Here is a 64382-nt window from a genome sequence, read left to right as displayed (position 1 = left end):
CAAACAACACCTGTGCATCTCCCAATCTCACTCCTTCAGTATCTTCCAAAAGTCCCCAGACCCCAAATTATTCTTTTGGGTTTTTTTCAGCAGGGTTTCTGTGACCCACTTAAAGAGGGACTCTCCCCCTTTTGAGAATCTGTGGAGGGTTGGCTGGCATGCAAGAATTCCAGCCAAGGTGTTAAAAAAACTTCATGCCAATCTTGCAAGGACAGACTTGTTCTCTGATAAGAACCATTTTGTTAAGCAGAAGGGCACTTATGAAAAAGATACTTTCTATGCAAATTTTCTATTTAAACACCTAAGCACTTTAACCAACAATATTTCACAAAAAGGCACTTGTAACTTAAGCTGACAGCCAGGGTTTGGAAAGAAACTTCTCTTTCATCTGTTTTTGCCAGTCTTTCAAGTCATATCTGCAAACAGAGCATAGAGAAAGAAAGGTTTCTAAAGGTTTTATTTTGAAGTTCTTGCCTTCCTCCTGCTTGTTGGATCTTCTTCACTGTTAAATCAGACTGAATGCTCAGTGACTATCAGCACTGTGAGTCAGAGTTACTATATGTGCCCATAAACTTGAATTTTGCTGTCATTTGAATATAACAGCAAAGAATGGTAACCCTGTTAAAGAAAAGAAATGAAACTCTAAAAAAATCACCCTGTGAAAACACAGCATTAGATTCCATTCTCCAGGTTCTCAGAAATCAACAGCCTGGACAAATTATCAAATTCAAAGAACCTTGCCAGGCACACTTAGTGTTCTACACTATCAGAAATCTTTACATAGACCAGCTGTAAGGCTGGAATCAGCTCAAGGGATACAAGAAGGTATGATTACACAAAATTTCTAATTGAACTTTGAAGATTCAGTAGGGATCTGATCCAAAGCTTACTGAATTAAATGGGGAAGAAAATAGACATATCTTAGTTTAGACCTATTCAGCTTGGATATAGTTCAGAGAAGTACTCATACTTGGCAGCTGATGTAAACTAAACACATTAACCTATCATTAGAAAAGAAAGGTTCCAGAATAGATGTATATAAGGACAAATCTGTGAAGTATTGTTTTATGATCTGTCTAGCCATTCCAGGATTCCAACACCTAAGCATAGAGGTAAAACAAACTTTTGGTATAAGTGTAAAGCTTAAAGATCTGATCCTGCCCTTTTGTCAATTATTGCCACAGATAAATGCAAGTCTGCAAATAAATAATGACTTTTTGTTAAATTAGTGCTGCTCCCAGCACTACTTTCTATTAATTGCTATTCCTTGACAGTTTCCTCCTGTGTGTAAAGGAATAAAGAATTTATCACATTAATGAGATAACACTGCATGCAATCATTCATAGCTTACTTATATATTTGTATTTTAGCAGCAAAGTATAACAGAAATTGACTCCTAAACCATAGCACAGTATTAATTGCTAATTAGTTTACCATTATGACTGGAATGCCTTCTAGCATTCTAAGTTTTAATCCATATAAACAGCTAAGGAATGCTCTATCTCTAACATGTAATTATGAGGGATTATATTACACCTCCAGCATTTTGGCAAAAGCTTACAATGGCAAAAGATATAAAGTAATACCAGCCTTCTTGTGATTTCATAGAAACAGGAAAAAACCCTCTCTTTATGACTACAGCACATTTGCTCTTTAGTGGCTCCCATTTTATTTTTAAATTCAGAGAGAGAGGCTTTATGTCCATCACAAGGTTTTTCAATTACATTCTCTTTTGTTCATGTCACTCCTAAAACATAGAATTTAGCAAAGCTGAAAGTTATTCTCAAAATTTCTAAGACTATTCATCTACATCCCCACCATACATGCTACATTTTTTTAAATAAGAAAAATTAAAATCCAAACAAATCAACAACACAGACCTTTGTTTTTTGCCAAGAATTAAGTGGCTGTTACGTGCATTGTCTGCTGGCTAAGGGACAGCAGATTTAAGTACCAATCATGCTTACAAGTGCCATGGCTCTTTTAGACAGAGCTCAATTTAAATCAAAACATCTAGCTCATGGGCATTTACCTTCTTTTTGAAAAGACACAACTGTCTGAAGCATTTATTGTAAAGGGTTTCAGCCACTGATGTATAAAAGAGCAGGAGACAAACTTCCCTTTCTCAGGATGATTTACTGGCTTGACACAAGAGAGATCTGCTCAAATATCTGAAATATTTAGGTCCTGGGCAACTCTCTCCCTTCCAAAAGAGCAGAACCCTGACAAGTGGGCACTACACAGGAGCGAGATGAGACAGGGAGAGTGGCCACGGGGGAACAGAAGAAAGGAGAACTCCTCATCCCCTTTGTCCTCCAGCCATTCAACCCACACTTCTTTAAGATCTGTAGTTTGCCATCAGTGTGAGCCCTGGATTTTCCCAAGCAGACGGTGAGTGCAGGAGTTAATGACCCTGCTGGCAGTCCATCCCGCCTCGGCGCTGGGGGCTCTCCCAGCTGGACCCAGCAGCGTTCAGCGCTCTGCCTGTGCACACCTCTTCCCTCACACCTGGGCCAAGGCTGCATTTCACCAGCTCCCACCCTGCCCAGGGCCCACGCTATTCCCTGATTCTGGTTCTTGTCTGTAGCAAACAGCCAGTGTAGCTCTTGCACTCTTCTTTGCCCAAAAAGAAACAACTCTGCTTTCAAAGGCTTTGCCCGTGTCAGTAGCAAGAGGCTCTGCTGTCCTTTGATGGTTGTCACCTGCACCTGTGGGCCCACAGAAGTGTCCCATCACTTCCTGGCTGCCTTTGGACCTTCTTCAAATTAAGTGAAACTTGATGAAACTTGATTGTCCTTCTTCCCAGCCAAACTTTAGGTTTCTTATTGACTCCACTATTGAAAGCCCTGATTTTCAGCATCCACTGATGGATTACAGCCTTCAAAGGGGTCTCTCTTTCTTTTCAACCCCTTTAGAAGGGGTGCATTTGACAGTGATATCTCAATATTTTGCAATAAATGGATATAGTCTGCTTTTCCTATTACTTGACCAGCGAATGAACAGGGCTTTTATGAATTTTAGGCCCTGTTTTCCCCTTTTCACTTTAACTGAATCCATGGAAAAACTCCCAGACTGATGGTTTGAAATGGAATTCCGGTGGACATGTTTTTAAATCCAAGTCTTTTGCATTTTGGCAACACAGTGTCATTTTCACTTAATTTTCCTGACAACATGCCAATAAAGCCAAAAATCTGTTTAGCAAAAGTGAATTAAAGTGCACCTTTCTCATCTGAAGAAATAACATCTGCTGTTCTAAAGATAACTTGTTATTTTCATGGAAACAAGATATTTAATATCTGAATCTTGTTTGTTTTCATCAAAACCTGGAAAAATAACAATAAACTGATTTATTTGGAAAAAAATGTTTGTTTTTGAAGCACATGCTTTAAGAAATGTAAGATCTTGCCCTTCCTGCTCTGCTTGTCACAGAAGTTTTAATTTTGAATCTGTCAGTATTCCAGTATTAAACCTGATGAATTTGATTCCAAGTGTAAGAAAGTTCTTTCATCCCGTGAGTCATTCAGCTTCTCTCTGGATGGGAGTTTTACTGATTCAAAGTTTTCTGTTTCGTAAACAAGCTCATCATTTTTCTGTGGAAAATCATCACCTTACAAATGGATCTTGCAAGGACTCTCTGCCAGCTGACTAGTATCCCCCCCCGAAAATTACACTGGTTTAGGCCATATTTTTTTTTTAACATCCACTAAGTTAACCTAGAAGAAAATCCTTACAATCTAAATCAGTGGAGATTTAATGGAAGTCTGTGAATTTAGCTGGACAGTATTTTTTTAAGCATTTGGCAGATTAAATTTCTCAATATCAACAAACCTCTAATGTCACTTAAGTCCTGAAAATAGGGTTTATTTGTCTTATGGATGAATAAAGCTCTCTCCCAAGCACTGGATTTCATTCTTTGTGAAACCGGTGTCTTATGCAGCACTGAGTGGATAACAAGGCATGCATTTAATACATAAAAATCAGAGTCATGAGACACTGAAAGTTAATTATAATGTAGCAGAGTTTAAGGGTCAGGATTAGCAGGCTAAGATTACTTGTCAGTTGGAGTAAAAAGACCAGGGAAGAAGAGGTCCATCACAGTAAGGTAATAAGAGAGGGCATTAAAAGGATATTTGTGGAGACTATTTGTTTTGTTTCAGGTTTGTTTTGTTGCTGGGGGGCTTTGGTTTTTTTTTTTTTTTTTGCTTGTTGGGCTTGTGGTTTTTTTAAAAGGAAAAATCTGCAGTTGAAAATTAGTCCCAGGTATCCAAAAATTGGAGGAAGTTATTTGATTTTTGAACTTTAAACTTTGTGTTCTTTAAATCAAAAGCTTTAACTTTGTATACTTTTCCTGGCATTGGTGAAGCACACTTTCCCTCTCATATTATTTCCATTCCAGCCTTGTACTATGAAAGGAAAAACGTTATGGAAAGAACATAGTTCCTTGATTGTCCCTACATACTAAATAAATAAGAAAACCCTAAACAATCTGAGCAGCACTTGGGACTAGATACATACTATACATATGTTACGATGAGAAACAGACCCTACCAACTATAGGCTGAAGTGACATTTCATTTTCAGATACATTCCATTTCCCTGTCACTTTAGCTGCATTTATCACATCAATTGCTAAAAATTAGATTTGACTGGCAAATAAAAAAGGTACAGAAGAAAGGTATTTGTCTTAGCTTATCCAGAAACATTCAGCTGTTTGTATTTAGGGAATAGAACTATTTAACGTGGGCCTGGTCCTCAAGACTGTATTCAGTTTTATATTCACTCCCTACTCTGGAAAACTTTCCAGTTGACTCCAGTGGATATTTTGCTGAGGTTTAAATTTAACTGAGAGCTAGTGCAGGAAACTCTTCTGCATGTGGTTACAGTTGGTAATCAACCTCCTTAAAGTCAATGAGAATATTTACTTGAATTGTCTTAAATGTTCTCTGTAACCTTGAACAAAATTTTTTACCATGAGGTCAAGAACCTTTGATAATTCATCAAAGAAGAAAAAATGTATCCTTCAGAAACTTTCACAGACAATTAAAAATCTTACTAAAAAAAAATAAAATACTTTTTTCTCCTTCACCTCCAAAACAAATAAAATCTAACTGGCTATGTACTGGCTACTTAAAATAGCTGACATGGTGTCCTTGAGATATGTGGGACCAATGACAGCCTTAAAAAATAAACCTTCCTTGCATACATGAGACATGCAGAACTTCTGGGATTTGTTGCAGTTTTGTCCAACTGTTGTCTAAAGTGCACATATGCTGCTACTCCTATTCCTAGCCTTTGTGGTTAGATTGCCACTAGCCAAGTTTCCAAAATAAAATCTGAAGTTCCTACAACAGACAAAAGTGTCCGGTAACACGGTCCAGTATAGTTAGAGATTAGACTAGCCAGTAAATAAAATAATACATCACTTATTAGTTAGGGGCTGGGGGAAGCCAAGCCCAGGAGGTGGGGATGATCAGCACACGGCTGCCAGACACCGCTAAGCCGGCACAGAGCGCTAAGTAGGGCAGCAGCAACCGAAATCAAAGGTTCACAAATTGGCAGGACACATTCCTTTGTTGCACAGTCACTGGTATTTGAAGGGTGAAATCCAAGCTGTGCTGAAGTCACCAGGAAAAGTCTCTGTGAGCCAGGACATCACCTTAATGGAAAGTAATTAACCTCACTATTCCTGCCAAGAGTTTGGGTCTGTGGGCACCAACCCATTAAGCCCTGAAACTCGCCTGTGCAATAAGAGCAGTTGTTGAAAAAATGTGCAGAGCACGGCAGGAAGAAATGTTGTCCTGGCGAGGTTTGCACACTCTGGTGGTTGCATGATTATATAGGAGAGTGTCTCCTTTTCCAAGCCAATATCAATGATAATCAGCAATGATGTGAAAAGAGATGATGAAAAATTACAAGAGGGCATTTCAAATTCAGCTTTGGCAGTAGTCAAAGCTTGCAGTTTCCAACATCTCCGTCTGCAGTACGGAAAGCAACCCAACTCAATGTGCTGGGAACTGAGAATGGGCTTAAACTTGTACCCATATTTTAGGCACCAAATTTCTCCCCTGGTGGAAAAAAACCAGTAAAAGCTAACTTATCATATTGAAACATTGTGTTTACTTCAAGATCATGTTTCTCTTTGTTAGGACACAAGACCTTTCAACCTTCATACACGTAAACCAGTGGTTTTCTGGAACTGGTCCCACAACGTCCCCTGACAGAGATAACACTGAGCACTCCTATGCACCATTACTTTATACTGAGTCAGGCTAGAATAACTAAAATTGGTAAGGAAAACCATTCAGGGATGAAGAGGTCTTGACTCATTACCATTGGAAGGATCAGAATCTAGCTGATTAAAAACAGTAAGTGTTCTAAAGGAGGAAACAAGATATTGTCTTCTCTGTCAATGAATAACATCTTCCAAAGGACTGGTCTGAAGTCTTTGTCTGGATGGAGGGATAGCTGAAGCATTTTGAAAATATAGTGCCTTTTATTTTCAGCTTTACAGAAAATATTGTCCCTTCCTGTCGCATGAACATCTGGCCATGGTGAGCCAAATAACTGTTGATTACCATAATTCGCTGTCTCTGGAGCTGAATGTGAACAACACACGTTTCCAGCTTTCAGAAAATGCCCTTTCTCCCTTTCTCCAAGCAGAGACCACCACATCTCCACCAGGCCTACATTCCACTGGCATTCATCCAGGTTCCTCATGTCAGTGGGGCTATGCAGTGTTGCATTTCAGTGCAACCACCAGGCTGCTGTTTGTCTTAGAAACACACTCTGCTCAAGGGCACTATGAAACCTGAACTCCTGTGATACACACTGGATCGCAAAACCCGGGAGAAAGTACATAGAAACACTAGAGAAAGCATTTCTGACTCATTGAAATCACTTCTCAAAGAAGGTCACAGACAAGCTCTGGCCACTCAGAGGAGACGACAAAACTTTCCCATCTTTCCCCATCCCCTTTACCACCAGAAAAGTATACAATAACCAACCAAAGTAAACTTTAAAAAAAAATACAAATAATTACCAACTTTAAAAGACAATCACTACAGAAAAACTAAAAATCCACCCCAAACAACAACTCTCTGCTGAACAGAATTTTAACCCTGAGAACACTTGTGTATGAAAAGTTCGAAGACTGCAGCAGGGGTTTTGTCAGTAAGGCAGACAGGATGTAAGGATGTGTATTAGCACAGAGAGCAGATACTCATTACAGTGCAGGCTTGAGTATGGTTCTGGTTTTGCAATCACAGTTACTGTCATTAAAGCACAGACTTCTTTGGGCCCTGTATTAGGATGACAAATAATTTTCTCCAAAATCAGTAATGTGTCCATATGGAAACCCTGAAACTCATGTTATCAGCATTATTTTGATGTGTTTAACTCCTAAAGTTTCCCTCAGTTAAGTCAAATACCCTACAAATTGTTTTCTCTGAAGGGGATTTGTGAGTGTTTTTATTCTTGTTCAAAAAGTGTTCTGATGTTAGGATTCAGTGATTAGTAGCAATAAACATTCATAACAGACTTTTTCTGGTACAATAACTACAGAAGATACTGGAAGTCATAGTCAAGTGAACATTACTGAAATCGGTCTTATATTAGATACCCAGAGAATTGTTGTTTCTGATTGTGAATGAGCTTGTCTTCCATTTAACTAAAGTTCATTTCCAGGGAGCAATTTCTACTGTTTTAAAACCAGTCTGTATATATTGTACCTAAAAGCAAATTAAGAACATTTAAAGGTGGGAAGCAGCATGTGTATATTTCCAGAGAAAGCAGCCATTTCAGCAGAAAATCATGCCTGAGAGTAAATACTTGACCATAAGCAGCCTGGCAGAAGAGACATGACATGGTGATGTGTCTATGAAAGACTAACCTGACTGATAAAAATTAACTAAGAATCTTATTTTCCTTTGGATTTACAAACAGTTTCAGAGTGTAAATCCTTCTTGGACTGAAAAAATCTGAAAAAATGAATGAAGTCAAAAAGGGCTCTTAATAATGTAGCAGTGTATAGTCCATGTATTTTCACAAGTCTTTGAGATTAAAAAAAAAACATTTTAAAGCACTTTCTTTGTGTTTCTTCATGAGCAGAATTATTTTTTGGGTTACTCACGTCAGGTTTGCAATACCCCAGTTCCACCTGTTTTATAACTTACTGTCACTTCTTTTATCCATAACAAGGGTGCAACTCCTACCTGAGACCTGATCTGCTCCCTTCTGCCTTTGATGTTCCTCACTCTGAGCCAGGGGTCACAGTGCTGGCAGACATTCCACGGGGTATGAATGATTTAAAGCAACAGGTGAAAGTCTTTACATGAGTGTATTTACCAGCACCTTTCAAGGACTCTGTATCAGCTATGCTATGCTATATTCCACGAGCGTTCTCAGATGCACTTTGTGTTGCTGTTTAGTAGCATGGTCACATTTCGTGTAAGTTTGCTATTCTGTGAATATCACATGTTCATCTTGTAAAGCTGGACTTGTGTGGATGGTTAATCTCCCAGGCTTTCATCACTCAATAAGGGACAGATGCACTTCAGTGTTAAGCAAACTATTAATATTTCCTACATTTCCCATGAAAATACTTCTGCCTGCATCTCATCCACTTACACTTTCTATCTTTAGCATTTGCTCCTGCTGCCTCCCCTTACTGTAAGAGTCTGAAGCATCCTATGCCCTAAACAATTTTCTGGTTTACCTAGCTTCCTTCAAATCTTTTTCTTAAAAAACGCTTCTAGAGCTACGTTATCCCACAAAGCTTTGACTGCTCATCACCCCCTGAGGCATGGCATGACCTTTAGCTAGAATTCCAGCACTGAGCTATGATCAGATGCTCCTCTTTTGCACAACTGCAAATTAGAGGAATCCCTACACTTATCTTCTAATGCTTCCCAAGATGTTACATTTGCATGACAGGTATAATGATTGCAGACCTAATTGTGAAAAAAAAATAATCAAATCAAGCAAATCAAATGCACAAAGTCCCATAATGCAAAGAAAAAGATACTGAGGACTATAAAGTGGAAAGAATGTCATTAGAGGTCATCTGTAAATATTGCTCTGTCCACTAAAATAACAGACACAAAGGCAACTGTGAGAACATACACCCCTGATTTCAGGGTTTCAGTACTGAAAATTTCTGTATTCAGCAAGGAAATAAAAAATTTTCCTTTTCATTCTTCCTCTGCTTTCATTTATCTCATAGTAATATAAATGCAAATATGCAAAGTAAAGACTAAAGAAAAATTATTCCCAGATTAGAGAATTATTCCCAGTCAGTCAGGATTTCCTTGCTAGACAACATGATATTTACTGTACATAGAACAGTAAGATTGGCTCCTAATGCTGATAATAGAAGCAATGCTGATAAAAGGCTGGAGAACAGATCAGGAACAGTCTGTTTTGATCCATGCTACACCACAGTTTAGTCATAATGCTGACCAGAATGTTACACAACTCAATGTCTCTTCCCACTACAATGTGCTTCTAGTATGTATCTTTAATGCTCTAAATGATTCTCTAGTAGTTCCAGTACCCTCAAAGAGAAAGACAAAGGGATCACTCAAATATGTTCTTGAGTTCCTGACAGTATCCCGTAGCACATCAAGAACTTAACGTTTTCAGGTGTTTAAATATTGGTGAATTAAATTTAAATTAAAGATTTTTAATAGAAAAATAAATAACTAAAAGCTGCAGAAATTAAACATGCACTCTTGGCTTCAGACTCCATTTGCAGATTGATAATGATCAGCACCTATAAATCCTCATGGGCAGTGAAATGCTGGAAGGGAGAGAGAATGTTTTCAACAATAGCTGATGTCTGCATTAGCAACAAAAACAGTCTCTGAGCACTGGCATCAAGGAGCATTTGATGTGAACAAAGTGACATCTTGTTTCATCAAAGGTTAATGAGTACAGCAGCTCTGTCAGCAATACATTAAGACAGCAGTGTCACTGTTCGTCATACTTGGTGAGTTCAAGGCAGACTGCAAGCATCACCATTCTCGGATTTGTCGGGGTTTCTGTTCTCTCCCAGCTCAGTAAGTTTAATGTGACAAGTTAGAATTTCCCCATAAGCAACTCTTTATGCTGTTCTTCTGTAGAGAAAAAGTGTTTTTGTAAGCCTGGTACTTGTGCTGACTGGAAAACTAGAGGCTTTTCTTTGTAAATATAGTTAAACTAGAAAGTATTAGAGAAGATGTAATAAAACATTAACCTTCTCTTTTGTTTCACAGTTTACTGATAAAAACCTTTTGATGGATTTTTTTTTTTTTTTTAATGTAATATTGCTGAGTCAAAGACTTTCTTTCCAAGCAAATATATTTGTGTCAAACTTAAAGCTTGGACATTTATCCATAGCTGTCCATGAAAATGAATGGAAAAGCATATATCAGCATTAATGGGGAGACAAAAAAAAAAACAAGCAGCAGTGAATTGCTGTACAGCCAAATTTCAGCACTATGCACAAATTCTGCTGCTAGATCCAGTGTCACTGGGCAGTGCTCAAAGATATTAAAATGGATTTGTTGTATGGTCATTGGTCATCCTGGTCGTAGGCTGGTGATTTCTGTCAGTATCTCAGGAAATTATTATGGGGCTGAACAAGCACCTGACTACAGTGAAGATTAAATGAGACTGCATGCATTACATGAGTAAGGGTTAGGGATCTGGACCTTTGATGCAATACACTTACTGAATTCTGTCATCCAAGCTCACAACAAACAGCAGCTTGTTTCCCTGATGGATAATGCCTTTCTCTAATACTATTATTTCTCTAGCTGTGGACATGACATGGATGCTGCTTCTTCACCTCACATGACATCAGCTTCCAGTATCCATGACTGAAGCCAAGGATGAGAAGCTTCTTTCTGCTTGGGAGCTGCCCAGATGAGGTAACAGTGTTCGTAGTCTTTAGCAAGGCAGTAGTGCTATGTACTGTTTATTATACTACCATTCTACGAGCTGTGCTCATAATGCTGCTGAAAGTGCTTCTGAGTCTCAATGCTACTGGCAAGCTGGGGCTATTTTCAAAGGCTTTGGTTCTCCACCCTCTGAGGGCTGAATGACTCATTTAGGACAGTATTTCTATTAGCAGCTCTGCTCTGCATAAGACAAACTTTCGGGTCTGTCAGTCTGCAGCTAGACAAACCTTAATAGCCTAGTGCACAAAGATCTTTTTTACATCACTGCATATCTGTGTTTCACAAGACAACCTGTACTTCGTGGAACAATCACAGAAAAGGTGGTTCAAATGGACCTCAGGAGGCCCTGCAGTTATCAAGTATTCTTACGTAATTCCTGAGAGACACTTGAATAATCCTGTTCTAAAAACCAGAATTTTTTTAAAAACAGAGTTTGTAGAGGTCCCACCTAATCCATTCAATTTTTTCATTAGAAAGGTTCCCTCTCTCCCATAAAATATCTACCTTACCTCTTTCCTGGTGCTAAAGCTTGATTTCATCACTGTGAACAAGTAAGACTACTGCTCTCCTCCTGCTGCCCCTTGTAAAGCTAACCAGATATTTTTTTGTCTTCTCTGGATAGCTCAGTGCTGCACAGAACTAGGAGTCCCATACATAAATTTCCCCATTTCTTCTGTAGGAAGCTGTAGCAGCTTTACTGAATCAGATTATATAGTGATGAGGATTTTGTGTCTCACCTCTTCTATTTGTGCACAAAACAGTCTCATTTGTGTTGTAAATCTTATTCTTTCACTTTTTGGCTAGAATTCCATCCCATTCCTAAAGAAAAAGATAGCTTCAAGTTTGGAGATACTCATTTGGCAAGTTCATTCCATGGTTTTCAAAGCAGACAGAATGAAGACAGGCATGACTTTTGCCCTTGTTTCCTGAGGGTAAGAGACCTACACAATCATGCTACACAAGACTTTGTGTCCACCCATCCCACCCTCATAACAACTTCTGATCCTTTTGGTCATGTCAGCCTGATTTGACAGGAATGAAGAGTTCAAAGACTGAGTTTCTGCAGGACTTGGAGGGAAGGGGAAGAAAAAAAAAAGGGCCAACCAACCAAGAATGAAACCAAGTATGAAAAAGAATAAGCAGATAACATATCAGATATTCAGAATCTTTTAGGAGAGACACTTACAAAATATCTATTTTTCAGGACAAGTTTCTCTTGAAGAGCTGGAGTAGCCCAGAGCACATATTGGGTTTCTTGGTTCCAGTACTCCTGAATTAATTTCCACTAACATGGAAAAAGTTTGAAAATAAGACATTATATTCTCTGTGAATAGGGTTATTATTTCTGTGAAGCAGTTCTCATCAACAGATCTGAAAGCATGTGACAAAAGGAAGCCTTGAGCATTATCTCTGGTTCATGAAGAGCTGAGAGGTGATGCAACTTGCCTGAGGTCACTAGATCAATGGAGAACAAGGTGCCCCTGGAGCAGTTTTCCATACTGCTTCAGGAACACCTCAAGTAGAATCAGGTTACTTTTATTTTGCTATCCTATTTTTCCATCTGTAGACTTTACACTCACATGGGAGAGTGATCTAAGTTACTTTTCTTTTTAGCTGGCAGACACAAACCAACAGAAAATAGCATGTCACATTTTGACAACAATATTCAAGTGAGTATCCAAATGTTGAAGCATTCTATCTAACAAAGATAGTTAATTTCAAAAATTAAGTTATTGCTATCTGAATTAAGCAAGGTAGTTCCAAAATCATCTCCAGCCCCAGATGACTGAGGGCAAAAATTCTTGCTAAATTCTAGGTTGGGTTCACTACACTTTTCCAGAGAAGTACTATTTTCTTCCACAAAAAAAATCATGTAATCCTTGAGTCCTCTTAATCTCAACATATCATTTGTTTGCCTTTAGATATAGTATAGGATATTATGTAGCTTTGACAATTGTATTCAGCTATCCTCAGTAATTCTGTTCAATAATCGATATCCATCCACAAGCAGTTTCTAAAAATCATTCTGTCTGAAAGAATGTCACACTGAAAATTTATTTTGTAATGGGGTATCCATACTCCTTTTATCAGAACCTCTTTTATTATTCTAGACAAATCCATTCAGTATCAATGACTGAGGATAAAACATAAAACAGTGTCCCCCTGCTAAATATTAACAACAAAGAATGATTCATTGGAAATAAGCCTTCCATTTACAACTCCATTCAAATAATTAAATAAATGAATTGCTAAAAACACTGAATCCCAATAATGCTAAGATGCTAGAAAGGGAAAAAAAATCTAGCTCTTACCATACAACTGCATTTAAAATTAAATTACCCAGATGCTAGCTCTAAGATGCTAGAAAGGGAAAAAAATCTAGCTCTTACCATACAACTGCATTTAAAATTAAATTACCCAGCAGCCTCCATTAACCATCACAAGTGGTCCTTCTCGCATTTTCACTCCAGCTATGCAGACTTGAGGAACCTTCAGTGGTAGGAGATGGCCATTGAGGAGAGGTGATAGCAGTAAGTGGTACTTGAGATTTAAATCTAGATAGAGATACTTTATTCTGGCCATACCAAGATCTTGGCATGCCTGTGCCTTCAACAACACAGGTATAACAAAGCTAATGTTGGGATTGCTGCCCTGAGCCCCTGTGAAGAAGGCAGCCCTTCTCTCCAGGATAGGCATTCATCTTTGTGACCAGCAAGCTGAGCTGGCCAAGCAGAATCCTGACTATAACTGAGATGCTGCATCACAGCTATTCCAAAATTATTTTATGCTTATACACTTATCTACTTCTGCTTGGATGTCTTCATTTGAATTTTCTTTTTTTCATTGTAGTTTTGGGCATTGTTTCACTAAGACACTTTAGCAAACGCTTAGTTTTCATCACGTAAGTAATGGAGCCATCTTGTACAAAGCAGGGTTTCTACAACATAGTCTTTTTCTACCTTATGTGTAAAAAGGGTTTAAATGTGTTTATGCCGTGTGTTAACCTGAAAACATTGTTCTAGTGACAGAAGCAGAGCTACTGGCAGCAGTCACTATTCCAGTACTGCTGCATGACTGGAATTCACACCTGATCGTGAAGAGTCTTTTTATTCAACTCCTTTGCCCTTTACTAAGTAAAGTAGGAGTTTTGAAAAAGACACTTCTCTTTTTGAATCCTCTGCTTCAATTCCCTATCACACACAGTTTTTAAACCAGTACACACACAGTGTTAAAGCCAGTACAAATAGAGGAGAAAGAAAAAGGGAGAAAAATAAGGTTTGTTTTCTGTCTTTACTGTATTGTGGTGCCTCCTGAAATTAAGGACAAAGACATAGACCAGCATAATATTTTGAAAATTACAGCACACAGCAAGAATCTGCATTGATATGTAATATACAGAAATATTCAGATTTCAATAAAGAACATACACTGTTAATTAGGTTTGCGTTGAAAATAATATCAAACACTCTGTGGGGATTAGAACAAAGACTCTGAGAATGCACTTACACTGAGGGTGATTTTAGTGAGTGTTTTTGTGGCTTAAAATTAATGAAAGAAGAGAAAGAGCAAATGGAATATGAATAGAAACTAAATTTTTTAATTAACCCAAGTGATTTTTAGATGTATAATCGGTTTCAGACCCTAACACTTACTGCTTTCAATAGCTGTTTAAAACACTACTTGGTATGTTTAGGATTATGTGCATGCTTGAATGAAAGTAGGAATTTGGGATTTGGATTATTTCTTTGATCATTTAGGATATGGCATTTCTGCCCCATATGTGTGTATCTAAATGGGATGGCTCACATGAGTAACATTGGTCATGTGCATGTGTGGTGGCCACAGCCTTCACACACAGTAGGCAATTTCAGGGCTGAAGGCATCAGTCTGCACATTTGGTTTAGGTGAGGGACTCCCAGGCTGGGAACTGTTACAGCCCAAATAATCTGTCTCAAATAATCAAGCACAGAGATGGTGTTGCCAAACATTGGGTTTTACAAGTTCCCAAACCTGTGCTTCTTCTAATGCACCCAAGAGATATTCACATTCTATTTGCAGGCTTGGGCGCTGCTCTGGAAATCAGCTGATGTTAGTGGATGAGCATAACTGATGTCTAAAAAGAGATGCACAAGATACAGAAATCCTTACATCAAATTTTGCTTTCTTTCAGGGTGTGAAAATGTCAAAATCAGTTTGAAATTCAACTGATCCATGGATAATATAAAAGTTTCACACAACTCCTAGGTAAAAGTATACTACATAAACCCACAGCATCAAATCATCCACTAATATAAATGTATAACATATCTACCTTCTTGTCTAGTTTCTGTACATTTTCCACATATAATGGAGATGTGTAATGGAGACTTTCTTTAAAAAATGAACACTGATTCAAATAATGTAATCCAAGATTTTGCTTTGAAAACCAATCAACGTGTAGGCAGCTACATTGTTATCTTCTCTATGAGCTTCTTTCCAGATTTTCATATGTTGGATTACAGCATCATGAAATGAGCTACATGTACATCTCTGCCATCTGACATCACTAGTCTATATACACACACCCCTAAAATAATGAGTAACTGTGTATTCAGATATCTCAGTCTGCCTTCCTAACAATAACACAACCAGTCTTTTCACTAGGACTCCTCACCATCTTGCCTCTTTCTCCTCAATTTGAACAGATACTTCTCATGTATCAGACACTACAGAATTGTGAAACTTGAGATGGAGGATGGTTCCTCAAACCCAGCTCATATATTCCTAGATTATTTTCAGTATACCACAAATGGGAAAAAAAACCCCAAACCAAACCCAAACCAACCAATCAAACAAAAAACACCCCCCCAACTCTATAAAGTTTTTTTAATTGCCAGTTTCAAATGCCATTACAAGGAAAGACAATTTTTTTAGTTACCCCATCAAGATAACAATAAAGTGTTTGAGTTCCCCTTTACCATGGATTCATCCATGTCACACACTCCCAAATTAGGTGATAGTGCTTCAAACTTACATGACATTAAATAGAGGCTGATTAGTAAGATTTTTATGTATCCACTATGCATGTATAAGCTCAGTAAATTAATTTTATATGGGTGAATCCTGAATATGAATCAAAACATGCATGTTGAAAGTACAAGAATGCACAAAGCTACACAATAGCCTGCAGAGAAGGTGTTAATCTGAGCTTGTTCTAGCTCTGTTCATGACTTTGAATGATGAATTCTATACAGACACTTGAGATGTTCTACCAACATTACATTTCCATCTGAGTCCTTCCACACTATAGGAGAAGGAATACTATATTTCTCATTCTCTTTGAAAGGCTGATGGGATACCATGCTTGAAAATTCAGTGCAATGAAGCCAAGGACAGTTTGAGATGGTCATTTTGTTTGTAACAGTGCTTGAAGAGAAATTTCAGTTGGTCAAACTCACTAACTGCAGTTTCTACAGCATCAATTTGCTCATATTCCTCTTAAAAAGAGTCAGCATCAGCAAGGACACATTGATCTCACACATTAACAGAATGTTCTTTTGGGAACTGCTGAGAGAAGAATTTAGGGTAGAGTTCGTTTTTTTTGTGTGCATCTCTTACAAACTTGTTGTCTTTCAGGTTCTCCTGTAGTGCTCCTGTTTGTGTATCGACATTGCCTGCCTCTTGTCATATATTTTTCCCCATGACTTGCTCTGGGACAGGGTCATATGTGCTTGAACAAAGTTTAGCATAGCTGATTCCTGACCCATGATGCAGGCTCTTAGTGCTGAATATCATAAGAAAGTGTCAAAAGCTTCCAGGTGCCATTCTTTTACCATTGACCAATTATGAAGTATCAGGCAAGTCATTGCAGAAGTTCTTCTAAAAATAGGATAAACACCAAATTTTTAGAGCAACGACAACTATTTCTTTGATAATCTGCATTTTAGACCTGCAAACTAGCTAGAGGAATAAATTCTTATTAAAACAATTTTTTTTTATCATTGTAGATGCCAAAGGAATAAATGCGGACCAGGAGAGAGAAGACAGGTGGATTATTCAGACAAGACAGATATCTCCAAATGACAAAGGTTTCATGAAATATGGTCTTGACCAATTCAGGAACTAATCAAAGTGGTGCTTAAACCTTTGAGAATACACAGAGGACAGGAAAAAGCAGAAAATAATAAGAAGGAATCACAGAGTGATTGCTGAAATCACAATCCACTCAAGTCCTGGAAAGGTTCTAGAGAAAATGATAAAGCAAATAACTTTCAGCCACTGGAATATAACAGTGATAAGAACGGCTAGAAAAAGAACATGATAAGTCACCTCAATTTCTGTCTTTGATGGATTACTAGGTTCAGTAGGTAACAGGAGAGCAGTAGATGTATTTCAGCTTGAAGAAGAATTTTGACATGTAGTACACAACTATATAAAAATTAATGAAAAAATATTTTTAATGAAAATATCACGAAGTATGTTCACAACTGACTGAAGAAAGTTGATTCAGTGCTGAAACAATTTCTACAGATGAACAGGTATCTGAAGTATCCTTGAAGTATTTGTACTGTAAATAATTATGGTTAAGGAATTCATTATATTTACATTACAATGGAAAAGAAAAGGCAAAAACTGTGCAGATAGCAATCAAGTAAGGAGATACTGCAAGTAGATTCATGACCTGATCCTGTCCTTTAGGACTCTTGAGTAGTATGGAAATAGTGGGCTATAACAAAGTGATAAAGCACTCCAGAAGAGTTAATAAGCCCAAAACTAGAAGATGAACCTTGTTAAAAATTGCTTTGAAATATTACATTTGGAGCAAAACAAATCACAGGTGACAAGATAACCAGAAAGAGAAACACCTGAGCTTCCTTTTCCCTAATGGCGAATTTAAGCAACTGTGTTAATGGCAATTGCAAATGGTGCATGGTGAGTTTGGAGATACAACATAAATATAGTAATGACAGTCTGTTGGCTGGCATAGCTTCAGAGATGTATGCATGAACACACAAAACCTCCAGACAGTCACATCTAAGAAGGTGTTATGTTGGCAAGTTGCCTGAGAAAGCACTTCTCTGGAATGAAAACACCAACTAGAGAAATATAACCAAGACAGCTAGCAGGGCATATAGGAAGAAAACTTTTTAAAACAATTAAATTCATTCATTGAAGACCCATTTGACACTGTGATGGAAGAAAAAAAAATACCCACCTAAAAACCTTCACAGGGTAAACTTCCTACACAATTAGGTTTTGTTTTCTCTGTTTGGACGTTCAATCTGTCATCACAATGTCTTTGAAACCTTGTTTTTAATGAAGACAGGTTGCAATGGAGCAAAGGAGATAAACGTTGGTGACAGACAAGGTCCAGAAGGGATTTTTATAAGCTGAAATCAATTTTATCTAGGAAATCAGTGAAGAATCATACTGAAAACTAATTCAAACGGTACATATATTTATTTTTTTCAAATATTTCTGAATGCTTTGGAATAAAGGGAATAGTTCTGAGCATTCATACAACTAAATTGAAATTGTAGACCAAAGTTACAGGAGTACTCAAAAATTATTTCTTTTGCTCTTTTCCAAATAGTTTGCTGAATTTTCTTCTCAGATTTGCATTGCCATGTGGCAGGAGAAAAACCAAGGCTGACTGGAAGTTTGAACACAGGGCTATTTGTGAGGCCACATGTGAGAAATATAGGTTACACTGTGCTTTGCTTTTGGCACCTAAGAAACTTGTCTGAGTGAACATACCTGCCAAAAGTAACATTAGCAACAATCTTGTGTCTGTGCCAACACATTTCCCTTCAAACATGGAAATAATTTACCCCACGTGTCTGGCCTTCACTGATGCTCCGAAAGCCGAAACATATCTGCTGCAAATTAGTTTGAGTTTTTACTTTGGATGAAGGGACCAGTCTGCAGACTTGGTGACATTTGGAACACAAGGTGAGAGACTGAGAGAACTGCATTTGTCCTGTCTTGAGAAGAGAAGGTGAAATGAGATCTTATGATTTTATTCATCTATATAACGTGCTTCTAAAGAAGACAGAGCCAAACTTCTGGAGGTGCACAGGAAAGAGGCAATAAACACAGGCTGCAACCAAGGAAATTCCAACTGGGTATTTGGAATTTTTTTTCATCATGAGAGTGGTCACAGACTGAAACAGGTGTGCAGGGGGACAAGGGGTCTCCATTGCAGGTGTTTAAAACCCAACTGGACACAGCCCTGAGCAGCCCAAATTATCTTCATAGCTGGGTCTGATTTCAAAATTGAATCTGCTCTAAACATGCATGTTGGACCAGGCAGCTTCTAAGGATGAGTTGTTCCCTGACAGAGAGAGCTGCTGCAAGGCTGCACTGCTGTATTAAAAATGCGCCTCATAAGAAACAGGCCCCGATCTTAACAACATCAACAACAAAGCAACAATTTTTAGATGCTTCTCTCTGGCCCCATATGCCAGCAGGTTATTAAGAAGGGTTATTGGATTGCAGATATGTGCAGATATCCAGAATGTGGTGTGCACTGTATTAATGCACAAAAACTTCCTGTAGTTGTATTTTCTCAAATGAGAGCTGTTCCTTCATGAGCGCTGCTTTGAACACCTTACAAGAAAAGGGACGTGCAGGCCTTGTTCTTTTACCTCGTACTGACAGAAGAGAGACACCCTCTCGTTATGCTTGCAGGAGAATACAACAACTCTGAGTTGGTTTTACTTTTCTGTGTGTATGTTTGCTTTTAACATCCCTAAAAGCTTCCTAGTGTTAGAACTAAAAACAAGCAAACAAACAAAAAAATCCAAACAGGATCTGAGTTTCAATTTTATCCAGCATCTGCAATCCGATCTCAACAAAACAAGGGGTTTGTTTAGAATGAGTCTGGATTCTAAACAAACAAGTGAAGAGTTAGGAGATACTCCTAAAGCACATGCAAACCACACATTAAATACACTGCACAGGATTTGGAGATTTTGCTTTAATACCCAGTTCTGCACAAAAACCCTAAAGGAACTTGGCCAAGATATTTTGTTTTTCTCTATCTCACTTCTCTCCCATAAAAAGGAAACTAGTATCCAAGGATACTAGTTTTGCCACTCTTTTCCTTTCTAAATACACAGGGCTGAAAAAACCCACAGGAAAGGAGCTCTGTCCTATTACACTATAAACTCACCAGCAGTTAAGTTCTCAAAAAAATAAAAAATAAAAAAATGGCTGATATATATGGTGAACAGAAAGAGAAAGAAACAAAAAGAGAAAGTACTCCCTTGCAGGTATACTATTGATTTGGCTTAACTGAAAAGCTTATGACTCTTACTGCGTGAAGGCTTTTCCCACATCCTTATGCAATACTGTCTGTCTCTTGTGCCATCGAGATCGTGTCCGTAAGCACACAAGTCTTCCTTCAGGACAGCTTCTTTTACAAGAAACATTTTCCACCCAGATCAGGATTTAGAAACACGATCCCCTAGGATCTGTGTGAGGAATCTGATGGAATCTAAGCTGGTGGCACAGAAAGCAGACACCTGGCACATGAGGACTGGACATGGTTTCACATGGAGCCACATTGTCATTTTGTCTCTTCAGTTTACATAAATCTGCAGAACTGGCTTTGGGTTCTAATCCAAAATGCCACATGCAGGTAACACTTTGCAGAGTGTAAATGTAAGCATTTAAATTTATCTGAAAGGCAGAACAGGCCTCAGTGCTGTTTTGGTTCCCAGAGTTCTTGAGAACATCCACTCTCAGGCCCTATGGTGAAGAGGTCCTCCAACTGCCCCTCAAAGCAAGCCTTCTCCTTTCCTGTGTCTGTACACTTCTTATAATCCAAGCTCTCACACATGCTGTCTGGAAGCCATGGCCACAGAGAGGGCCCTCCTGCCAGTGTGTGCTAATAGAAGAGAACAAGTCCTTCACTGCTGCCCAAGCATCCTATGTCAATGCAATAAAATCACTGTCTTCTGTTTTCAGTATTACATTTGTTTATGATTACAATGTTTATTTCTTGCTGAGAGACCATAATTCTGCATTCCTCTTCTGTTAAAATACATTTTACCACCCCCACCCTGTAATCCTTTTCCTGCCTCTCTCCCACTTCTCAACTTGTTGCCAGAGAAGGAAAATTCTCTTGCACATATGCAAAAGAATGTCATGTTTCTTTTTTAGAAGTATTAATAATTAGGTTACAATGGCATGGCTGTTGTGACAACACGTAAAAAAAAAAAAGGTATTTATGTACTCACTTTACATAACTTTAAACAACTTAGGCAAAACCAATGTGAACAACTGTATTATTTTTATTGTGCTGGGATACTATTGAAAGCACCACAAAGGTCAGGAGACAGAGGCTTCATCCCAGCTTCTCTCCCTTGCCCTATAATTCTGCAGCAAGTCTGTTTTCCTACTCGTGCCTTCCAACCCAAGACAGAAAACACCCTGTGATCTTTTTTCCAGAGTGGATGGATCAATTCAGATACATCATTGGTGCAGATTAGGATACCTGTGGTGCTCCAAAGTTTGCAGTGTGCAGGCCTTCCCACTTAAAGGACAAGGTCAGTATGGGAGAACAACTTTGCTTTCAAGTTTCCACCCCTGAGTCTTTTCACAATTCAGTGGCACCCAGCAGAGCCCTGCAGACAGGAAAAGCAGAGGAAGCTGCAGAAACCTTCCTCCATGGGCTGCTCTGCCCAGCCCACAGACTCTCCTGTCCTTGAGCTCCTGCTCCGATGCAGCTGCAACCTCACTGCTTGACTATGAATTATTTTCCTCTAAGTAATATAATTCCATAATACAAAAGTGAGGCAAAGCAAGACACCCTGGTGCCTACAGCAGAGTTAATGCAGCAAGAAGTGCTCTCTAGCACAATCAGCTGCTCCAGAAAGGATGCAGGATGCAGTGTTGTCAACACCTGTATCAGTAAAAATCTACCTTCCATTAGACTCTTGCCAGAGCAAAAATAAAAAAGAAAAATAAATATTTCTGTCATTTCCCATGGGAGTGATAAGTCTTGCCTCCCTGGAGAGGTTTGTGATAAAAGTCTGACTTGGATTGGGATGAAAGTAGCCGCCAGGTTCTAGCTGCTCTCACAAATATAGACTTTGTCTGATGTGCCATAGAGCAATAAAACCTACAGTATATCTAAAATAAATATTTGGCTAGTTCAATAATTATACTGAAAAGCTCCCTATATTTATTATACCAGAAAGAAATGCACAAATCACCTGATGTTATATCTCTGAAGAAACTTCCTTTAGCTGGGACACCAGGAAGTGATTCACAGTTGTGAGCTGGAGTAAAGGGGAGGAAGAAAATGCTGTAAAGTAATTTAAAAAAATCCCAAACAACAAATCAAAAGAAGCAACAATATTGTTTGCTGATGCTAAAGTTTTCTAACAGGTAAAATGCAATTGTATATGAAAGGACAGTGCACAGATGCACTGCAGCTCCATGTGAGTTTCTAATAAAGATAACATCTTTACTAGAAAGGACAAAGTTCATCCTTTCCTGTTAAAGATGCCTGTGCAATACCAGTGCAACTTAAATAATCATAGCTGAATACTGACTGTTTGTGGAACAGCTTTCATTCCTGAACTCTATGAGATATATTCATGTAACTGCACCACAGTAGCTATGAGACACAAATCTTTATGAAGAAACAGGGTAAAATTGAGGATTCTTGTCTGCCTTGGCTCTTTCTGCCTCCACTGGCAAGGAAAAGTTTAATCACATTAAAAGAAAGACACTACTCTCTGGAGAATTTGCTTGGATATAAGTAAGAAAATACTTAGCAGCTACATTTCTATTTTTTCTGCCTAGCTCTTCATGTAAGACTTATTAACGAGAGCAAGTAGGAAAAAAATAAGACACCACAAAACCACAAAAGACTGACCCAAACAACTCTAAGGCTTTGTGAGCAATAAAATATTCAATATTTGCATTTAGGAATGTTAAATTCCTACTGTGACTTATACAGACATTGATACTAATTCACAACCAGCTTGTCTGGTGAATTTGTACTGATCATCATTTCATATCTAGAAAGACATAAAACTAGAGACATAAGAAGACATATGAATTCAAACTTACAACAGGTTGGAATAAATAACCTTGCTTCACTAGAAAACAAAACAAGGAGCACAACACACTAAGCACAACTTTCACTTGTCACAAACAACAAGATATATACTTAATGTTTTCTCATTCCTAAATCTTAATTCTCCAGCCTGGTTTTCTTATTTTCATCTATCATTGACTGTCCTGTTGTTTGCTGTTCTGATTTCTAAAACTATCCTTAAAACAAATATTCTCTGAGACTAATTTTCATTACTCATTTATTATTTAGGCTGGCCTTGCTGATATTTTTAATTCTATGTTGTTACTTATTTAACACCTCACGAGCAGTCAGGAGTTTCCTGTCTTTCACGTGGTCTTTCTTTGTCTTGTGCAGGATTGCAGTTTCCATATTGAACTGTTCTGCCTTCTGCTTTTTATGTTTTACAAGCTAAGAGTTAAAATTTTTGCTAGCTTTGGGTTAGTGAAATTTCATCTTCTGTTTGCATTTTTTAAGATTCTGTTTATTGGAGTTTTTTGGGGTCAATTTTTTCATCCAACATACTCTTGGACTCCAGTGTCAGACAAATATTTTCAGTAACTATACAGTGAACATTTATTAATCTAATAACCAAAGAATCCCTCCTCTAGAGGAAACTGTGTCAGAGCAGCCTACAGGATTACTGACAGGATTTGTTCTGTTGCAGCAATCTGGAGATTACATATTTTAGCTGAGGAACTTGAGCACTAGCCTCTAATTTTCCAGGACAATGCTGGGCAAAGTTAACCATAAGTAAGTTGTATGCTTTGAACACTGCTTTGAACTACCAGATATTTGGCCAATAGTTCCTTTTGTTAGCATTGTGACTGGTCAGAAGCATTAACATTATATTGTAGCTCTTGGTGAAAGGCAGCAAAGAAAGCAAACTATGCCTTTTGCTTCTATCTTATTTTAGAGAGCTTACATGGAATCAGCCTGTGCAACAGAAGGGTAAGCAAAGTCACCAAAGGCACACAAATTAAGACCCAAGTCACAGGACGTAAGCAGAGAAGTGGGTCAGAGGTGTTTGAGGGCCCCTTACTCACTAACTTTACTGTCCTTAAAAAATGAAAATACGGGCAAAAGATGTATACAAATAACTGGACATGAAAAGCATGACTTTGTTTTAAACAGAACAAAGATTCTCTTCCTCTGTTGAATTTCAGTTCATTCACACTACCGTATCTGAACTCACTGTTTAACTGCTCGGACCACGGTGGGATCTACCAGCCGCCTTTCCCGCACATAGCCTTTTTGTAAGTACGGGCACCACATCAAAGCCGGGGATAGGAAAAGAGAGCCATTGAATGAAAAGGATTTCAACATATATATAAGGGTTGTTCTCATGTAAAATCAGAGAATAATTAGTTTGAAAAGCTAGAGGGAAAAGGTCCCTTTAATTTTCCAGCATCATCTAAGAGGCACCCTCCAACCCTCATTAGACCACAATCAGGGTCATGTAACTGCAGGCCATTTACAAAAGCACTGAGTCAGGAGTTCTATTACAAAAGAAACAACATTGGAATGGAAAATAATTAGTTTATGGACTTAATTCAAAATTTTCCAACCCTCTTTAATTTGGGAAAAAAAGTATGGAAATGTATTAACCACAAATAAAATGCATTAACCATGAACATCAGATGCCACTTTTCTGTGCAGGAAAAATATAAACTTTGCTCTACAATTTGGGAAAACTGATAGATCATTTACATATAGCAAACATACTGTCAGGAGGAACTGAGGATGCTCTTAATAAGATGGAAATTTCTTGGCACTTATTAAAAGCTCTTGTCTTAGTTTATCCCACTCTATCCAAAAGCTGGAGTCATTTGAAGCCTCATATTAGAATATCTCACATCATACAGTAGTCACTTGCTCCTCTTATCTTTGTGTTGTAATTAATAAATGTAGAACTTTTGAGGTTTCAGAACATTCAACAATTTTCATTATTAACACAGCAAATAATTAGGAAACAATTATAAAGACAAACAACAGAAAAAGCAAAAAAAAAAAAGCAAAAAAAAAAATCAAGTGTAAGTCTATTCCTGACAGTTTCAGAGACACAATTTTAATGTTTGCAGTCAGCCTGTTCCCCAAAAACTCATGTATTTGACACATCTTTTGGAAATTTATTGAGCTGATGGTTTATGACTTTCTGATGTTGAAATGATTATTTTGATGTACTCTGTTTGTAAAGTTCTTGCCAACATCTTACAAGGCACACTACATCCTAAAACAAATTAGCATTTACAATGTTGTTTATTAAGAATGATATTATTAAGTTTAGAAATCCACAAAAGGCTCTTCTATGGTAATAATTTCCATAAAGTTACTCTGTACATAACAGAAAGGAGGAATCAGTGCAGACTCTCTGAAAGAATGGCCAACTTGTATTCTAATAGACCTCACTGTAAATCTGTCCTCTGACTCAAGGTCAGATATTTCAGATCTTGACTCCACACAGCTGAGTGCCTAGGAACTAACAAGTCTTACCTAAAGGATATTTTATTTTAATTTGAAAACACATGGAGTTTAAAGCATACAAGTATGACTAGGTTAGATTACTTCCTCTCATAAAATAAAATATACCTTTCACTAAAGTGCCCATCATAGATTTTTCAGGTACCAAAAAGAGTTGAAAGGAGACCAGTCCAGCTGTTATGAATAATTACAGAACAGTTCAATCCAAAGGTTTAAAAGCCTTGGATTAAATTTTAAAGGTAGGTATTGTAACTACTCTCAGTGTATATTCATAACTGGGATATAGAAATTAAAGTTTTCCTTTCACTTGTTAACATCCCTGTGTTTAACTTATGCAACGTGCAATACCAGTCTACACATCTGAGACAATGTTGGAGCTCCTACATGGCTACCAAGCAGAGGAAAAGAATTAATTACTTAGTTAATTTCACTGATATTATCAGCAAATTGCATAGGATAAACTGAGCTTCCATTTCAATTATCATCTATCCAGTTGGAAAATAAACCAAACCCTTGTTAGTGTTTAAATGGCATTTTATATGGAATACATTATATGCAATTCCTGAGGCTGCTTGAGCCAAAACAGGTGTTTCTGGTGGAACAGAGGAGAGCTCCTACCACCAGCCATTCAAGTGCAGATGTAAACTATCAAATAAAAATTTGATCAATATATTCTCATGGCGTTAATACTTTTCTCAAATAGGACTTTCTTTCTCCTATAATTGAACAGCATACTTCATCATAAGCAGGTCCAATATCAGCTTTCCTATTTTAGTAGAAATTCTAACTAAGCTTATGTATTTTAGGAAGTTGGATGAAGAAATTGAACATATTGGGTCTGTTTCAGTGAAATACTTGCCTGGTTATTTTATTTCTCCATATTGCAAAACCAGGCTTGCTTTGCGAAAATTTAATTGCAGCAGAGTTGCCCACAAAAGTACACCCACCATGCTTTACTCTATATTCCCACGCTTTTTAATATTTGTCATATTTCATCTTTTAATGCAGTCCTAATGAGAGCATATTGGAACACCACAGAACCAGGCTCATAAGAATGTGGTCTTGAAATAAAACGTAGAACAGAAGGAGCATTGTATTACAGCCTCTGTTAATGTTTTAATGGTTGAGAGATTTCCAACATGTTGGCAGTGTCAGGACAAACCAATTTAATAAATTATTAACACTAATCAAACATTTTTATGATGGCAGTCAAAACTTCCTTGGCAGTTAAGGTTAATTCTGTTGAAGTTTGACAAAGATGTTACTGTTTGATGGAAACCGCGTTTGAAACTATAGCCTCCTTCAAATCAAAACCTTGCAGTGCACTGAGCAGAAATGGTTAAGCAACACGTCCTGATGTGCATAAAGGAACCCTGAAGGCAGGGCTGCAGCCTCAATGGGCAGTGCAGCACCAGAGCTGACGAATGATAGTGAAATGTAAATTGATTACAGCGTATATAATTTGCCTGCCACTACTTAGGAAAGGATATAGAGAGACTGTTATCAGGAAGAGATAAAGCTTGGGCTGTTGAAGGGAGAGCGCTAAATCAATATACAAAGAAAATCTAGGAATTCCAGGGACTTGACGAGAGGGATAGAGAGGAAAATAAAGAATCCTGCCAGTTTAGATGCATTAAACTTTGGAGAAAAGGTATTTTAAAACATCCTTCCATTCAAAAGGCAACCAACGATAACAACGCCAGACAACGCCACCTTCTCCCTCCAGCTCCTCTAGCCTTGCCAGCTGAGTTGAAATCCAACACAGCAGAAGCTAATGAGGGGTATGGATTAACAATACAATGTTTCTCAGGCCTTTCTTGGGTCTCCCCTGGGGCACCCACAGTCTATACATCATCAATCTACTGCAAATTGATGTAGTCAGCCTATGACAAGGGTCAGGTTTCCAAGAACAGCTACCAGGCATGATCTAGTCATTTTGAGTTATCAAGACAAAGCTCTGTTCTGCTGAGTTCTGGCCATATAAAATCTACAGCCCTCCAGGTTTTAGGTGAGATGAAATAAAACCATAGAGCCCTCTCTGTTCTCCTCTATGCCTGCTGAGAAACCAGATCACCTTTCTGAAGTGACACTGTTGTCATTATTTTGTGCTCTCTTACAGATCATGCTCACAAACAAGAAAAACATGCTAACCCAGCAGTTTTTTAATAATAATAAATGCTGTTCTTTTTTACTATATGCTAATTATAAAAATAATAACAGAATACACACACATATGTATTTTCATTATATGCCAACAATGAAGAAAAATGTGTTTGCTGATGCAGGTTTCTAAGTAAGTTTTATTGGAGTATCAAAAATTTTGTTCACCCACAGTATTTTTTTCCTGAATAATCACATGTGAGATCTTGTTTTTATCCAACTGCTCAGGTGCCACAGATTTTCCAAATACTCTGTGGATTAGTTTTACCCATGAAAATTTGTGTGTGTGTTCCCTTAGCTTAGCTAAAGTCTGTGGATTTCCATGCGAGCTTGGTGGCAAGCGTGCCTTGGCTCACAGCACTGCAGCCTTGTCAGCTGCATGCAAAGACATCCATCCAGGGGTGAGGAGACTCCAGAAACAGAGTATGCAACACATGAGAAAAATTAAAACTTCTGTCAATAATACATGTGCAGTCCAAATTAAAGTAGATTTAAATCAGTAGAAGGGCCCCTGTTAATTTCAGTGGCTTTGCTGGCACTCACAGTTCTACAGAAACTACAGCAGGTAGGGTTTTCACAGCAACTATAGGTTTAGCACCACTTAAACTTATAATTAATAGTTCTTCCTGAAAAAAGTTTTCATAGCTGTTCATAGAATCATAAGACATCCTGAGCTGGAAGGGACCCACAGGGATCACCAAAGTCCAGCTCCTGGCCCTGCTCAGGACAGCCCCAGAATCACAGCTTATGCCTGAGAGCATTGTCCAAACACTTCCTGAACTCTGAGGTATTGATCTGCCTCAGAATAATTTAAAAAACAAAGCAAAACCAAAAAACCCAGCCTGAGATACAGGAATAAAAAATTGGATTCTTGGATCCCAGCTACCTATAATACGGCAGATTTCTGATGTATCCAATATGCTCAAGTTAGCTAAATATTCAGAGCTACTTGTGGTCCAACACAGGTGTGAACTACCAGTAGAAAACAGACTTGTTTATTCATGGAGGAGCTTTAATGAAATTCAATACGTTTGCTACTTATGTTTCTATGAATGTATCCCCTTAATATGTTTTAGAAGGTGGAAAATGTCCAGAAAAGCACCCTTGTAAACATTACCTTGGCATTTATTAACAAAACACAAATATTCAAATTAATTTTGTGTTTTGTCTGCTAGAAATAGACAATAAGCTTTGAAAATCAGGCAAAAGAACTGAGCAAGCTGCTTGTGGTATGAACATCTGATGAACATTTGCTCATATTTATTCATGCAAGCATTTTGGAATTTCTCAGTCATGGATGGTCTTCCAAACACAACGTCATGCATATGAATGTGCACGAAACGCAAACAGAAAGATGCACTAATACCTTGTAAGTAACTCTGGCGCTTTTATCTGGTAGATGCTTGCAAATACTTTGTTTCATTATTCAGTCAAGTTTTTCATGCTGCTGGCAAATTTCTAAAGGCAAGAAAAAAAAAACCAAAGCAAAATCTCTGAATTACAGGCAACCCCAACTTTTTATTTTCCACATTCCCTTTACAAAGCTTGAGTAAGTTGCTAAAACATTATTATGTGTATGTGTACAAAAATTTGGCTTGAACTCAAGAAGTTTCCATGATCTTTCACAATGAGCTCCTGCCACATCCACTTCCTTGAAGAACCAACACTTAAGCCTTTTGAGGTTCCCAAAGAGGAATGCTTTTTAACCTACATTTACCTATCTATTTTTTTACACCTTTGCCTGCAGCATAGGTGCACACACATTCACCTTCATGGGCCTGTGTAGTACTTTAGGAACATATCCCATCAGTTAAAAGCAAAGTGTCAGTTTAAGCTGATATAAATGGAAGCTTGGACAGAGGATGATTGCAGTTGTTCCTTGTAGTATACTGCCACTCATAAGTGATTTAACCTAAAAATTTTTCAAGTCTTTTGATTTATTCTGTGCTAAAGAAAAGCTGCATTCATATTACTGTAGGTCATTAGTCTTGGTGATATTATTTGGCACAGACTTTTAAAATAGCTGCTAATATAAAATGAATATACATTTTGGAAGCAAGCATCAGCACTTTATAGAAGCACAGGTTCAAAGCGATCCATAAGTTTAAGTTCCCTGATAATTTTTATTTTTTTTATTGTTAAAAACTACAAGGAAGAACAAATTTCCCCTTCTAAAAGAATTATAGGCAAGATGTGCTCTATAGGAAAATAAGATATATCCTTTAGAAAAGGCTTAGAGGAATCATTAATTATCCTTTTAAGCACTGAACTATGTGTACCATTGAGATATGCCAGAGGAAAGAATTTTTCAGGTGTCTCAATTTGTGAATGCAACTGGTGGCCTTTTCAAATTCTGCCTGTACATGGAAGCCTGTGGAATACTTGTCCCCTGAATGAGCTCTGCACTGCTGACCTGCATTCTAAATCTCTACTGCACCTTCACCACTCCTGAGAGCGCTTGCTGGCTTTGATCAGGAGTGAAGGATTGAGGTTAAAATCCCGATTCCCAGCTGGAGGAAATTTAAATCATCATCCAGACGTGGAATTTTACCTATTTTATCTGGTAACAGAGCACATCAGCACCAACCATTTCCTCCATCTAGAACATTTGCCTTCCCTCCTCCTTCCAGCTGTGGCAACACCTCCTACACAAGTAATCCCTACAGGAGTGGAAAATCTTGCAGCAGCTATTCCCTTGGAAGAAAGCTATTAGAAACCTAGCAAACCTGGCCTCCAACCTCAGACAAGCTGCTCTAGTACAGACCAAAGGCTGCCTGTGGTCTGACTGCTCTCTAAGTAGAGAATTGTTATTGCTGTCTTCTTCCTGTGATAAAGCTGAACCCAAATGCTGTTCAGTGTAAGTCAGCTTTTTGAGCAATAATAAACCAGACTGGCTTGTCTGTGCAGCACACTGCAGAGAAGCTTCTAACACTGTTTACAGCAAAGTTCACTATTCCCCTCCCAGAACAATGCAGCTGCTCTTTCAACTCTAAAGGCTCCTGCCCTTCTTTGCTCCTCTTACCATCTATCTCTATTTGGCTGCTTTTCCAAGGGCAGACAAGAGCTCCATGCCATTTGCTGAATGTCATATATTTGGAGAACAAAATACCTTCCCCCATCTAAGAGAACTCTACTGGCTTCAAACTTGTAAAATATCTCTCTGTTGAAGCAGCTGCTGAATAATTTATATTTCTCAGAACCAAGCTGAGAATATGTACATTTTGCTTTAACACACACAGTATAGTTGTTTTTTCTTCCTTTCCATTGCCATCTTGTTTTCCATTTTGAATTTCAATGTAGGAAATTCTGAACACTCCAGAGCCTGGGAAAATTATTTGGGTTTGGGGAGTGAGAAAGAAGGGGGGCATACTTTATTTGTGAGGTTTTTGTTTTTGTTTTTTTTCTAATGGAAGGAAAAATTCCTGAACAGCTTGCAATTAGCAGCTCTGAAAAGTTATAGTTTCTTCAATGGCACACAGCATGCCAAGGAAACCTACAAGAGATTCCTCAGCTTAATATGCCTGGAGCAGGATCCAGTCCTTCTAAATCAAAGCACAGCTCACACTAACAGTTGCAGTGTGTTAGTGGCTGGATGACTGCTTTATGAAGAATTATAAAGTGACACAGCAGTCTGGCTGAAAAAAACACACACCACGCTTTGATGTCTTTAACCACTAACTTCAAGAGGACCAACAGAAACCTTCCTGTTTTTATTGCAGCCTCTCTGTCATCCCTCCCCCTGCTCCCTCCCTCCTCTCCCACTGCTGGATGGGGGACTGTTATCTTTCAGTCACTTTGTAAGCTTGACTTGTTTACAGACTGAATGTCTCTGTTTATAGGCCTCTATCAGAGAACAAACAGGGCAAGTGTGACTTCCTAGGACCTGAAATGCGATGCCTTTTCCTCTTGGGCAAAAGCAGGAGTGGCAAGGGAGGGGGACATGAAGGGGAAAAGAGAAATCCTGTAATTGTCCTTCTTGTCCACCTTCCCTCCAGCATTATGCACACACCTGTATGGTGCAAAGATATTTTAAGAGCCAGCTGCTTAAACGTTAGCTTACCAAAACTCCATGAAAATGCACAGCAATTGTCTTGCAAAAACTAGGTCCACTTCGGAACCTCCAACAGTAAAATTAATGTTAAATAATGGCTTCTCTTAAACTTGTTTTTAAAGTTCTTTATTATAGATCCATTTAGATGTTTACTTGGGGAATCTTAAAAGCTTATACCAGATTTTACTGGGGACATTTAAAGGGTGTCAATGGGGTAATTATAAGCATATATAATGATGAAATTTTAGAAACCATTAATAGCATGACTTTATATATTCATTCTTATCTTGAAAAATATTTTACTTCAGGCATTACCCTCGTCCAGTCAATAAGGATAGTCCATAATAAGGTACTGGAAGGACATGAATAATCAGTCTGCTTATGTTGCTAATGGCAGATTTCTGTTTTTGATGACATTCAGATTATAAATACCCCAGAGGAGGTATGTCTTTGTCTGTACTAAGGGTGTCTTATTTTACACTGACAATTTTTCTTTTAATTGTAGGAGTCACTTTTACATGTTTCTGGTTTCAAAAGGCTCACTTTTGCACAAACACACTGGAGAGCATGAGAGGGTTTTAAGAAGTGTTCATAAAGGTCATATCACATTATAGTACTTTATGGTGATACACTGGGCCATCCAGTTTGGAAGCTAGCTCTAACTATACTTTCACATGGAGGTTGTTCACCCAAAGAGACTGAAAACCTTTTTAACTAAAATAATAAAATAAGAGCTAGAAAGTTAACTCTTTAAGCATAACCCCTTCCAAAAAATTAGATCTGAAAGGACAGAAGAGGTAAGAATTTACACGCAGCTCTTCCTTCAACAGCTGTTCCCACACAGGTCACAGGTGGGACCTTAGGATAGTGGTGCTGGGTTATACACAGCCAGGTTACTGTTAGTAGCAGCAGTGCACAGTCCCCTCAGTGTCCTCCCACCTAATCCAAGACCTGTCTGCTCCCTGTTCCTCATAGCTGCCTCTGAGTCAGAGCTGGCTCTCCAATCCCTATAATCCCCTCCAATGCCCTCAGCAGCATCCCAGCAAGCTCCTCTCCTCCAATGCACAGTAAAGCAAGGAGGATGGCACTGCACCTCTCTGCTTTTTATTGATGGATCATATGCTTTGCCAGACTGCAGACAGGAGCATATCCTGGTGCTGCACAAACCCTGCTGTGCAAGGGAACAGTATGAGCTGGGTCTGCTCAAATGGATGAACTTTTGGAATAAAAGGGAAAAATTTGTCTTTAGTTCAGGTACAACCTAATCAATTTAAACACTCAGTTAGACATTACTTAAATGGTCCTGGTGTCACTTTGCCTGCTGGCAAGAGCAGAGTTGCTCCTCCTTAGCTGGACTAGTCTGAAGACATCCAAGGGCATTGGCCTGTCAATTTTCTCCCACAGCAGCAGGTTTGTCCAGAAGACAACCTGCGTCCTCCTGCAGGCAGCCTCACCAATTCTCCATGTAAACTCTTCGCTTTCAGGTCCTGCCTTACAGGAAGTGCAGGCTTGTATCTTTGTCTGACAAGTAACATCTATGGGGCTTCCTCAACACAGACTGTGGAGAGTTTTATGCAAGGTGTGGACTTTTCCCTCTGTGGTTTCCTTATTCTGGAAGCTGTGGAGACCTGTGAGCTCAGGACATACCAATCCTGTCGAGACACAAGCAGTGATTAAGGAGACAAACCAACCCTGCACAGAGTACCAAAGCCTTCCAGAGCAGCTCAGCATAAGGGGAAGACAGGGATTTCTGGCTGTTCTGTTTTGTTTTAAACTAAATTGTTTGGGCCATTCATATTCTTTCCAGTTTTTGGTCTCATTTGAGAAAGACAGAGGAAATTAAACTATAAGAGTAGAAGGTGATTTTTTTAATCACAACCACTTTTCCCCTAGAGACCAAGAGCATATGTTTGAATTAATGGACTCTTTCCATAAATCATAAAGGGCACAGGAAAGATGCAAGAAATGTTAAGTTTTCCTCATCATGCATAAACTTCTTCCAGCTTTCTTCAGCAGTTTCTCATGGGGATGATGAAGTCACTTAACCTAACAAAAGACCTGGCTTGAATCCTGGACCAGAACTCACATACAAATTAACTTCTGGTTTTGGCATCCAGATATGATTAACTTTTCTTCTGTCCATTTTCTCATGCTCCTCCTTTAAGATGGCTGAAAAGACACTTTAATGCTCAGCTATAAGTATAAAAGTGGGGCTAAATCTGAAACACATGCCTCTCTTTATCATGGCCTGCCAGGATCCATAGATTACTCTTTCCCCTGGACCTCACTATTGTCAGATCCTATTCTGATACATATAATTCTGTCTGTGCCAGAGGCACTGAACTTTATGCTATGGATTCTACTATGTAGGAAACACAGAGACACAATGAGACAGGATGCTTAGCCCTTTATGCAGCTCTGGTCTTTACCATGGAAATCTGGCAAATCAGATGCTTCAATTCTTTTTCTGCAGTGTCTAAATCAAAGGCTTCACAGCCCTGCATGGCTGAAGAGACAATTATATGCAACTCTTCAGGGGTCTAAGGGAAATCTAGACTGAACTCAAAAACTATGTAAAATTTAGACACATAAAAGGCATAATACACTTATATAATTTTCAGGAAAAAAAGTGAATAAATATTTTCAAGTCACCTGTCTCAAAATGGGTAGTATTAAATCAGTACCATTTCTCCAGCTAACAAAAGCTCAAAACATTTCACAGATGGACAAGAAAAATCACACTCAAGCCTTCATCTTTCCCACTTTTTCTGATAAATTCTGACATATTGCCTTTCCAGATGAGTTAATGCACTCAAATTCCCTGTGAGAATTATTCCCTCTCTGAAAGTACCAAGACAGAGGTATAAGCATCAACATCCACTGAAGAACCAGAGAAGTGTGAGGGCTGGTACATCTCACACAGTGCAAAGGTGAGTGACTAAGGGTTGTGTTTGATCTGGGTGGGGTGCGACTGAGCCCAGCTCTCCTGAGCTCTTCTCCTCTCAATAGACACTGTAAACCAACAGGTTTTCCCTCTTCAGAGTTACCTCTGGGTGCTTGTGCAGTGTGTACCACAGAAGTAGGACTTGTGGGCAATTCTGTTGCTATAGTATATAAGCATGTCACAAAATGTGTAATTTTCTTCATTGCATGATTTCTTGACCTACTTTGCCAGCACAAAGACACCCAGCACAGAGAGAAGCTAGGATGTGAGTTTTTTCAGGAAGCTCAGGTGCCACCTCGTGTTCCTGTGCATACCATAAAATACAAGATCTCGAAGATCAAAGTTTTCACTCCACCAGCGGGAAACAGCTGGCACTGCTCTGGGAATCAGGGCTGTAGGTCCCCTTCCAAAGCATGCCACCTACCTGTTCTGGGATTTCTGTGGATGTACCGTGCCCTGCAAGACGGATTTGTTCCCACATCTTGTGGGATGAAGCTGTTAAAGCTCAAAGTCAGGGCTGGCCCCAGAACCCGCATGCCCTGCCTACATCTCTGTACAGTGCCTGGGACTCCATGGCTTTATTACAATGCAAGCACTAATTAACAGCCCAAGCAGGCTTTGTGCAACAGTTGCCAAGCCAAGTTCTTTGCCATGAGCTGAATCACTTGCCCTGCTTAGTTTTAAGTTCCTCGTTTACTGCAATGTAGTAAGGTATATCACACAAATTTTTAGAGGCACAGCTCCACTCCACTAGTTATTTGGAACAGCAGCAAGTCATCATATGCTTGTCCCTGTGCTCTGATGAGCTTTGAACTTTAATAAATGATTAATCCTATTTAGAAGTAACTTAGCACTGCCTTAACTGCATCTTTCCATGAAGCGTCACTTTGACATCCTCTGTTGTGTGCATTCACTGCAACTTTCACACGCTGTAAATTAAGAACATTTACACATGCAATTAGTGTTAAATAAATGCCTGAAGAACTCCTTGGGGATTAAGCAATTAGATGGCATCATGGAATGCCCTTTGTGCTCAAAGCTTATGAAGAAAACCATCTACCCATTCTGCACAAATTGCATACTGGGGTAGCCATTGTGCTGGCAGGAAGTGCTGGGATGAATTGCCAAATACAGCCTTGAGTTCATACACACCCCCTTCTCCTGGCCCGCCCTCTTCTCTTAGAAGTGAAATTAATAGAGAGAAATTTGTGACCAGGATAGTACTTTTATTAAATTATTCTCTCCATTAAAAAAAACCAAACCCATAGGAATTAAGAACTTGAATTTTTAATATAGTAGTTAAATTAATAATAAAAATCTGTCTAGGAAAAAATAATATGGCTATGTACATACAGGCCATTTGCACAGCCCGTGATAATAGAGAGTTAATCCTTTCATATCCTAACCTTTATTTTATGGCACATGAAAACTGCAGTCAACTAATATGGCAAAGTATGCAAACAGTCTTAGATGGAGAACTACTTGGCACACTAGAGCACCTTGCAAATGGGAGCATGTATTTCATATATACACCCTGCACACACACCTAAAGCTTTCTGAAAGTAGCAGCAATAATAGCCCTGCTATGTATATGCTTGCTACTCACCAAGATGGTGGGTTAAACACCAAAATGTAAGGGTTGGGAGAGAAAAGGACAATGAATTTTTATGTGTTGAAGATCAAGGTTTAAGTGAATCCAACTCTCATTAACACCCATCATTCACAGCCAGCACTGAGAAGAGGGGACACCTCACCTTGTAAAAATCATACCTAGCTCATGGAATTAGACCCAAGCAAGCCACAAAAGTGCAAATCAAACACATAAAAAACAACAACCAAAAAAAACCCACAAAAAACCAACCAACCAAAAAAAAAAAAAAAAAACCCAACAAAAAATCAATTACACTGCATTTAATGCAGCAAAACTACATCCTCTTGATGCTGACACCAGAATGGGGCCCCCCTGCTCAGGGCACCGTGTCTTCCACCCCACCAAAAGGGCGGAGGACTCAAAAGCTACTCCCAGAGGTCATCCCCACAGCCGTGCACCCTCCTTACAAAGAAGCCCACTGTAGCCAAAGAGCTTCCCGAAGCTGGTCAGTGCTGGCATACAAAGGAGGCGGTGTATGAAGAGAGCTAGTTGAGCTGCATTTCACGGGGAAGAGAGGACCCTGTTTGCAAAAAGAGTGGGATTTCTAAATGCCAAGCATTAATAAAGAAAAGAGAAAATCGGAACAAGAAAAAAAAAAAAAACCAAAAAAACACAGCAAACCACCAAACCCCAAACAACATAAAACAGCTGCAGGGAAGTTGTTTTTCCACTTGAAGCGGCCCTTAGGAGCTGTTTAAGGGGACCCCTGCGGATGTGAAGTCCCAATCCCAGGCTGCCAGCGCCACCTTCTTGCCGAGGAGTTCAGCGGCAGCGGCCGGGCTCGGGCCGCCGGGCTCGGGCCGCCGGGCTCGGGCCGCCGGGCTCGGGCCGCCGGGCTCGGGCCAAGCACAGCTGTACCCACAGGGCAGCTTAGAACTCACGGGAAAGCATGGAAAACTAGACCTAACCAAGACTCCTCATTAAAAAAAAAAAAACAAAAACAAAAACACCAAAAAAAAAAAAAACAACACAAAAACAAAAAAACATTAAAAACTTGCTCGATCAGAAGCAAAACTTTTCTCTCATACTAGCAATTTTTCTACAGGTAAATATTTGTAATTCTTACAGCAGCACTTAAAACCCCCAAAATATCAGGGGGTGTTAAAAGTATTGCAATCATATGTGGGTCTGGTAGAACTCCAGATGTTTGGGGATGAGGTGTTTTATAATCTTCCCCACTAAGAAACAGGAATTCAGTGCATTGTTAAATCAGTGAAGGGAAGACCAAAGAGCCATCAGCTCCCTGGAAGGGAGACCAAGTTTCTCCTTGTGAATCCTTCGATCCCCCCAAGGAACCCTACTGAGGAATGTCCCTGGGGAAACCTCCTCTTCCTGCCTCCAAAGACTCATGGCTGCAGCTGGTGATCTTGTCTGTGAAATGACTAGCAACTTCTTTCTTAAAAAAGAAAAAAAACATCTCTTGAATAATTTTGGAGTGATGCAATGCACCAAACCAATGTCCTAAGAGCTCAAATGCTCTGGTGACTTGGAGCTACAGCACTGAGCAAGCATTAGCACAGGGGAAGAGGATCCTGGGGTACAAGAAGTATGATGTGAAAAGATGGTCCTCAGCATATAAGAATGACTCCAGAGACACTCCAGCTTACTTCTGTGAAACAACCATCACCAAAGAGTTCTACTAATGCTATGTACAATTTTTAAAAATCTCATTTTTGTATATAAAAGCCACTATATTTTGGATTCTCTAGTCATTTATAGTCCACATTCACTTCAGTCACTAGATTGCACAAGTAATAATAGCCTACACATTTTCATACAACTCCTTTTCCAATTTCTACCTGCAATGGATGTGAAAACAATAAGGTCCCAAAGCAAAAGTATTTCTGTTTCATGTGCAGCTAGTGAGGAAATATACTGCAAAGAGATTTTTTTTTTACAAGACCATTTTGCATCAGATGATTCAGATAAATATTTCTGGATAATCATCCAAATAATAAGGACTTGAACATTTCATGACCTGCTATTCCACTTCTAGCCTCAGGATTGCAGGGGAGAGCAACAACAGCAAAAGGATGTGACCTTTTAATTGCATCCAGAAATCGGGAGTTTCCCTGTCCCAACTGCATGGACTGCAGACATTTAACAAATGGGGAAGAGAAAAAGCAGAATCAAAAAGAAGCATATGTTGATCTGTGTGTATAAAGGGAAAAAGAAAGGTTTTCCAGGGTAAATAAAGAAGTTTGCATTGAACTTTTTGTCAGAGTTGGTGTTAAAATCTCTCACCTATATACTGAGATCATCTTCCGAAGAACTGAGGCAAGTTCAGTGAAACTGAATGAGCTGCCTTTGGTTCTAAGAATTCCCTGAGACTGCAGACAGATTGTCACTGTTGGATTTTTATATGCATGAAACCCACACATGCATTTACACACCCCTGCAGCTCAGTGTTAACTACAGAGGGAGAAAAATGCAAAGCCAAATCTAGGAAGAAATATAAAAACAAGAGAATTTGTCAAATAAAAAAGTAAAAATTAGTATTTTCAACTTTTGAAAACTCTTGAAGATGTTGATTATTGTGAAACTTGTATTTCACATCCCACACCTTGACCTCAGGAACATTCAGTCCTAGTGGGTTTAGCTGCTTAAGGAGTACCAGCTAAGCTCTTCAGCGGGTGTGCGTGATGCATTCCCTGGGACTCCCCAGCAACTGGCCCTGATGCGCGCTTCCCTTGCGCAACACGGGCTGGGAGCAGGCACAGTGCCATGGCCAAGGTAAATTCACACACCACAACCTGGAACAGCACAGCCAGACCTGGTGTTGCTTCAAAAGCAGAGCAGCACTGATGCTGCTGCTGAGTGGTGGGGCTGGTGGAAGTCACCGACCTTGGCCCTGTCACTCCCTGCTGACACCAGATCACCCCTTGCCATCTCAGCAGAAGAAGGCATCCTTGGAGGGAATTATACTCCTGGAGAGCTTGCTCTCCCTCTCCAGAGGGCTGCTCCAATGGGTAAAGCTGAAGCCTGCCTCAATCCTGCCTGTTTCCTGTTAAAATCTGGTCTATGTACATATATGTGTAATATATGTATATACTAAATATCAATTGCAGGGAAGACAGGGCAGTCTTTCAAACTTCTAGTATGTCAGCATACTGTACAAACAGGAAGCAGCACTGCAGTAACAGGTCATTAAAAAGACTGCATACCAACTGAGAACTAGGAGAGTCATCTAAAAAAAAATAAATATATATATATATATCAGGCCATTTTTACCATAGTTGGCATAGTTCTAACCTAAATTTCACGTTTCATACCGCACAGAATAGATATCTGTGTTTCAGAAAAATACCCAAGTAAGCAATGTTATAAATAATCACATATTTTCTTGCTGCCTTTTTCCATAATACCCTCCTTATCTCTTAACTGCCTTTAGTCTTTTGCTGTCTCCTTGATAGAAACAAAAATCCTACAAAAGGTGGGGAGAGATGACTGGATGAGTGGTTCTCTCCTTTAGCAGAAGCCTTTTCATGGCAGAGGCAATCTGAAAGTGGAAATCTGTCTTTCCATTTTAACAGGCTTTAGTCCCTTCCCTCTCCCTGCCTTCTACCTCAAAATGAATTTACAAGGAAAGTAAAGACAGTTTAGTTTCTCAAGAAGATGACATGAACTAGCCAAGATTTGCTGCCTGATAGAGGGAATCCAATGGTGGGTAAAAAACAAAATAAGCTCTAACCCATCCAAGTTCTTGCTCATGACAAAAAGTACCCATTCAAAGATGGACAAAGCTCAGTGTTTGTAGTATTGCTGTGATCACTCTCATCTAGAAAGGGCCCATATTTGTATTTCCTATCCCAAAACCAGCTGAAGCTGCTATGTGTTAGAAACATCTGAACAGCAGCTCCATTTCTTTTTCAAATTTTTAAAGTGAAATTAAACCCACCCTACTTCCCCCAAGTATTCACTGTTTTATAATCCAAGCTGTCCCAATACAGCAGTATCCACACAACCAGCTATGATTTTTAACATCTGTTTTTCATTTTCTTAACAGGAAACCAGCACAATTGCCATGACAAAGGAGGATTCTGATCTTATACTCTCATTTATCTGTCGTGTCTACACTTGGCAGCATTTGATCTTTATTCTCTAGACACTTAAGAAATAATCTAGGAATTACTGCTTCTTGACAATACAAACAAATAATGCTATCTATAAATAAACCCTAGTGAGGATGGGAGGAGGGTTGCTTTGTACCCACAGAGGGGCTGCCTCAAGGCTACTTCTCAGTTTGTTTTTTGGCCAGCACTGGGCATCAGGAGATCGCCCTCCTTGCTGAGTCCTTTTGTGCAAGCCTGTGCATGGCGAAGAGGGGCCCTCACATAAAACGCCTCTGAGAAATTGGTTGACTTTTTTTCCTCTTTCTTACCAGTCTCCCTGGCAGGGAGCTGGGTTTTGGTGGGACCAGGGAAGGTGATATCCCAGTTGGCAGCATGGCCCCTGAAGCTTCCTCCCTGTGCCTGTGGCACTGGCAGGTAGTATTCACTCCCCAAGTGCTGCTCACAGAAGGCAGGAAAAGCATTTGCATGGGATATTTAGCCTTAACTCCACTCTACCAATTTCAGTTTGAAAACCCAGGAAGTCTGATATTCTTTAAATAAATTACAGGCACAAAAACATTGTTTAGTTTATGCTATACTCATGCAGAGGTTTTTTTTGCTAGCACCCACCACATGCTGCCTAACCCTTTTCTCCTTTTTTTTCTTTTGAGTTTCACCATTTGTAGCATCTCTCTCTGGCTGTTCTTGTTTTCCTTGGGCCTCATCCAAACAGCTATGGGAGGAAACAGCCAGGATGCCTATTGACTTATATAAAAGTTGAATCAGGGCCATGGACAGTAATGGATACAATCCAGAGTCTTTTTGAAGGATCTGAAATTAATATCAGTCCCTTGATAAATATATTCTTAATATGACAGGTATGTTTTCAAAAGGACAACCTTTATTCCTATCTGTCTCTCTTTTCTATGTGAAAATGTTGCTCATTGTATAAATATACATTTGTAAAGAAATCTTCGGATTCCATCAAAGAGAACTTTCATAAGGAAAGAATTTTAAGATAAAAAATTAAGGACACTAGTTAAAATTATTCCAGTTTAACATCTTCAGTGTTAAGTTATGAAATTGACCCTTCAAATGCTTCATTACAGGTGGAATTTTCTTGGAAGCAAAGAGCACAAATCAAAGAATGCATGTTCTAAAGTCATTTGTAGATAGTTGCAGTTAAAATAAAATGGCATACTGCCTACCTCCCTGTGGCATCCAGAGGCTGGAGGTGTCTCCAACTTCTCTACTGCTAATGAGAGTTAGGAGCCTCAGGAGAGAAGCTAAAGTAGCCCTTGAACCAGGAGACACAACTGACATAAACATGTTCAGCATGCAGCTACTTGAAACCACCCAAGAGAAAATACAAAACGGGAGGCATTGCCCCAGATCTTCACCCCTCACAGGGTTTCTGTCCATCACTCCTTGCTAGAGCAAGTTTATCCTTCCCTACCTGAGATCAGCAGCCTGTGATGTCCCTTCACAAAAGTCTTTGCCTTTTTTTTCAAAGACTCAAGCAGAGGTTAGCCTTTTTAATGACATTTGCTACCACAAGCCAGGTTTAATGCAAGAACTCAGTGGTGGGAGCATTACCCTGGAAAGTGGGAACTTGGAATCTAACTCTCTGTCAGCCTGGCATTGTCCAAATATGTGAGCCATCAAAAACTGGCCAGAGAACTTATATGCCCAAAAGAGTACTATCCAGACACAAACCAACAATAGCTTTATTTTTACATACAAGTTTATTTATACTCATCTTACTTCAGCTTATTTCCTAATTAAAAAACTGTCTATTTTTGTCCAAACAGACCTGCTTGAGCTTTGCCAAACCAAAACAATTGAACTTTTGTAAAGCAGAGATTTGAAGCCAGATGCAATCTTACAAAAAAATAAATATTAAAATGACAAGAAATCCCTAATTATTTAAGATCCCTAAAAATAAAGAAACAAAAGGCTTGATCAAATTCAGCCATTAAAAAAAAAAAAATAAAAAAAATTTGCATTGGGTCAAGTTTGCATTAATCTCACTCTTGAAGGACGAAAACAAGGAAACTCATCCAGGGTTTGCAGTAATATTTCAGTTAATAGAAAGAGAAAATAAAACAACAACAACAACAAAAACCCCAAAAAAACTCCAAAAAAACAACACTTTCAACAGAAGGAGTAGCGAAAAGTGTTATTTTTTCCCTCTCTTTTACATGAGCAACCTCACAATATTTTCTGACTGCTTCTCTTAGTAAGTGCTCAATATTGTAAGTAAATAGTAGTTATCTTGGCCTACAGGCCTACATAGCAGAGATATCTGGAGAAAAAAATAATCCTTGTAAACACACATATTAGAATTTGTATTCTTATTAGCACGTCTATCATGTTGAAAATACACCCAAGCAAACAGCTGATACCTTGTGGGGAGAACAGTAGTGAAAACGTAGAAAAGGTTAGAACAGTATGGTCAACTGAAAGAAAAAGAAAAAAAAAAACCTCTTTAACTGCTATTGGTAGTTTTTTGCATTTTTTACATATCCTTTTTATTAGTTAAAATAATATGCAGCAATTTGAAATATGCCATGCAGGAAGAATTAAGTAGAATAGATGGGAAGTAACAGTATTTGAGAGGCAGTTTTCTATTTAAACTCTATTACTTACAGGAAATATTAAATCTTTTACTATCCACATGGAAAATTTAACAACACATACAATTTTAGATGAACCCAAGTCAAGGTATTTCAGCTGTAGAGAAACAAAAATTTATTTTGGGTCAGTTCAGCAGTAATTCGCTCGTGACTGAGATGCTATAATGATTCAAGGAAAGATACAGATTGAATGCCTCTTTCTGATACCTCCATGGGCTGTCTCCATAGTAGACTTCACCTCCAGTGACCTCCAGGGTCTTCCCTTTAGCTGAACCATAAGTAGCTGACTATGGAGATTATGGACATAGTGTATGTGGGAAATGCAGGCCAGCTGTGAGGAGCAAGTGACTCTAGGGAGCACAGAAGGTGACTTCTAGTTAGCACCCTTCAGTCTTCAAGCTTGGTTTCCCATCTCTCAAGCCTCACACATTTCCCATCTCTCAAGCCTCACACATCTTAACCATTTGCACATAACTAAATGAAATGAGTTTTCACCTATAAATAAAATGATTCAATAACTTCACTGGTTTAAAAATAAGCCTGTGCATACTGGCTACTCTTCTAACCCAAGCTGCATCTTCTTCTTGTGGCCACTTCTAGTACTCTGTACAGAGTGCAGATGGGGATCTTAGCCAGGAAAACAACCGTGGCACTTTATATCATTTTTTCTGACTTACACCAGCCTTATAACCTTTGTGTTTGTTGGCTCCATACAAGTGCTGCTATTAGCAGCAATCCTGCAGAGCACTCATCCCTTAAGACCTTGTGAGTGGGGGGTTCTGTTAGGGTCACTAACTGAAAATGAAGTAAAAGGAAGCTGTGCAATTGGTTCCTCCAGATCTCAAAACTCATGCTTTTATATTGTAGATAAGTTCTACTAGATAAGTTTCTATACTTATATATATATAACTTATAACTTATTACTATAAGTTCTACTCTAATAATCGGAAATTTAGAATAAAAGCAGGCTTAGAGTATCATTCCACTATCCTGTCTCTGTCCACTGCCAAAACAAGTATTGCATCAGTTGTTACAGGTGCAAGCACTCTCCACATGCACCTACAAATGCACCTTTGTTTGGGCAATGCATGAACATATGCGTGTGAGTATAGAAAACCAACTCAACATGTGGCACTCAGACAGCCTTTCCTGCTGTCTAACTACAGTTATGAATGAATCCAGCATATAACTCCAGCAAAAATTCCTGCTTTCAGACTCATGGAAAATATTATATTATTTTTGGCTTACATCAAAGAAAAGCAGTGTGATAAAAGAGTAGGTCCAGTAAGGTCCAAGCTCATCTGCATTTTCATCTATACGTGTCTTTTGAGGTCTCTCTAGGTTCTGCTTACTCTCATAAACTCAGGAAGCATACTTCATATTTACATTTATTGTGTTTTATCATGCTGTAGATGTAAAGAACCCATTTAGGAGTGTGCAGTTTATATATTTTATATACATCTAGTAAGCATAATGATCTACAATTTCATTCTGTGGCCTATATAAATATTCATCTGTCAGACTATAAATGCAGAAACCTAATATTTTACTTTGGTTTTGTACCATTCTTCATCCATACTCAAAGGAGGGAACTTCATCCTAAAAGTAAAATCACCTCTATTTCACTTTGCTGCCAAAAGAATGAATTCCAACAGTTAACAGAAATAGCTTTCTAATCTATCCCATCACCCATACTCCCAAAGATACTGCAACAGCGGAGAAAAGACACATAAAGAGCAGACAGCCTTAAAGAATGGGAAATCTCACCCACAAGATCTTTGTCCATGATGATACTTCCTCGGAAACAAACTCACAAGAAACTCTACTACAATCTTTTTGTTACTGAATTATGTGCCACTCCTTCTTACAGCAGCCTAGCCAGACTGCACATTAAGAGCGGCTCTCTCTGCCACCATTTCACAAATTCAAGATACTAAAGACAAAAGCACAGCAAGAGAGAAAAATTAGATCCAAATACTCCAGAATCTGGAGAAATTAAACTGGGATGTGTAGGTCATGACATGGGCTAGCACAGTCTCCTTGCTTGTCTCAGAATACTTTGCTTTTATAAATTTGCTTCCTCCTATTCCTGACAAAAATATCCTAAGAAAAGCACTTGCAGCCATCTTTTTTTTACTTTTTTATTACTACATGCCAGCAATGAAATGACTGGCTTAGGTCTCACCTGACCCGGTCCCAGACATCCAAACTAGATATACTCCATTCTACCCCATGTCATATTATTGCCCTCACTCCCTTCCTTCCAAAAAAAGGTTATTAATGTTTACAACAGATCAAGACATCCTGTGAGTACCTAGGAGGGGTGGCAATGTAGGCTCAGACTAGGTGGATCCCTTCCTGAAGTCCCACATGAGGCTTCTGAGCCTCTTTAGACCCAGCCTCAGGCAGGAAGACAGGGCACATACATCCAAGGAGAGTCCCCCATGAGGAAAGCAAAGCCTGTTACCCTTGTTGCAATAGAAACTGCCTTGCATTTTCAACAGAACAACCCCTAGATGCATTATGGTGTTTAAAAACTGTCCAGAGGGGCAGCAGAATATTTTCCTAATGCAAGAAAACCTTCCAGTTGTGAAGACTTAGTCTAGTTTCACCTCATTTGGTCTCTTTCTCTAGGGACTAGAGAACACACATGAGGGTAGGATAGCATGGCAGCTAAAAATTACTTTCTTTCACTGCAAGGCTGCTGTTTGAAAAGGACATGCACTAACTTATAGGGAAGTGTTTTTACTTCTGCTGAAGTCAGCTAAAGACTGAGTGACAGAAGCTGCTCTTCCCTGAAACCCAGTTTCCTCCCTATCCCCTGATGAACTATGAATGAACTATGAGTGCAATACTTCTATTGTGAGGTATGATGCATTTAAGCAGTTCATGTGAGTATACAAAAATTCCTTCGTTTCAGAGGCCTGTCTGGTCTGAAGGTTGTGTCAGGAAAAAAGTCACCTAAAAGAATATAATAATTAGCAGTTAGTAATTATGAGACTTCAGGACTAGAGAAGGATAAATGAACAATGAATCATACATAGCACCTTATTCCATACCTACAGACCTATAGAAAGAAAACATCCTTGACATCTTTTGTAATCAAATCATATAGTTATTTCCATGGTTTCTACCCCCTGGGCATTGCTACAGCAGGGCCACTAATTTTTCAGGTTTAAATCCCAGTCTGAGAACCAACTTTTATGAACAAAAATCCACAGGGTACTGTCTGGAGTACTACTATCCAGGCTGCTACTGGAGTAGGTACACAGAGTTCGATGGTGCAATAATCTGATCAGCACTAACCATCCTGCTAAGTCCTTTATGTCATAGGTAGTGAGGAAGATTTGTTATGGCCTCTGGCAAAGAAGAGTGCTTTGATAAATCTACTTCAACAGAGGAGACACTGACTTTCAGTCTGAGTAAGATATCCCTGTATTCATGCTAAGGTTTGGGCATTTCTCCTATGGTCAGAAAAAAATACTCCTACACATGGGCTCCATTCCTATAATAGTCAGTGGAATTCAGTCTCCTTAATCCAGAGATGAGTTTAGTTCCACAGAGTGCAAAAATAAATTTGCTCTGCCAGTTTTCGGCAGCATACCAGCCACCAAAAAAAATGGCTTTTATTAATGATTAAATGGGAAACTTCACAGCTCCTCTCCTGCAAATGTCTTTTTAGATCTTTTTGGCGTGACATTGAAGAAATAAAAAAAAAAAAAAAAAAGAAAAAGTGTAACTAAAGCTGCTTTTCCTTTAGACTGAAAACTGTATTTTCAGTTAGTAATGTTTGCACATTTGGAATGGAAAAATGTTGAAACAGAGTTTCACTCCAGCAACTGAGTCAATATACAGCATGCTCTTTCTTGTACGGAATAAAGAACTATGCGAAAACCTGCACGAGAGCTTGCAGGGGTAATGAATGCTTGCTTGTAGAATCTGCCAGGGGCAGATGGAGGTAACAGAGCTCACCTGCAAATTACCTTGTAGGCCAGTTGTATCACCTTAATCTTTAGATCGTGCTCTGTCTAAGGCTGCAGCCTGAGCTGTAGCACTCTGACAGTGCAGGAGCATGGTACTCTAGCATACAGGAGGGGCACAGCTCATAAAGGTGTTCAAGGGTTTGATAAAACTAAACCAGCCTATAGCATTAAAGAACAATTTGACAGGGCTACCATGTTGCCATGGGACAGTTCAGCTGGGACTGCTGTGCTGACCAGGATCCTGCCTATTTGCATGCAGACAGAGCTGTGCTGGCAGATATCCCTGGTACAGAACTTACCTCAAGTGAGATGAGGAAAGCTGAGAGGGAAGTTTATGCTTCAAAACTGCTTTAGATACAGTGCAAAATCTGAAGCGTTTTGTCTCTTCTACTCAAGGAGCCTCAAGAGCCCCAAAGGCACAAGGAGCAAGTGGCAGGACACAGTTCACCTTCCACATAGCTAAACCTTCCCTTCTCTAGATGCGTATCTGGGGGGTGTTGCCCCAACCTTTGCTGTTCTTTGGAGATTGCCCAAGGACTTCCTAGAGGGCTGCCAGTTGGCGTGGATCAAAATCACACCAAGAAACATTCTAACAATTAAAACAGTAATGGGCAGCTGCAAAAGAGTGCTTGAGGCTATGAGCAGGACCTGTTGAGTCTCCTGGTACAGACTTTCCATGCACTGCTGTAATGACTGAACACTACACAGCACATAGTTTATCTTGGAGATCTATAGGAGATGTAGCCCACACTTGTTCTTAGACACCTCTATATAAAGTAACCCAAAAGCCTGTGAGCACTGCACTGGAGTTCTAGTTTCATATGATGAGTGAACTATTTTGGAGACAACTTTCTGCTACTGTATAGACACTGAGATAAAACTCATGAAAACGGTACTTATTTATGTTGTCTTTATAAAAATTAATTTACTCTGCAAATAATATTTCAAACCCTCTACTAATTCAGATGCTCTGAGAAATGCAACATTATCAGCTGTTCTTTCTTTACAAGAAATGTTTTTTCTTTATCTGGTGCAAGTTTCATGGAGTTAGTGAAAAGTTATACAATCATACCTTTCACAAAATGCTTTGGGATAAAGAATTTTCAGAGCTAGATCTCTCCTACAGATGGACATGGTCCTAGCAAGGAGTGAGAGCAGCATGTGGGATGACCATTTTCATAGAACTCAGTGGGCTGGGGAAGTGACCACTAACATGAATGAGTCTAACTTCAGATTTGCATACAGCTCTCCATGTTCATCACATTCAATTCTTGGCCTCCAAAATATACCAGCTCTTTGCTTTAGCACAGAAATGACAGTATGCTGTCACCTGCTGAGGTAATTTAATCTGTCATTGAAAATTTATCACTGCCTAGGTATCAAAGCTTATAAACAATTGTCCTCTGAGCCAAAAAGATTAGCCTGTGGTTTAAAAGCAGTGGCTGCAGATGTAGATCTCTCTCAGAAAACACAGAAACACAAAATTAAGACTGGGACAGATTTCTGTTCAACCACTTCAAGCCCTCAGTCAAACCAGAGCCAGCTAGAGTTACATCAGACCAGTAAGTACCAGTGAAGTTTTAATAACCTGGCTTCCAAGGACAGGGATTCCACTGAATTTCTGAGACTCTGATCCAATGCTTAACCAGCCTCTCAAGTCCCACTTATCCAAGATTGCTGTTCTCTACTAAGCTACATAACTTCTGATTAATCAATAACTTTCAAAGACAACACACACAAGATTTTTTTCTACCTAGCTTCTGTAGATAATTTCTTACTGTCACAAAGTATAGGATTAATTTATTCTTGTATTTTCACAAATAACATTTGAATTATAATAGAATACTTTGATCCCATCCAATTGGAAGAATAAAATAACTGATACCAGGAAACAGTTTACATTAGTAGTAAAGGTCTCTGAACATGATACACATGAAATGCAAAACAGGGGTAATTTGGTAAGACAGAAGAAGCAGCAGGTTAAGTCAGGACATTATATTGCCCACAGGGACAAACCAACCAAAGCAGTACATCATTGTAGTCCACTTATGCTCTTAAATGAACCAACATATTCTGACCTAGTTGTGCCCCAAAAAGACATGACAAAAAATCAGATAATGCATTTGCTATGTTGATATCTGTTTTCTCAACAAAGAGCAAAGAAATAGGAAAAGGAAAAAAACCCAAAACACCAGTATTTCCTTTATTTATTCTCTGCCAGGATCTGAAAACAGTGAGATATGAGTTGTGAAGCCACCTCAAATTTTCCAGTGACAGAGACAGCAAAGGGATGGGAAAACAATCAGTGTTTTAGCATATAATTGTACGGTGTTCCTTTTCCCATTATACCACTTTAGACTTAATTAATAATTGAGTGTAACACATAGCTACAATGTGAAGGATCCTGATTTATAATGCCCTTCACTGTACTTTAGACTTTAGAGAAATTCCTGTCTATTTTAACAATACATAAACCATCATACAAGTCAATAGGGTATACATCCTACCTCATCATTTTCCCTATCAACTTCAGCATCCCTGCTGCCTTACTAGAAACATGAGGAAGAGAAGAACCACTTGAAAGAACAACAGGCTGGAGGACATCTAAAAACTGTAATGGCTTCTCCCAGTCAACCATGATAAGGAAGCTGATTTTCACCCAGCTCTGCAGATTGAGTAGTCTTTTACACATTTGTAAACTATTACCAGTGGATGAGGTAGGATTTTGCAGCCACTTTGCACTCACTCTGAGCAAGTGTAAATGACTCTGCAAGGTAAAAGAAATTGGAAGAGGAGGCAACTCAGATGTTTCAAAAACTTAATTATTACACAACTAAAAGACATGTCCCTTCTAAAGGATCATATTAGCTAAAAGTTTTGATATTTAAACCAGAATTATAAAGAATTGAAATCTTCTGCAACACAGAAGATGTTGAAGTACAAGACATCAAAGAAATACTGATTTAAAAGTATATTAAGACAAATTAAAAATTTCACATCTGTTAGCACATTACTTAGAAACCCTAAGGACTGTATATTCATCCAGTCCTCTGAGAAAGGGCACAAAACATTAAATTAGCAGAACACAAACCAAGAAAAAAACCCAATCAAGCAAACCCAAACAAAATAAAATGAAAAAACTACCAACAACAACAAAAAAAATGCACCTCAACCAAATCCTGTTCTTCTGTGTCAGTAAACTGAACAAGTTCATCAGTGGATCAGAGAAAATCAGATGGAGCTAAGGGGACGGGGACCCAGCAGTGACCATCAGGCCAAAGAGTGACCAAAAGGGTAAACAGGAGTGAGTCACCAGATCTACTCTCCCATCAGAGCACCCAGAAGTACAGTAGAAGGTTGCTGGAGCTATCAAAACACGCAATTATCTTGTTATAAGACAGGCATTCTCCCAGTTTCCAACCTGTTTTCCTCCTCACTTATTTATTCATTACCCCAGTGCAGAAGCACAGGTCTTTCAGTGCTAGAATGCCTTGCAATTTCTGTGTGCTTAAATATCTCAGATAATTTCTCAGACAGAAAAATGACAGGGGATATGAAGGTCTCAAGTGGGCATGAACTGATCTATACACACTTTTACTGTCAAATATGTAGGGACATATTTAATACAAAAAATAAACAATAGTTTTGGTTCTTTTATATAAAGGCATAAAAAGTGTGCTTACTGCACATAGTCTAAATTGTGATTTAAGATTTTACTTTGTCCCAGTTGCACTTCTGTGTTCAAGAAGTGGTATGGCAAATTCGCTCTCTAAAGCTGGTGTTTCACCTACAGTTTACAGCAGCTTTTGAGCTGAGAGGTGACCACAGTGTGCCCTGTCCCTGCCCCTGAATCCTTAGCCCCACCGCTGTGTCTTTGTTGTCAGAGTGGCTTTCCTGCAAACTTTGTGGCAGAAGATGAGGTGCCACCTCTGAAAGGGATGCCACCTCATCCCCACTTAAATAAATGTATCTGAAACTGTACCTTAAATCTCACTGAGCAGTAATCCTCCAGGGACATTCCTGACCTAGCCTAGGAGCCTGGTTAGCAATTGCTTTTGAACCTGGGGGCTCTTGAATGAAATATGGGGTTAAACAAATATTTGGATGTCATCAGTTTATATTCTGCTAGAGTAGGTGCAAATACCAGCACTAGAAACAAGATAATGGTCAGGCCAATTCACTGAATTCAATGTATTTTTCTTTTAATTTTTACATGCTATGGGCTGCAAACATTCTCTAAGCAATGTCTCTGTTTTTCTATGAAGAGAGCAGGATCAGGAGCTGCTTCTGTTCAGGATCATCAGAGGATATGTTGAGGGGGGAGGAGGTTTTCTGCAGGGAAGTGTAGAAATCATCCATGGCACTGTACCAAACAGAGAATCCATGGAGCTTCAACATACAGTTATGCAGCTGAACCTCTTTTGTCTGGAGACATTCACCTTGAACTACTATTTCTGTTGTTTTACCACTTGTCAAAAAAAAATTCACTTAGCGTGAAACCTGGCACTCTAAGACACGATATACGAGTGTGAAGAGTTTTGTTAAAATCCTTTAAAAGAAAAAAAGAAAGGAAAAAAAAGATAAACATATTACATTTAATTTTAACATGCACAAAGAAGAATAAACAAGCTTCCCAGTTTGAACTGCTTTCCCTCTCTCCTGTTTGTGTAACTTAAACAAGCTTTTATTTAAAACATATTTTTCAGATCCATAAGACTTTTGCTTAAATTAGGTGTTCCTAGAATTTCTGATTTAAAATGGAAATGACTGAGTAGCAAATACAGCAGTATAAGAACACAGGCACTGTTCCTTTTATTTATAACATGTTTTATTACACATATCCATATTACAATTTTTCAATAAAGTTTAGCTTAGGATTGAAATAATACTACAGGTAAGATTATCTCCTCACAAAGTGTTCAGTTGGTTTTGGGTTATGGCAAGCAATGGCACATCACAAGAGCATTGCCCCATTTTATCATGAAACAGCCAGAGTGTTTCTTTGGGCTACAAGTCAGTGATGTATATAACTTCAGTTATGCAACTAATGAACTTGATTTCACACGCCTTAGGTTAGCTATGTGCTCAGATATTTTTCTGGGCTTAAGCTGAGCTGAACTTTATGCAGAACTCCTTCTTTAATTGACTACCACATCCACCATAATGTGTAAGGACTGGGTATACTTGGAAATACCCAAAGCATGAACAGATCTTATAAAAAAATGATAGAGAAAAGAGAAAATAAATACTAACAGGTTTCCCCTTCAGGTGAGAAAAATTATATCTAACTGTGATAATATTCATTAAAATATCTTGGATTAATGTAAATATGCATTTCCTGGTTTTGGTGGGAACGTGAGACAAATCTAGCTTTACTTAAACACAGAGTCAATGTTTTTCCCCTCTTAATTAATTTAACATGTACTGCCTTTAGTTTCATAATGGAGCAAATTTTGAAGGAGTATAAATTCTGGGAGTTTTACTACCTAATTAAAAACATGTTCCTGTTGCACACATTGATGGGAAACTCATGTCTCAAAGGGTTAATTAACAGTCTTTACACATTCTGTATTTAGCTCAGGGTACAAAGCCAAAAACATAAATAATGTCTTAGACAGAAACAGGAGGTGCAGATGGTTTTAAAATTTGGTTCTTAGTGCATTTTACACCAGCCAGAAATATGTACTGCATAAAACTGAAACAATGACTCAGTAACCATACTGCACAGTTATATTTAAAATGTTCTTCCCCTTTTGAAAGTATATTTTTTAGGCTTCTAAAACAGCAATTGTAAGCTTGCTGCAGTCAGATGTCTGAAGAAGAAGCCTTGAGACAGGAGTGCAACAAGGGTCTTGTAACTGAGAGAGTCGAATGACAAGTATGAAACTACAGTGTTGTGTACATAACAGATAATCATCTGGCAAAAACAAAATTAAACACTGGGGTGACAACAGAAATTAGCACACTGATTTACCAGCTCTCCATTTACAAAGCAAACACTCTATTACATAGCACTGATTTGGCATTAACTTTAAATGAAGCAGAACTATTAACTGAGACTGCCAACTTGAAAGAAAAGAAAAAGACCTGTCTGAGAAGAAAACACTTAAAAAAAATTCCATTACAAAGACACATGAACCCTGCTCAGCCCACACAAGTCCTGCTAGTCCCCCATCACCAACTCTCACTTACATAAATATTCTATTGAATCCAAATGGGAAAGGGACCTGGTAAAAGCCAACGTTAATTGAGACAGCTGAATGAGGCCATTGACTGAGAGGCTGCTAATTAGGTAAAAGTGTTTGCAGATTTGAACTCATGTACAATTGCTATGGGACAGTGGCAGAGAAAGGAGCTTGAGATGAATACAGAAGACAACCAGACCATCTCATTCCCTGTTGTTACTTGCTAATCTGTTTCAACAATTGAATGACCTTGGACATGTTGTGACATTTTTGTCCCATTCTAATGTCTCTTAATGGGATTTTAACTAACCTCTAAAGGTGCCATAAAAGTGAGTTAATTTTTAACAGACATTTTGTAAGAGACCCATTTAGTGTAAGTTTACAGATTTGTGAAATGCCAATGACACATGCTCTTCAAGAAAAAAAAATGCAATTTAATATCTCAGTGGTCTTAGGTATAAAATACAAGTATTCCTACAAAACACCTACAGCTAAATTAATGTTCCACTCCAGAACTGCAGCTCCAGCTAAATTGCTTATCTTCCCATGTCAGAGCATCTGCCTCAGAAGGGGACTCCAGTCTGTGGTTTCAGAGCAGAACATAAACAATTCTCTATATCCTTGACTTAAAATTGAACAGCTCACTGTTTTTTTATGAGCTATTAGACACTGTGGTCCTATTAAGGGTTCCTTGCTCCTTATGCTGACACTTTTCAAAGAACAAGTCTGACTTATCTTTGCCTTTAAATACTGTAGGAAAGAAGCAACCTTGATACCTTGGTGTCAAGAATCTGAAAACCAGGGTATGTAGCTCACCAGCTCCTCTCAGGAGTATGATTTTGTATTTAGAAACAATCTGCTTGTAAATCACATAGGCATCATCAAATGTATTGTCCAGCTAGAAAACAAGGCTAATCAGCTGGAGTCTGACACTTAGGAGGAGGAGATTATATGGATAATACCTCAAATGAGAACTGGGAATGCAATAGTCACGTTTTCATGCATTTACAATTTTGTGCCAAATACTTTGTGTTCTAACATTAGGCACATCTGTCAGTGAGAAATATGCTTCGACCCTTTATGTAGAATAGTAGTCTCTCATTTCTGCTTTATCCAGAAAATTATAAAACTGTGGAAGCATGCCCTAGATGGAGCTTGTAGTATTCATTGAGAGCATTTTTCTACTTCCAGGAGAAGGAAATCACAGAGTGGGTAAACATCAGAGTCTTGGATGTCATGGCTTAGGACCAGGCTGCAGTTTTTCTATAAAAGGTGAAGCTGGTGGTTCAACAAGCATTGTTTTCAACCCCCATGTATATGATGTGGAGACTGTCTCTGTCTTGTGTGCATACTGGAGGACTATCTGCTCTCATCTTCTTTCCTCTCTCCCAGGGGAAGCTCAACTCCCAGCTACCCCTAAGACAGCAGAGTTGCTCCACTTGTAGGAAATAGCCCAGAGCTGCTGTAGCAACAATACAGCCAGTCATGAAAGAACTTGTAGGAGAAGGGGATTTTCAACCAAAGCTGATTTCAGACACACTCATACTCCCAGCCCCACTCATGGATGCCAAGGCTTGCTGCACATGAGTGGTCTGGCCAGCATACATGCACCCATCCAGGTGCTCATATCCTGGCCTCCTGTCCCAGCCTCTCTGCAGTGACACATAGAGGACCTGCCAGCTATCAACTGCTCCTCATGTCTCCTCTCCTTCCTCAGCTGGCAGCCCGGTGCTGGTTTTAGATGTGCCTCTTTGCACGCTTCAGGGGATGACAGTGATTAATGTCTCCATCCCATTCCACCTCTGTGAGTCATCAGGATTTACTCACTCTACTTTGTCTCCCACTTTGGGTGACTTGAAAAGCTACACACATGTGTGATAGGATCCAGATGACCTACTAATCCAGCTGTCATTTTGGTCACCCTTCTCCAGCTGCCTACTCAGTCTGGTATCTCTGCAACCAGACTTACCCATTTACTCTCCTAAGACACTCATTTTAACATTTCTAGTACAATCTCCACATTTTCCACCAGCTTTGGTAGGTCATTTCTCATAGCATATGGTAATTTTTCTGTTGCAGTCTCTGAACAACCAGATTTATTTGTTCGGCAGGATTCAGACTTTTTGGTTATGTTGAAGGGAAGGCAACAGAGCCCTGCCTTGTATTGTGGAAAATGAAGTACACCTGCAAAGGATACAGCCCCAGTAAATTCTATCAGCTGATGATGCTGAACATGTGGGAAATTAAGAGTAAATTTGATTCACCAGGGTTGAACAACACTCCATAGCCAGAACAAGGAAATACAGTGATATCAGAGGTAATGAGTATAGGAAGGAAAGTAGAAAGAAGAGTATAGAGCAGGAGTTCTTTCTATTTCAGGTTAGTCCCTAAAGAAGATGAAAGAAAGTAGTAAAGTGATACCAGGTGAAGAACAGAGTGTGGGTGAAGTTCCTTTCAAGCAGGAATATCACATTGGAGGGAAACTGAATTTCTCACTAAAGAAAGTGCAATTTTAAAATAGAAAAAGACTAGGAAACAATGTTTGTGGCAAACAGAATTACAAATGACTGCATATCTTGCATATGACATTATCTCATACAACTGTTCTTTGTCAGAATACCACAATAACACAGGCCAAACCACCACCCCAGTGCTCAGCACGATGGTGTTCCCAGAATGAGGACTGCTGGAGGCACTCACTATTCCATCTACAGTAACAAACCTCTTATTTACATCCTTGTCTGCCAGTAAATACCGTGGGCTCTGTGTGGGACCTAAGTGCACACCTTAAATTTAAAACAAGTGGTTCTTTGAACAGCTGTGGCTTTCAGCACAGGTCAAATCCTCTTCTATAATGCATAGAGCAATGTCTAGGTTTTGTCTGGGTCTAAGGGCTGCTGTAAGATGTATAGAAACAAAATGCTTAGAGTGGGTCAAGTGTGATTGGTGAGGAAAGATAAAAAGGGTGAAAAGGAGGAAAAAAGGAAAAGTGAAGTGTATAAAGAAAATATGAACACAGAAGAAAGGCAAGGAACAGAGAATATAAAGAGAGAGCAAATAAGCAGTTCTGTCTCTTAACCTTCAGCTATTAACTCAGTCTCCCACATCTATTACTGTATCTCTCAAATATCTTGCTTGGTTTCCCCCTATTGCTCTCCCCACTCCCCAGCCACCACTTGAGGCAAATAATTGCTTTCCATTCCCCTCACTTAGTTAGTTTTAGTTGATTTCAGGTTTTCCCAGTCTCTTTAGCACTTGAACCCATCCAACAAAAATACAGGCATATTTATCCAGGGTAATATAGACATTTCAGTACTAAATGCTTAATTTTAGGGTTCATTGTTGCTACCCACCAAACCTTATGCATTTATATCCTAATAGCTGAACCGTGAAAATTACAGCTAAGTTTGAAGTGCTGTTGGGAGTGGATGGGAAAGAGGAGGAAAATAACCCTGGAATTACAAAGTTACTATCACAATCAGGTTAGAAAACTGATGATTTTCCACATCTTGCTTTGTAGAATGAATACATGTGGAGGCAATATCTTTTCTTCTTTACGTGTCTGTTCAGAATTGCTGAGCTTGTTCAACTTGCTGTTTCTTTTCTTGACTCCCCTTCTTTACCTGTTTGCCTTACTGCTGTTTTCAGGAACATTTGACAGCCCGAGCAACAGAGACAGACATCTCTGTTGTGTCAAAAGAACGAAACCGATCTGTTTTCTGCAACTCATTAACCATTTTTTTCCAGTCTAGGGCATGAATTCAAAAGATAGAATTCTGACCCTAGTCTGACTCCATCCCCATAAACACCAAAGACACTTATTGCCTTTGGGAAGGCAGTTACGCAAAATTAATTTTAAAAAAAATATTATCTAGATGTAAGGAAAAAGAGGCTGTCAATTTTGTTATGTATGTAAGTGAGGATAAAACACAGAGCAAATATATGGCATTAATTATGCAAATTGCTTGTCATTTAAATTCTTTAGCTGTGCTGTTTATTTAAAAAAAAATAAAATAATTATTTAGCTCTTCCATGAAGTGAAGTTTTTTTGCCTAGAAATCCTAGACCATATCCTGCTTGGATCCATTTCCCAGCCTTTCCATTTCAAGGCATAATAATAAGAGAATATATTCCTAGAACAATGGGAAATTATCTTACAGTACAAGATGATGTGCCAAAACTTCTCTTTAGTTCAAGAATGTTTATCAATCCCTGCAAATAAGATTTTGTTGTACCACAAATGCTTCAATTTTCTTTTACTTGCTATGAATGAAATTGCTGTCACCCTCTAAAAGAACAAATAATCTGATTGCTTGAGGAAACACAGCCTGGGAGTTAAGTTACAGCTCTTCTGATTCAGAAGCTTCAGTTCATGTATTGGGAACAGCATCCACAGTCTCTGTCTCGGATGAACAAATGAGGTAGGGCCAGATAATATCAGGCAGGTCCAAAGACCAATGAAATAACAGGAAAGCCTATTTTCACTTTCTATTAGTCTCAAACCTCAGGCTTTGAGTCCAACCCAAGTTCAAGCCCAGTTTATGCTCTCTGCTCTGTCTAGCCACAGAGTCTCAGCTCCAGGTACTGCAAGTCAGGCAACGAAGACAGTGCTGAGCTATTCCCCCATGCAAACATTGCAAAATAGTGTTTGTGTCCAGCTTTCTGCTGGCCTCTGTCCCCAGCTGAATTTCAGCTCTATATTTACATCAGAATCAAAAGCTTAACTCAATACTCAATAATGAAATACATTTCTTGTTTTCTCAAGTATCCGAAACTCTTAAGATTTTTGAACTGGGTTGAAAAGTGAATAAGGTCAGTGAGATGATGGAAATATCACTTAAGTAAGTTTTTGGTCCAGAATCTTGGAAGTGGGTGTAAAGGAAAACAAGATTTTTTATCATAAAAAAACACAAATGCAAACAAAAACCCAACCAAAAAAGGGAAAAATTGAGTTCAAAATGGATTGTGCTTTATTTCTTGGTTTGCCAGTGGAAAAACAAACAAAAAAACAGCTCGTCCATTCAAGTGCACGTTATGTACTCATTCTGGGTAATGTGTGCATGCCAAGAACATTTTCTACTATACAATTCTCTTACTATGTATAACTGTATATTTCATTTTGCCTAGAAATAACCTCACAGCATCACACAGTAGAAAAACAATGGCCAAGAAAATTAACTACCCACAAATCAACATTGTTGCATGGGTTTGCAAGCCAGCATTTCAGATGATTGGGAAATCCAAGTCTATTTTTAATGTTATATTTGTCCCCCAACCATTGCTTCATCAGCACAATAAACAGTATAATTTGTGGCTCAAAAAAATAAACCAGCCTACCTGGGCAAAACCATGTTTGCGTAACTCTATAAGCACCCAGAGCAGAACATGTGTATCAATAAATTCCAACAAAACAGTAATAAACAAACAAATGGGTTGCCTTCAGTGTTTTCACTTATGCTATTCTGTGATATTATCTTCTAGTATTTAGTGCAACTAGAGGACACAGGAATCAAAGCCCTTTAGTTAGTTTGCAAACTCCCACTCATTGCTGCGAGCAATTTTCTTGTCTGCCCAATGTATTTATTTTTTTTTTATAACAAAACACACTGTGAGAGTTGTTGAGGAGGCAATCTGTACTGCATCTCACTACTGGTGAGTGTGCAGTGTTTACCCCAGGCTTTCCTAGGCAAGAAAAACAGGCAATACTGAGTGAGAAACCTGAAACATGGTGTTGATCCAAGCTTATATGCTTCATCAGCTTAAACAGCCACCAGAAATAAACCTGGTACCTGAAGCAGCCAGAGTAGGGAAACGGAGCTGGTGAACGGATAGGACATGTAATAGAAATGGCTGCACAGAAACAGGGCCCAAGTGTTACCACGGTGATGAAATCACAGCAAATAAGCACAGGCTCTGAAGCATTTACCTGCTCACTGTCACCACCATCAGCCTGTTGTCTACTATCATCTGCTTCTGCACAATATTTTGGCTTTTCACATAGGCATTGGCATCCATTATCTATGAAACTTAGTTTCTTGTTGGATCAAGCTTATGCTGCCCATGAGCATGTTTTATTAATTTTCCTAACTTAGCTTTCTAGTAGAGAAGAATTTGGCACCAGTAAGCTTTGATATTTTATTACTTTGAAAAGTCAAACAACCTCTGCAGAATCCTGTCCACCAGAGTTCATCAAGGCCAACAACCCTGCACCTCTGCCACTTCGTTTCTTCTATTTACTGAACACTGAGTGAACTAAAGGAATATTCCTCCTCCTCACTTCAACTTTGCTAGAATAAACTGTACCATGCTACTTTCTACACCTTTCTGATACACTCCTGTAAATGTCTTCCTTAAAGCGGTGGGAAACGCTGTAGTGCTGTTATTCCTCATTCCTCACCTGAATGAGAAAAGGAGAAAGTCACAGAAAATGAACAAAGTTCATCAAATGTCCATTGGACAATACAGAAAATTATTTTCTAATCTCTCTCACCCTCTTCTTCACCCAGACTGGTATCTCTTTGCCTGAAGTAAAGAAGGCTGATTGCTCTGGAGTTTTGTTTTTCGTTTGGGAAACCTGGAAGCCCACTGCTCACCTAGTGTGCAGCATATCTGAAGTGTACTACAGCTCCCCTTGGTTAGGGAAAACCATGCCAAGGCAAATGCTCACTGTCACCACTTCTCACCAAAGAGATGAACATCTGTGCAGAAGGCTATAGGGCTGCCTGATCCTGCATTTTTATTTTTGTGTCAAAACCACTTCCTAAGGAAAAAAAGTTCAAGGTGATAATTAAAATGCAGAGTCCCTGCACAGTCAGCATTTTGAGTAGAGCCTAAGTACTTCTGTAAGAATATTCCCTTTTTTTAACCCCAACCTTTAAAATTTTTAAAGTTATCACCTTCTTCTTAACAGGACTCTTTTTTTTTTTCTTTCCTCTTTTTTTTCTTGCGCCCTTGACAGCAGGCTGTGACAATGGTCAAGAATGAAGAAAGAAACACTGTCTTTTACCACAGAGCCAGAAACATTGGTGGTATGAGGAGAACAGCACTTCCCATAGTGGTGGTCTGGTTTTTGCCCATCTTCTCACTAAGGGAAGCTTTTTCCTTGTTCTCTTCTGCTCCCATTCATGACCAACTGGCTGGTCAATGTTGTTTTAAAAATTGAAGAAACAGTGCTGGTGTCTTCACAGAAGGTCAGTGGTATTTACAAATGTATCTCATTTTTACTCAGCTTCTGATGAGAAAACCCAATTATTACTGAAAGCTGCTAGTAGGAAATTTTTCCTGAAAAGAACTAATGTTCCTCTATGTCAAATTTACATTCTTCACTAAGTACAAAACCACATCTAAAATACAGCATTTCTTTTAAATGGAAGGTGAAACTGAGCTGCACTAAGTTATTTATGACATTGAGAAGTAAGAATAATATAAAAAAAAGATCTGACCACGAATTTATAGCACTTTTCTCCCAGTACATATGTGACTCATAAAGAGCTGAAGTTGCCAAGTCAAACACTCAGAAAGTCAGAAATGACAATATACCTGACCTTTCTTTGGTCTCCCTGTGAATATATAATATAACAATTACACAGTCAGGTTTGGGGCTTTTTATTTTTGAGTGGGTCTTTGTCTCATTTTGTGAATTGAAATGAAAAATGCTCACAAAAATACAACACTCAGTTGGCTGTTTTGACTTATTTTCAATGTGCAGTCACAGACCTTATGTGCTTCACTTTATTCAAAAGCTATTTTCAGGATAACTCTATTAATTTCCTCAAGATTTTCCATGTCATATTTAATACAGGAGTATCTTAGTGTTTTGTATGTATTAATTATCTTCACAACGTAGTTTCCATTTTGCAGCTGAAATAATGGTAGCAATTTTCTTTTCGTTGTGACCCCTGGGGATGAAATTTTCGCAGTATTTACATGCCCAAAGTACAGGTCCTACTGCCTTCTTCTGCACCTCTAAACAGCAGAAATAAGAAACAAAACATTCTCAGTCATCTTTGGTACAGACTGGTTTTAGTGCCTTGCTTAGCATCCTCTCACAGAAATTCTGGAAGAGATGGGCAGAGATCATCACTTTTTTTCCCAAGAGTCCTCTGCCTCCCTTAATGCATGTGATGACATAGATATTGAATCCACATCCAAAGGCCTGCCTAATTTCACAGCTCTGGTACATCTGAAGAACAGACATATCCTGAGTGTTGACAAGTGCAAGGGACTAGTGACTTAATAAAACAAACTACATGACCAAAATGCAAATGTGTGACCTGAAATGAAAGTGTGCATGCAGTCTCGAGCTCCACTTTCATAATTACTTGCCTCAAAAATCTTAATAATGTTCTTTTAATGTGGAATTTCACATGTAGTACACATGGATAATATGTTTAATGGGAATTCTTGCTGAATCTTGCAGCCTGACTATTGCACTTTTTTAACCAAGCATGAGAAGCTCAAATCTGGAGTAAAATGTAATATGTAATAAAAGTGAGAGGGGCAAAATTATATCCAAGCATCAAATTAATCTCTATAAGGCTATGATAAGTCACAGTACCAATTCCAATGTTTCCTATTTTCAGAGTTTAAATAACATTTAATTGCTAAAAGTATCTTGTGATAGGATGCAAAATTGTACATTATTTTTATTAACTAGCTATTATTTTAAACCTTCTCTATTTATACAAAATAAAGCTTGTAACGTAATATTTATTTAACACAATGTGACATATAGTTTTACTCCAGAAATGCACTCTATTAAATGAAGACTAAATTTGTACACTCCCTTCAGCTTAAAGAGTTCTAAGTACTACACAAACATGAATTTACTTGACCTTTTTGTGAGGTACCATAGTACTTATTTAAAAATAGAAAAAGATAGACTCCACAGAGGCACCATTACATTGGTATAAACCTGTCTTGGACTCTAAATACAGTAAAGAAAACTAAAAAAAAAAATAAAAAAATTCTTCCTGTGATAAAAAGAAATGTGTCAAGTGTTTCAAATTTGCAGATAGGGTTCAAAGAGATTTTCCCAATGTCATATTGGAAATAATAATAATAATAATAACAATAACGATAATAATTCTATTATTATTATTATTGTTGTTATTATTGTTATTATTGTTATTATTACTATTATTATTAGTCCCACAGAAACATCCAGGGAGCCCCACACAATGTCTGTTCCCCATTGAAACCATAAGCACAGTTTCTGGAAGTTTCTTACTATACACAGTAACGTGAGTGAACTCATACCAGTCACAGATCCGAAATCTTCTGAATGGCTTAATGTGTGAGTCTAGATCCAAAGTGAGTGTTGAAATTTCTCCTCTCTTTGGTTAACAATTCTTTCCCTCCTCTTACCGCAAATACCCCTGAAATTTGGTTGTTTTTAAGTTTGAAGGGCAGAACTTGATTCTGTGTCTTTGGGGGTCTCTGAAAAAGTCTGCTACTTCTGCATACCTGAAATTTCTTAGAAGGACATGGTAGTTTTCTTTTACTGACAGTGGAAACTAGTAGTATGCAAATATTAAACCTCACTTCCCAGGACTGCAAGAAAAAGTCTAGTTTTCCTGGTGAAATAAAAAGAAAAAAATTAAAAGGCCACAGATTTGGGTAAAAATAGCTTAAGATGTATTTATTTATTTAGCCTGCTCAAATGGAGATAACCTGACAATTCTCTTCTAGCTGCAGCAATAGGGTTTAGACTGATGCCCCTACAGAGGTCATTGCTGGCACACACAAAACATGTTGGTACTGACCCACTTGTTGCAGTAGTCCAGAACTTCTGTAAACACACTGGTAAAATATCCCAAGCATTTTTCAAGCACGAAGAGAAGGGATGGATATCTAGTGCTTACATCATAATCCAAAAGTAGTGTTGTAAAAGAGTTAACAGTAGGAGCTGATTTCCCATGACTTTACTAGGCTATGCCTTGGCCATGTGACATTATAAACAGCTTTTTTTATCTGAAACCCCAAAACATTAGGAGCACATTTTCTGCTATTCTGAAATATAAGACTCCCTGTTGACACTGCAGTATTGCAGCTGTCATACCACTGGGCTCTTTCTTCACCAGAGTGCAGTGCTAACTATCAAAGATTAAACAGAATCTGCTTTACTATCCATAAGAACCTGTAAGCAACTAAGAAAAGATGACAAGCTAGTTTGTTAGGGAGCATGCTGAGTGTCGCACCAAACTCCAGCTATAAAAATACTGCCCAGTCCAAAGGGAGCTGCAGGCACAATGGGACAGGCAAGGTAGGTTAGATATTACCCCATCAGAAAGCTTCCCAGATCCTTATTCATTTTTAGAACCAGACTGGGACCAAATGTTCTTAAGCTCTTGGAATTTCTGAAGAAGTGTTTCTCCGGTTCCACTGTCCAGCTAGGATGGGAAACAGAAGTGCTGAAAGCTACAGGAAAAATGCTGCTCCAGCCCAGTTTTACAGTCTCAGAAAATCTGGACAGCTTTTATAAACTTTGAATCAGTGACTGCAGCTCCTTCTGAACCAAACCTCTGAAATTTTGAAGTCTGGCTAGGGTTCAGATAATTTGTTGACCTTCTCTGCGAGACAGTTCAAACAAGGAATGTACCTGTGTGCACTGCTACGATCTGACACAATGTAAACACCCAGAGACTGCTCCCTCCTCACCTGGAGGAGATAGTGATAATGTCATTGTGGCAATTTCCTGTTCCTCAGGGAACAGGCAGCACCACATTGCGTTTGAGCTCAGCAGTTATGGCTACATGTATGCGCCTCCCCTGTCATCCTCTGCCAAATGGGAGTGAGCACAATCCACTGCACGGGGCCTTTGAGTCACATCCCTGCGATATCTACTGAAATAGAAAAGGTTGGTAAAGCCTTTCCTGCCAGTATGTTTGCATCAACAGGTCCTCCAAGCCTGGAACAGTTTGTCCTGGACTCCCTTTGTCCTGTCCCTCCGAACACTTGAGTTAGGCTGGGCTCAGGGCTGTCCTGCCAGTGAAGCATGACCAACAACACACCACCATCGGATCACCGCCACATGATCCCTCACTTCAGGCTTGAGAAACACACCGTGACTTTGAAAACTGAAACAAACAAGCAGCCTAAAACTATCAAACTTGTACCAAATATTTGCACATTGGTGTTTATAAAATGATCTAGCAAGAGCTTGATTTTGTATTTACACCTGAACAGATCGATGAAACAGAAATAGTAAAATTAGGGAACATGAGTATTTGC

At 38.8% G+C, this 64382-nt stretch overlaps 1 long non-coding RNA gene across 4 annotated transcripts; it reads left to right on the top strand.

Moving 5' to 3' along the window:
• Positions 1-4051: 4051 nt before the first annotated feature.
• LOC107201675 lies at positions 4052-36467 on the top strand. 4 transcript variants are annotated; one of them, XR_001520333.2, is made up of 7 exons: positions 4052-4102; positions 8197-8315; positions 10794-10907; positions 16925-17005; positions 21372-21469; positions 34498-34629; positions 34875-36467. It is a non-coding gene; the product is annotated as an uncharacterized LOC107201675 (long non-coding RNA). The 4 variants fall into 4 exon arrangements; XR_001520328.3 differs by lacking the exons at positions 21372-21469; positions 34498-34629; positions 34875-36467 and having other exon boundaries at positions 16925-21356; XR_001520331.3 differs by lacking the exons at positions 8197-8315; positions 21372-21469; positions 34498-34629; positions 34875-36467 and having other exon boundaries at positions 4068-4102; positions 16925-21356.
• Positions 36468-64382: the final 27915 nt, after the last annotated feature.

This window comes from Parus major, chromosome 3 (genome assembly GCF_001522545.3).
Source record: "Parus major isolate Abel chromosome 3, Parus_major1.1, whole genome shotgun sequence".
NCBI classification, from domain to species: domain Eukaryota; kingdom Metazoa; phylum Chordata; class Aves; order Passeriformes; family Paridae; genus Parus; species Parus major.
The sequence above is the reverse complement of the archived record's forward strand: the minus strand, read 5'-3'. Positions and strand labels throughout refer to the sequence as shown.